At 39.1% G+C, this 72,089-nt stretch overlaps 3 protein-coding genes across 3 annotated transcripts; 1 reads left to right on the top strand and 2 right to left on the bottom strand.

The window, feature by feature from the left end:
- Positions 1–22,343: 22,343 nt before the first annotated feature.
- LOC120227033 (olfactory receptor 2W3) lies at positions 22,344–23,294 on the bottom strand. Its single transcript, XM_039225179.1, has one exon. It carries the CDS (start codon positions 23,292–23,294, stop codon positions 22,344–22,346), a length of 951 nt encoding a protein of 316 aa, XP_039081110.1.
- Positions 23,295–35,380: 12,086 nt separating this feature from the next.
- On the bottom strand, positions 35,381–49,991 carry TRIM58 (tripartite motif containing 58). Its single transcript, XM_039225178.1, has 6 exons — positions 49,569–49,991; positions 44,750–44,845; positions 42,832–43,062; positions 40,087–40,109; positions 39,891–39,991; positions 35,381–35,970 (listed from the first exon to the last, which is right to left on the bottom strand). The coding sequence occupies exons 1-6, from the start codon at positions 49,989–49,991 to the stop codon at positions 35,381–35,383; spliced, it is 1,464 nt and encodes a 487-aa protein (XP_039081109.1).
- An 18,314-nt stretch (positions 49,992–68,305) lies between these two features.
- Positions 68,306–69,277, top strand: LOC120227030 (olfactory receptor 11L1). The gene has a single exon (XM_039225177.1). The coding sequence runs from the start codon at positions 68,306–68,308 to the stop codon at positions 69,275–69,277; it is 972 nt and encodes a 323-aa protein (XP_039081108.1).
- Positions 69,278–72,089: the final 2,812 nt, after the last annotated feature.

Genomic DNA, 72,089 nt, shown 5'->3' with positions numbered 1-72,089 from the left:
AACAAACTATCCTAAAATTTGTATGGAACCACAAAAAACCCCGAATAGCCAAAGTAATATTGAAGAAAAAACCCAGAACGGGAGGTATCAGCATCCCAGACTTTAGCCTCTACTACAAAGCTGTCATCATAAGACAGTATGGTATTGACACAAAAACTGACACATAGACCAATGGAATAGAATTGAGAAGCCAGAATTGGACCCAAAAGTATACAGCCAACTAATCTTTGACAAAGCAGGAAAGAGTATCCAGTGGAAAAAAGACAACCTCTTTAACATATGGTGCTGGGAGAACTAGACGGCAACATGCAGAAGAATGAAACTAGATCATTTTCTCACACCGTACACACAAATAAACTCAAAATGGATAAAGGACCTGAATGTGAGACAGGAAACCATCAAAACCCTAGAGGAGAAAGCAGAAAAACAACCACCTTGACCTCCACCTCAGCAATTTCTTTCTTGACACATCCCAAAAGCAAAAGAATCAAGAGCAAAAATAAACTATTGGGACCTCATCAAGATTAAAAGCTTCTGCATGGCAAAGGAGACAACCCATAAAACTAATGGGCAACTGACAGAATGGGAAAAGATAGTAGCAAATGATATATTACATAGTGGGTTAATATCCAAAATCTATAAGGAACTCACCAAAGTCCACACCTCAAGTCCACACCGTAAAACAAACGACCCAGTAAATAAAAGGGCAGAAGATATGAACAGATACTTCTCCAAAGAGGACATCCAGATGGCCAACAGACACATGAAATGATGCTCCGCATCCTTCCTCATCAGGGAAATACAAATCAATACCACACTGAGTTACCACCTCACGGCAGTCAGAGTGACTAAAATGAGCAAATCAACGGACTCTAGATGCTGGTGAGGATGTGGAGAAATGGGCACCCTCCTTCACTGTTGGTGGGAATATAAACTGGTGAAGCCCCTCTGGAAAACAGTGCTGAGGTTCCTCAGAAAATTAACAATAGAACTCCCCTATGGCCCAGCAATAGCACTGCTAGGAATTTACCCAAGGGATACAGGAGTGCTGATGCATAGGGGCACATGTACCCCTACGTTCATAGCAGTACTCTCACCAATAGCCAAAACATGGAAGAGCCTAAGTGTCCATCAACGGATGAATGGATCATGAAGATGTGGATGATCTATACGATGGAATACTACATGGCAATGAGAAAGATAGAAATCTGGCCATGTGTAGCAACATGGATGGACCTTGAGGGTGTTTTGCTGAGCGAAATAAGTCTGGCAGATGAGGACAAATACCATATGTTTGCACGTATAGGAGAATTAGGATGAACCTAACGGACAACCATGAGGGAGAAAAGAGGGGTAAATAGTGTGGGAGAGGGAGAAGGGAAACCAGGAGAGACTCTTGAATGCTGAGAACAAACTGAGGATTGATGGGTATGGTGGGGGAGGGAAGAGATGGGCATGGAGGAGGGCACTTGTGGGGATGAGCACTGGGTGTTATATGGAAACCAACTTGACAATAAACTATTTGTAAAAAAAAAACAAAACAAAAACAAACCTGTAAACTCTATTGAAAAAAATTGAAGATGACAAAAATAAATGGAAAGATATATCATCTAATGAATTGGGATAATTAATACTGTCAAAAATTCCATGCTACCCAAAGAAATCCGTAGAGTCAATGCAATACCTATAAAAATATCAACAGCATTTTTCACAAAAATAAAAGAAGTAACACTAAATTTAAAAAAAATTAATGTTTTATTTATTTCAGAGAGAGACAGCGTCAGCAGGGCAGGATTAGAGACAGAGGAAGATACAGAATCTGAAACAGGCTCCAGGATCTGAGCTGGCTGTCAGTAAAGAGCCCAATGCGAGGCTCAAACCCACAAACAATGAGATCAGGACCTGAGCCGAAGTAGGACACTTAACTGACTGAGCCACCCAGGTGCCCCAGAAATAACACTAAAGTTTGCATGGAACCACAAAAGACCCTGAAAAGCCAAAGTAATCTTGAGAAAGAAAAACAAAGCTGGAGGTGTCATAATCCCAGATATTAAGATATCTGAAAATAAGCCCACATTTTATGGTCAATTAAAATATAACAATGGAGGCATAATATACAATTGGAAAAAGACACCGTCTTCAATAACTGATGCTGAGAAAACTGGACAGCTACATGGAAAAAAGTTATACTGGACCACTTGTTAATTCCATACACAAAAATAAATTCAAACTGTATTAAAGACCTAAATGTTACCCCTGAAACCGTTAAATGCTAGAAGTGAAAACAGGGAATTATTTTTTCTGATATAAGCCATGGCAGCATTTATCTAGATATGTCTCCTTAAGGCAGTGAAAACAAAAGCAAAAATAAACTATTAGGAGTACATCAAAATAAAGTGCTTTTTCACAGTGAATGAAAACAAACAAAATGCATCCTACCAAATAAAAGTAAATATTTGCAAATGACATATCTGATAAAGTGTTAATACTCAATATATATAAAGAGATTATACAACTCAACACACACACAAACACACATACCTTATTAAAATATGAACATAGTTGGGTATAAGAGTAATTAAACTATAATGACATCATACAAAGTCATCATTAAAATAAAGGCTGTACCAAGAAACAAAGCAAGTCAATACATAATGATAAATTCAACAAAATTCTTTTGCACATGGAGCAGTCTCCAGAATAGATCACACTTTAAGCCACAAAACAAGACTCAACAAATTAAAAAACATTGAAATTATATCATATATATTTTCTGATCACAATCCTATGAAATTAGAAATCAAACCACAAGATAAAATATTCGAAGGACATCAATACATGAAGCTAAGTAACATGCTACTAAATAATAAGTGGATCAACCAAGACATCATAAAGAAATAAAAATATACATGTAGACACCTGAAAAGCACAGCAAACAAAAGTTGAAGAATAGACGGCTTAACAGGTGAATTCTAAGAAACATTTAAGGAAGAATTAATACCTATTCTCAAATTATAGCAACAAGAAATGAAGAGGAAGGAAAACTTCTAAATATTCTATGAGGCCAACATTATTCTGAGACCAAAACCAGACACACAACAAAAAAAGACTACAGGCCCAAATCTCTGACCACCATAAATGAAAAAGTTCTCAACAAAAAATTAGCAAACCAAATTCACCAGAACATTAAATAAGTAATGGAGACATTGCACTTCTGGTGGGTAATGTGGAAGCTAGAGTGCTTGATGTGGGTTAGCATACAATCCCGGGAAGGCCTAAAGTCACTGGACAGGTCATTTGTGTGGGCTGGAAACTCAACAGAAGTCTTTAATCCTAGGACTGCAAGCTCAGACCTTGGTGAAGTTGAGAGTGGCAGGCAGCAAGAAGGCATCTATACAGAGCTTCAGGAAGATGTCAGCAGAATAAGGGACCCTAGGCTCCCTTCAACCCATGAGTACAACTAGGTAACTGTCAAATTATTCTAAATACTACAAATACCAACCTGAAGAATGACAGGATAAAGTTCACATCTAAAGGGAGAGAAGAAGCCACCTCAAAGAAGGTAGGCAGTATGGAGACCTGGGTCAAGAGACACAGATCACAAATGCCACAAAGGGGAGGGAGCTCAGGATGCAGAGGACATGAGAAAGTGGAGCACACAAGAACACTTGCCCAAAGTCATTGCTGGGAAAATGAGAGGGGTGATTTTCCTGAATTCTTGCAACCAGTAGGGCTTAAGGTCTAGAGTTTTAAAGGTACTAGTCTCAATTGGAATAAAGCCCTGAGGGCACTATGCTGTTTATAAGGCTGGAAATCATCCCAGGGGCAGATGGCATGGAAACAGCAATTTAAAGAACACCCAGGGCACACAGGGAGGTGATTATTCACTCTTCTTGCCAAATGTCCCTGGTACACAGAGTTCACAGAAACCCATTTCCAGAGACAAAGGGGCTGGCTGGGGAGAATTTCTTCCCTTGCTCCTCCACAAACACAAAGCCACTAGTTGGAAGGAACTCAGGCCTGACACATGCTGCCTAACTTGCATATACTAAGCCCCACCTTCCTGTGCTCTGTTGGGACTGCCCTTCTTGGTCATGCTTACTTAAGTCCCAATGCAACTGAATCCTCCCCTAGAAGACTTGCATAAGCCCCTCTCCAAACCACTTCCCTAAATCCTGGAGTTTTAACCGTCAGCAGGCTTGAGGGGTATACAAACTGGAGGGCACTGTGCTACTTCTAGAGAGAAGCATACAAACAACTAGGAGGCAGGAAGTGTGGAAACAGCAATCTGAAAACCTGAGACATGCAGGGGAGAGATTACTTGCTCTTTTTGGGGAGCCTCCTGAAAGTCAGAATTCATGGAGATACCTGTTCAAGGACAAAGGAGTTGGCTGGCACCATTTCCCTTCAGCACCCTTCAGCACAACCACAGAACCACCTGCTGGAAGCAGTGTAGTGACAACACTGACTATGTTACTTGGTTACATCAAGCTCCATACTCCCATGCTCTGGCAGAATTGTCTTTCTCAGTCAAGCTTGCCTCACTCGAAGTGCACAGGCCCCTTCTCATGAAGACCAACACAAACTCCTGCCCACACTACATCTCCCAACCAGAAAGTTCTGCAGGGCTTCACTTCTAGTGTAAGAAGTATCAGGTTTCATTTAATAAGCAGACCAGAACACATATAGTCAAAACTCACCACATTCTGGCCAAGAACCAAACACTGACCATTGAAGGCCAGGAGAGCCTCTGCAGAAAGCTGATCTGAATGATTCTCCAGCCAAAACACAATAGCAGAGTGCACAAACCACACATCAAAGACATTCCCTGAAGAATGAGGTCCTAGACACTACATGATCTCTTCTTCATAAAGCCATTACTCTTTTTTTTTTTTTTAATGTTTTATTTATTTCTAGGAGAGAGAGAGAGAGACAGTGTGAGCAGGGGAGGGTCAGAGAGAGAGGGAGTCACAGACTGAAGCAGGCTCCAGGCTCTGAGCTGGCAGTCAGCACAGAGCCCGACAAGGGGCTCAAACCCATGAACCGTGAGATCATGACCTAAGTGAAAGTCGGACACTTAACCGACTAAGCCATCCAGGCGCCCCATAAAGTCATTACTCTTAAGAGCAGGAGATATAAAGGAACTTTCTACACACAGAAGAAGACAGAGAGTTAGATAAAATGCCAGTACAGAGAAATCCATCCCAAATTAAAGAACAAGATAAGATCAGGGCCAGACAATTGAGCAAAAGAGGTATAAGTAGCATGCTTCATGGAGAATTTAAAGCAACAATCATAATGATACTCACTGGGATTGAGAAAAAAATTAAATATATTAATGAGATCCATACCTGAAATATAAAAAAGATTTAAAAAGTATCAGTTGGTAATAAAGAATGCAAAAACTATAAATGGAAACAGGCTTGATGCAATGAACACTAGGCTGGAGAAGCAGAGGAAGAAATAAGTGATATAGAAGACAAAATACTGGAAAATAATGAAGCTGAACAAAAGTGAGAAAGAGGAATTATGGAACATGAGAATAGATATAGGAAACTCTGTGACTTGATCCAGAGTAATAACATTCATATCATAGGAATCCCAGAATAAGAGAGAGAAAATGGTGCAGAAAATATATTTGAGGAAATAATAGCTCAAAATATCCCTAATCTAGGTAAGGAAATAGACATCCAGATCCTGGAGGAACAGAGAACTCTCATCAAAATCAACAAAAGTAGGATAACACAATGACATATTGTAATTAAATTTGAAAATATAGTGGTAAAGCAAAAATCTTAAAAGCAGAAGGACAAAATAGGTCATTAACTTTTAAAGGAAGATCTATAAGGCTAGCTGGAGGCATCTCAGCAGAAACTAGGTAAGATAGAAAGGAGTGGCATGATATATTCAAAGCGCTGAATGGAAAAAAATCTGCAACCAAGAAAACTACTCAGCAAAGCTATCATTTAGGAAAAAGGAAAGATAAAGAATTTCCCAGGTAAACAAAAACTAAAGTAGTTTGTGACCACTAAAGCAGCAATGTAAGAAATACTAAAGGAGATGATTTGGGTGGAAAGGAGAGACCAAAAACAATAAAGGAACAGAGAAAATCTCCAGGAACAATGACAAAACAAGTAATAAAATGGCAATAAATAGATATCTATCAATAATTATTCTGACTGTAAATAGACTAATTCTCTAGTCAAAAGATATACAGTGTCAGAATGGGTGACAAAAACAAGACCCATACACTGCCTAAAAGAAACTCATTTTAGATCTAAAGACACCTGAAGACTGAAAATGAGGGAATGGAGAATCATTCATCATACAAATGGATGTCAAAAGCAAGCCTGAGTAGCAACATCTATATCAGACAAACTAGACTTTAATACAAATACTATAAAAAGAGACAAAGAGCATGACATCATAATAAAGAGGACAATCCAACAAGAAGATCTAACAATTTTAAATATTTATACACCCAACATAGAGGCACCCAAATATATAAAATAAAAACAAAAAAATTGGAAATACCACACACATGGAGGTTAAGTAACATGATATTAAACCATGAATGGGTCAACCAGGAAATCAAAGAAGAAATTTGAAAAATACACAAATGAAATGAAATGAAAATGCAATAGTCGGGATAGTTTGGAATGCAGCAAAAGTAGTTTCAGGAGGGAAGTATATATGACTATAGGTCTACCTCAAGAAGCAAGAAAAATCTCAAAGAAACAAGTTAATCTTACACCTAAAGGAGCTACAAAAAGAACAACAAACAAAGCCTAAAGCCAGCAGAGGAAATCAATTAAAAAGATCAAAGCATAAATATAAAAAACTCAAACAAAAAAAACCCACAATAGAACACAATAAAGAAACTGGGAGCTGATTCTTTGAAAAAAAAAATAAACTTGATAATAAACCTCTAGCCAGGCTTATCAAAAAGATAAGACAAGGAATTAAATAAATAAAATCACAAATAAGAAAGGAGAAATAGCCACCAAAGCCATAGAAATAAGAATTATAAGAAAAATATTATGAAAAACTATATGCTTCATCCTGGAAGAAACAGGTAAATTCCTAGAAACATATAAAGTACCAAACTGAAACACGAAGAAATAGAAGACTTGAACAGACCAATGACCTGCAAAGAAATTGAATCAGTAATCAAAACAATACCAACAAACAAAAGCCCAGGACCAGATGGTTTCACAGGCAAATTCTATCAAATATTTAAAGCACACTTAATAAGAAAATTTCTAAATCTATTCTATGAGGCCAGCATTGCCATGACACCAAAACTAGATAGAAATACCATTAGAAAAGGGAACCGCAGGCCAATATCCTTGATGAAAATGGATGCCAAAATTCTAGAAAACCAAATTCAACATTACATTAAAAAAAAGTCATTCACCATGATCAAGTGGGATTTATCTCTGGGTTACAAGATTGGTTCAGTATTTGCAAGACTATCAATGTATTACACTATATTAATAAAAGAAAGGAAAACACTGAAAATCATTTCAGTGGATGCATAAGAAGAATTTGGCAAGATCTCCAACATCCATTCATGATTTAAAAAAAAACTCAACAATATAGGGTTAGAGGGAACATATCTTAAAATCATAATGGCCAACATCATAAAGGCCATGTCAAATATTATCTTCAGTAGGGAAACCCTGAGAGGTTTTCCTCTATAGTCAGGAACAAGACAGGGATGTCCAGTCTTACTACTGCTATTAAACATAGTAGTAGAAGAGTAGAAGTCTAGGCCACAGCAATCAGACTATTTGGAGCTGGCATGATACTCTATATAGAACCTAAAAGACTCCACCAACAAATTACTAGAAGTGATAAATGAATTCAGAGAAGTCACAGGACAAAAAAAATTAATGTACAGATATCTATTTCATTTACATACATACACTAATAATGAAGCACCAGAAAGAGAAATTACAAAATAAATCCCATTTACAAACGTACCCAAAACAATAAGATGCCTAGGAATAAACCTAACCGAGGAGATGAAAGACCTGTATTCTCAAAAGTTTAAAACACTGATGAAAGAAATTGAAGAAGGCAACAGAGATTAAAAGACACTCCATGTTCATGTATTGGAAGAACAAATATTGTTTAAATGTTTATACTATACAAACAATCTATACTTTTAATGAAATCCCTATGAAAATACCCACAGGATGTTTCAGAGAGCTATAAGAAACAATCCTAAAATTTATATGGAACCACAAAAGACCACAGATAACCAAACAACCTTGAACAACAAAAGTAAAGTTGGAGGCATCACAATTCTGGACTTCAAGGTATATCACAAAGCCTTAGTGATCAGAATAATATGGCACTGACACAAAAATAGACTTATAGATAAATGGAACAGAATAGAAAACCCAGAAATGAACTCACAACTATATGGTCAGTTAATCTTTGACAAAGCAAAAAATTATAGCCAGTGGGAAAAAGATAGTCTCTTCAACAAATGGTAAACTTGGGAAAACTAGGCAGTAACATGCAATAGAATGAAACTGGGTCACATTCTTACACCATACACAAAAACAAATTATACATGGATTAAAGACCTTAATTTGAGAACTGAAACCATAAAAATTCTAGAAGAGAACACAGACATTAACTTATGTGAATTTGGCTGTAACAACTTTTTTCTAATTTTTTAATTTTTTAAAATATTATCTTAGAGAGAGAGAGCAAGAGGGAGTGTAATCAAGGGAGGGGCAGAGAGAGAGGGAGACACAGAATCTGGAGCAGATTTCAGGCTCTGAGCTATCAGCACAGAGCCCAATGTGGGGCTTGAACTCATGAACCACGAGATTATGACCTGAGCCAAGGTCAGACACGTAAACAACTGAGCCACCCAGTGCCCCCAGTAGCAACTTTTTTCTAGATATTACTCCTGAGGCAATGGTAGTAAAAGAAAAAACAAAAACAAAACAAAACAAAACAAAAAACAAAAAAGACCTATTGGGCTTTATCAAAATTAAAAGCATCTGCACAGTGAAGGAAACAGTCAACAATACTAAAATATATTAAAACATAACCTATGGAATAGAATAAAATATTTTCAATTGATATATCTGATAAAAAGTTATCATCCAAAATATACAAAGAACTTATAAAAGGTAACATCCCAAAATGAATAATCCAATTAAACATGGGCAGAAGAAAGGAACAGATGTTTCTCCAAAGAAGACATACAAATGGCCATCAGACACATGAAAAAATGCTCAATATCACTGATCATTAGGGAAATACAAATCAAAACCTTGCATTCGTCGAATGGCTAAAATCAACAACCTAAGAAACAACAGGCATTGGTGAGGATGCAGAGAAAGGGGAACGCGTGACACTGTTGGTGGAAATACAAACTGGTACAGCCACTCTGTAAAATACTGTGAGTGTTCCTCAAAAGTTAAAATAGAACTACCCTGGGAGGCTTGGGTGGCTCAGTCAGTTAAGCCTCAGACTTCAACTCAGGTGATGATCTCACAGCTCAGGTGATGATCTCCTGGTTTGTGAGTTTGAGCCCTGCATCAGGCTCTGTGCTGACAGCTCCAGGCCTGGAACTGTTTTCGATTCTCTATCTCCCTCTCTCACTGCCCCTCCTCTGCTTATGCTCTGTCTCTCTCTCAAAAATAAATAAACATTAAAAAAAAAAAAAAGAAAGAACTATCCTAGGATCCAGGAATTGCACTTCTAGGTGTTTACCCAAATATTACAAAAATACTAATTCTAAGGGATACATAAACCCCAATGTTTATAGAAGCATTATATACAATAGCTAATTATGGAAACCACCCAGATGCACTGACTGATTATTGAATAAAGGAGATGTATGTACAATGGCATATTACTCAGACTTAAGGACAAATGAAATCTTGCTATTTTCAGTGACATGCATGGGGCTTGAGAATATTACGCTAAGTAAAATAAGTCTGTTGAAGAAAGATAAACAGCATATGATTTAACTCCTATGTGGAATTTAGGAAACAAAATAAATGTAAAAAAGGGAAAATAAGAAGACAGAGTCAAACCAAGAAACAGATTCTTAAACATAGAGAATGAACTGGCATTTACCAGAAGGGAGCTTGGTGGGGAGGGGTTAAAAAGCTGATAGGGATTAAGGAACACACTTGTGATGAGCACCAGGTGTTGTAAGTAAGCATTGAATCACTGCATTGTACACCTGGAACTAGTAAAGCAGTATATGCTAACTGCCTGAAATTTAAATAAAAACTTGATTTCTTAAAATATTTATTTATTTATTTTGAGAGAGAGAGGCAGAGAATCCCAAGCAGGTTCTGCACTGTCAGCACAAAGCCTGTTATAGGGCTTGATCTCACAAACTGTGAATTTATGACCTGAGCCAAAATTAAGAGTCAAATGCTTAACCAATTGAACCACCAACCCAGGTGCCCCCAAAAAGTGAATATTTTTAAATAAATTAAATTCCCCAAAGCAAAGGAATATATTGCCAAAATGGTTTAAACAAATGATCCAACTAAATGTCTGGAAGACACTTACTATAGATCCAAGTATACAAACAAGTTGAAAGAAAAAAATGAATATGTACACAATATTCAAAAGGGAATTGAGGTGGGTATACCAATATCAGACAAATAGAAATTAAAGAGGAGTAAAACAACAGGATATTGAAATTGTAATCACAACTTCCCAACAAAGCACAGGCCATAATCTAATGTCTAAATATATGAAAGTGTATTAATGGTCATATTTTGGAACTCTTCAAAAAAATTCAAGGAAAGGAAGAACTTCCTATTTCATTCTGTGAGGAAAGCATTAATTTAATAGCAAATTGACAGAAAATGTGTTTATTTCTATAATCAAATATCTGTTGATTATAGACACAAAATTACCATGAAACCATGGTAAAACTGCAGCAGCATATTAATCATATTCCATGAAAAATACAGTTTATTCTTGTATTTCAAGGGTGATTCAATATGTAATAATCCATAATATAATATATCACATTATTAGAAAAAGGAACAAATAACCTAATTATCTCAATTAATGCAGAAAAAATAATTGACAAAGGTCAAACCCTTTCATGACAAAAAAATAAACACTCAAAAAGTAGAAGTAATTATATATTACCTCAACATAAGAAAAGCCATATATCACAAGCTGACAACTTACATTGTACTCAATGGTTTAAAAATATAAGGTTTTCTCTATGTTTGGTAACAAGAGAAAGATGATACCTTTCTTTATTTCTAATAATATAGTATTAGAATTTCTAGCAAGAACAATTGGGAAAGAAAAAGAAATAAAAGATGGAGACAGGAGGATCCTGAGGTCACCTGTCCCAAAGACACACTGAGATAACAGGTACGTTTGTAAAGCTAACTCTGACAATGACCAGAGTACTGACAGAGCAGACCTTCCACAGTTAATACTAGAGAGGAGGCCACATAATAAAGGCTGAAAGAGGCCGATACGTTGTTAGGAACCAACCTCCCCTTGGCAAGACTAATCGCAAACGGGAAGGATACCACAAGCACATAGAAATGAGAGGATCAGACACCATTCCAGCCCCCCTAGGCACTGAGGACCTGCACTGGGAGATAAGTCCCCATAACACATGGCTTTGAAAATCAGTGGGGCTTAAATTCAGGAGATTTTAAAATCAGCAGGGTCTAACCCTGGATATTTTTAAAAATCTGTGGGCTTAACTCTGGAAGAGGAAAGTGAGATATGTAATTGAGTCCTCACCCTTAAAGATCAAGCCTAATAAATAACCCTGCATCCCAAACAGCACAGAAAGAACAATTTAAAAAGCATCTGGTGTGTATGTGGAGATTTATTTACTAACCTGAGAACGCGCACTGAAGGGGCAGGGACATTCAGGAGACTTCTCTAAATGTTTTTTTATTTTTTATTATTATTATTATTTTTTCCTAGGAGAGAGAGAGAGAGAGAGAGAGAGAGAGAGAGAGAGCAGGGGAGGGCCAGAGAGAGAGGGAGTCACAGACTGAAACAGGCTTCAGGCTCTGAGCTGGCAGTCAGCACAGAGCCCGACTCGGGGCTCGAACCCACGAACCGTGAGATCATGACCTAAGGGAAAGTCGGACGCTTAACCGACTAAGCCACCCAGGCGCCCCAGGAGACTTCTCTAATTACAAAAGTGCTGGTCGACGTCACTTCTTTTCCTCTCTGCTAGCTTAGATAGCCAGACACTTGTGGGAATGAGAACTAACACCGCCACCTCTCTTGCTAATACCATGTGACCCGCCCTCGTGCGCCCCTGCAGACCTGCCACATTCAATCTGCCTGCCTTTGTAGGGGCCTCTCCAAACCGGTTCTGACCGGCCATCACCATTCCAAAGTGACTCCCGCCCTAGGAAGAGGGGGAGGTAATCCCACATGAGAGCACACACGCAGTTTCAACAGGTCAGCCTTGTAGCTTGCACACAACTGAAGTGGAGAGACTAGTTGCAGATCTCTAGTCTGACTGTTCTTCCTGCTCATCTGTGAGCCCACTATGGCCTGAGATAGGCACCTGACAGTGAAAGAAACAAAGCCTGCCCTGTGCACCCACAGCAAAGAAAGTAGGTCATTGCAGGTGATGGGGATGAAGACAAATGTGGCTCCACCACAACGTAGAGCATACACAGACCACACAGCAGACAACCCCAGACCACGGTCCGTCACCAGGGGTCATTGTGCTTCAGGGCACCACAGGACCTCTTCTACTTTCTGGACAAAGAGGTAGCAAACCTTCCATGCACATAGAAACAACCACAGAGAGTTAGACAAAATGAAGACACAGAGGAATACGTCCCAAATGAAAGAACAAGACAAAATCACAGCAAAAACATATTGAGATAGGCAATATGCCCGATAAATAATTCAAAGTAATGGTCATAAAGTTACTCACTAGACCTCAGAGGGGAGGCAGTGAATTTACTCGGTGAAAACTTCTACAAAGAGATAGAAAATAGAAAACAGAGCCAGTCAGAGATGAAGAATTCAATAACTGAAATAAAAACACCTTAGAAGAGAGTTCTGGTCCAACACGGTGACATAGAAAGACTCTAAACTCACCTCCTCCACAGAACACAGCAAATTACACCTATCAATAGAGCAATTCCTCCAGAAGAACCGAAGACTGACTGAATTTCTGCACAACCAAAGTAAGAGTGAATATCAAAAGACAATAGCAATAAAGACAGAGACTTATTAGTGAAAGGGACTCACACCTTTGATGTTCTGAACTACAGTGTGGAGGGATATTACTTATGAACCAGGAACAGATGTATCTTTCCTTGGGTGTAGGAGCCCGATAGTGACCACAAGAAAGCGTGGTTAGGGACGTGGGGATGTGCCTGCACACGGGGCTCCCTGCCTGGGCAAAGCATGCCTGCAAACAGGGTGCTCTGCCAGGAGGCCTGCACACAATATCCAAGTTTAATGGTCCCCTCGCAAATGAGGGAACATGCCCTCCTTAGAAGTAAGGAGAAGGCTGGAATTGTGGGCAGGCCTCTTAGTAAACATGTTGTGGTCGCTTCCTCTCTTTGCTCCCCCCTGTCCCTGAAATGTATCTGGCTACTTGCCCTTAATTGGTAAAGGAATGCATCTTGTAGATTTCAGTTTGTATCCAGTTACCGGGGTATAAAATAAACCACAAGAGGGGCTTGCGTAGAATTGTTCCTCCGGCCGGAGTTGTGTCTCTGTCTGTCTTTTGTGTGTGTCTTGTCCTTTGTGTCATTTCGTCCACAACACTTGGGCACAGAAAACAACCACAGTTTTAGAAAGCAACTAGTTTATAAAACAGCCAGCCCCAAACTCCTCCAAATGGCAGAGGGGCTACTGGAACTCTCTGGGTCAGGAAGAATGGAGAATGACACGGTTTATGCTTCCCCCCCATCATCGTGAAAATGCAGACCAGAGCAGGGTCTGGACCCCATAGCCAGGTTGCTGCTTCAGGAAACCCCAGGTCCTGTAGTTCACATCAGCCCCCGTTGCACTGTGCCTGAATTTTTAGGGGCGCCTGGGTGGCTCAGTTGGTTAAGCATCCAACTGTTGACTTCAGCTCAGGTCATGATCCACAGTTCTTGAATTTGAGGACTGTGTCGGGCTCTGAGCTGACAGTGCAGAGTTTGCTTGGAATTCTTTCTCTCTGCTCCTCCCCCACTGTTGTGTGCTATCTCTCTCTCTCTCTCACTCTCATTCTCTTTCTCAAAATAAATAAGCTTTTTAAAAAAGCTGAATTTTTAAAGGACCACTAACACATAAAAGAGCCAGACCTAGAACTTTCCCAAAGGTAAGGGAGCTCCTGGAAAACTCTTGGGGTGGGGTTGGCTAAGGCACAACATTTACACAACCCCTACTCCTTGAAAGCACTGACCAGTGCATGCACAGTTGGGGCATCCCAGCTGACCTGCACTTCAGTGAGCACAGGGGCCCTAGCCTACACCAGAACCAGCCATCCCACCAAGGTAGCCACAGGGCAGTTCACACTAGAACATCCTTGGTTAGCATCAACTACAGCTCTAGCCTTCATGCCAAGGTGACAAATGTGCAAAGCATCCCTACCAGGTCCATATCACTTTGGCTTCAGACAGCTTGCTAGGGCATCCTTGGCACAGAGCACTCCAGAATGTCCTGGCCAATACCTACTTCAGATCCAGCCACGTTTCCAGTGTGCCCCTGTGCACAGAGGCCCATGAACCCTTGGCTCATGGCTAAATTGACTCTAGTCAACCAGCCAGGGAACTCCCTGCACTGAGCACATTGGAACAGCCCAATCTGCACACAAGTCATCTTCAGCTGTCTTGCAAGGGCATGTATTTCATGGAGAGCTCAGGTACCGCATCCACTCATGCACATATTAAATTTAACTTTCCTGAGAGGGTGCCCACTGCATGGAGTGCCCAGGACCTCCTAGCCTGTACAACACCTCATCTCCTGTCACCCCTATAGGCACCCTCTGTACAGAATCCTGAAACATCTGGGTCTACATGCATTTCAGCTATCCTGCCAAAGGGTCTTCTGTGTTTGGAGCCCCAGGTACCCTTAATTTGTACACACTTTAGTTTCAGGTATTCTGTCAGGGTAAAGGGATAAATAAACTTTGGTACATCCACAATGGAACACTTTTTTAGTGCTAAAAAGAGTTAATCTATCAAGCTATGAAAAGACATGGATGAATTTTAAATATAATTTACTAAGTGAGAATAGCATATATTATAAGGCTACATACTATATGATATCAATTGTATAATGTTCTGGAAAAGATAACACTATGGACAGGGTAAAGAGGAAAGATTGGCGTGAGGGAGAGTGAAAAAGGTCACTGAGGATCCTAAAGTCAGCAAAAATACTCTCTATGACACCTAAGATGTGTATATGGCATTATTACACGTTTGTCCAATCTCACAGGATGTACAACACCAAAAGTAAACTCTCCTGTAAACATGGACTTTGGGGGATTATGATATGTCAGTGTAAGCTATCAAATACAGCTAACGTACTACTCTGGTAGAGAATATTAATTATGACAGTGTATATGCATCTGTGGGGGAAGAGGGATATATGGGAAATTTCTGTACCTTCTCCCTCATTTTTCTGTGACCCTAAAACTGCCCTAAATAACTGTCTTAACTTTTAAAAAAATTACTTTTTGAAGTTTACATGCTGTATGACCATTTATATACCATTTTTTCAATAGCAACATTTTAGAAATAGAGAACAGTTAAGTGTCTCTGGGATTTAGTGAAGGATATAGAATGGATGTAGATATAAAAAGTATTCTTGTGGCAATGGTACTGTTCTGCATCTGGTCTGTATTAATGACAGTATTGTGCTTATGAGCTTTTGCTAAAGTTTTGAAACATCTTATCATTGAGGAAATTTCGTAAGGTGTATATAAGACCTCTCTTTGCATTTTAATAGCATACTGTTATGTGGAAATACAAATTCAATTAAAATTGTTGAAGCTTTAAAATACATGAGCATGCTATTCCTTTCCTTTTAGTAATGTTTTTCTGTTTTTCTCAACAGCATTTTATATTTAGTGTGTATGTGTGTTTGTGTGTGAATATGCATGCTTTGCAGAGATTCTCCATATCTCATATCTGTTCTTTTCTGCATGTTTCAATTAATGCTTTTATCTCCATTTATAGAGGGGAATGGAGAAATGAAAAGCAGTGAAATACTTTACCCCAAAATGTGCCACTTTGGTATACTGATTATTTTGAGTTGAGGAGAATTAAAAAGCAATACAAAAAAGATTCCTACCTTTCCACTGTATGCTTAATAACAGGACATAAATTTCTAAAGGTATCTCCTTCCTGTTTCTAATTTTATTATTTTTATTTCTTTTTGTGAGAGACAGAGCATGAGTAGGGAAGGGGCAGAGAGAGAGGGAGACACAGAACTGGTGCTTAACACCCAGGCACCACCAAAAGAAAGTTTTAAACTCACAATAATGTCATTAGTTTCCCCATATACTTGATAATCCACAAGTTGCCAACACTAAAAGCCCAAAGACAGTTTATTTCTCTTCATCTCATCACTTCTACAAAATGATCATTCTTTGCTAAGATGCTATGTAAATTTAAGTTTTAACCACTTCTTGGACTTATTCACGTATATGTGATACATTTAATGAATTTGTTTGTTTTGTCTTATTATTCTGTCTTCTGTCATTCTAATTTGCAGACTTGCAGTCAGTGAACCTAAGATGAGTGGAGGAATTTTTCCTCCTCTAAAACTAGCAATGAATGGGCTGAGGTATTTAAAAGTACATTCATGTTGTTTAGAATTGAAGTAATTCAGGCTATTATAATCCAGTGATTAATAAAACCATGGGACAGGCACCTGGGTGGCTCAGTCAGTTTAGTATCTGACTCTTGATTTCAACTCAGGTCATGATCTCATGGTTTCATGGGTTCTGGCTGCACATCAGGGTTCTGCGCTAACAGTGCAGAGCATGCTTGGGATTCTCTCTCTCCCTCTCCCTCTGCCCCTCCCCCACTCACTCTGTTTCTTTCAAAATAAATAAACTTACAACATAACATAACATAACATAACATAACATAACATAACATAACATAACATAACATAACATAGGTGTCCCTAAGTGGCTCAGTTGGTTAAGTGGCCAACTTTAGCTCAGGTCATGATCTCGCAGTTCGTGGGTTCAAGCCCCACATTAGGCTTTGTGCTGACTGCTCAGAACTTGGCCCCTGTTTCAGATTCTGTGTCTCCTCTCTCTCTGCCCCTCCCCAACTCCTGCTCTGTGTCTCTTTCTCAAAATTAAATAAAAATGTAAAAAATAAATTAATTAAAATAAATAAAACAAAATCATGGCATTTTATTACTTGGGATACTGTTTGCCCTCAGGCTCACTGATTTAGATGTTTGTTTTTGATTTTGTAATCTAAACCCAGCTTAAACCCTTTAAAGTACTTAGAAGGACAATTGCTATGCAAATGTTATTACTCTTGTTATTCTCATTGACTTCCTCATGCTTTGAATCCAACAGCTATGCTGAAGTACCATCCTGTCATGAAACTATGCCCACTTTATTTTGTTCCAAGATGTCATCTACATCCATCTTCATTTATCTTTCTAGTGACTTCAAACCTCTTATGACTTACACATCTGAATCCCTGTGCTTTCTGACCCAACCTGATGGACTCCATTATTGTCTTTTTCTATCCCCCTCAGATGACAAAACATACTTTTGAATAGAATCATTTTTTTGGACCTAGAATAAAAGTCTGGCTATACAGAATTGTATCCTAGACTATCTTCCAGAGATGTTGATGAAATTTGCCTGGGCTGGGACTCCTTTATTACTTTTCTTTACTCTTCCCTAAGGTAATTCTAATGGAGAGCTGTGGCTCTAGAGCTCCTGGACAGTAACAGCATCCTTTAGGAACGGACATCAGGCTACCAGCCTCTGACATCTGACTGTTGTATACAATCATCCTCATTATTAATAGAATTTGATATTTTCATTGCGGGAAGAAAAGGATTAGCTAAAATTATTAACCTTTATAGATATCCATTCAGCTAGAGATGACCAATTAGATTAAAATGAAAAATCTTGGATGAGTTTTGCCAGAAAGTGGCAAAAGCCACTCTTAAGGCCTATTAATCATTACTTTTTTTTTTAATTTCTCATGGCATTTTTGCCTTTGATATCAATAATCATTTGGAAATGTAACAATCTTCTCATCACCATAAGGAAACTGACAGGAGGATAAAGTTATCCTGAGGTCAAGAAATAGGAATTAAAGATAACAGTGTTGCCTCCATACTAATTTTTGTTACATTATTAAATAAAGTGCCTTCATTTTTTTACATTTTTGCTCTTTTTCTCTATTTTAGTTTTTAATGCTTATTTATTTATTATTTTTAAATTTAATTTCCATTTATTTTTCAGAAAGAGACAGAGACAGAGCAGTGGAGGGGTAGAGAAAGAGAGACACACGCACACAGAATCCAAAACAGTCTCCATGCTCTGAGCCATCAACACAAAGCCTGACATGGGTCCTGAACCCACAAACCATGAGAACACGACCCGAGCCAAAGTCAGATGCTTAACTGACTGAGCCACCCAGGTGCTCCAATGTTTATTGATTTTTGAGAGAGCCAGAGCATGAACAGGGAAGGGGAAGAGAGAGAGGGAGACACAGAATCCAAAGCAGGATCCAGGCTCTGAGTTGTCAGCACAGAGCCTGATGCAGGGCTTGAATTCACATATTGTGAGATCATGACCTGAGCTCGAGTCAGACACTTAACCAACTGAGCCACCTAGAGGAAACTATATTATTATTGTTCAGACATTTTTATGAATCAGGCATTTTTACAGAGCTTAGCAGGAATGGCACATCTGTGTTCCACGTTTTGGCTGTGTGGACCACTTGCACAGGATGTATTTGCTAGGTGTTTGGCTCTGGTTGGATAAGCTCACTCACAGTGCTGGATGCTGGAATAACTGGGCCATCTGGACCCATATCTGTTCATATAGCCTGTCAGTATTTAGCAGTGTGACTTGAAGTTATTTATAGGAACTTAGATCCCAAGAAAACAAGAGCAACAAAAAAAGTAGCAGCCAGGCCTCTGGTGAACTGGGCCCAGAATCCATACAACATTACAACTAACCAAAGCAGGTCACATGACCATATCATATTGAAGTGTTTGTGAATAGAAGGGGTAAAAAACATGCACAGAATAAAAGGAACTGGTAATAGTCATATTTGCAAACAATTTACCACACTGTCCAATTTCAGTGCATTGTTGGTCCCTTTTCCTCTGTCTGATTTCTAAACATTAACTCATTTTATTTTTTTAATTAATTTATTTACTTTGAGAGAGTGTGAGTGAGTGGGGGAGGAGCACAGAGAAAGGGAGAGAGAGAATCCCAAGCAAGCTCTGCACAGGGGGTGCATACAACTCATACAACTGTGAGATCATGACCTCAGCCGAAACCAAGAGTTGATTGCTCAACCAAGCGAGCCACCCTGATGCTGGAAACATTAATTCATTCTAGAAATTAGCTCTAGTCTCTTTCTTTATTTCTTTTATCTTCTATTCTTTTATTTTCTATTTCTTTTATCTTCTATCTATCTTTTATCTTCTATCTATCTTATCTATTTCTACTCCATAAATGGACAGTAAAATCTGATGCATTTAAATAACATCTTTATACTGTAGAATTCCAATTAAAATTGCCAACCCTGCCTCTCTAACCTAAGCTCTTGACCTTTTGCATAGCCACCACATTAATCTCTTTGTTTGACTATTTATTCTTTATTTCAAATATAATTTGTCTAAAAGAGAACATTTGGATCCCTACGCGACTGCATATCTGCTTTTACTTCAGTCACTCCCTGTTGGGAGCCATTCTGAGCTCACTAGTTGAGAAAACTCCTTGTGAGGTTAAGGCAAGTTTGCAAGATCTCTTGCTGTCAGATGATGACAGAAATTGTAAGAACTTTTGTGATTATGGGAGCAAACATTGTGCTTCCTGAAAAAACAGTTTTTCTTAATACTTCCCCTGAAGCAAACAGGTTATTGACCTCTGCTCACAAAGAACTAACTTTTGCTTTTGCTATGCTAAAAACATTGTCTTGCTTGTATTTGAATGCTAAAGATACATTCCTTCCCCATATAAGCATCTAAATCACCTACCTCAATCACTTTTGATAAAGGTTATGCATGAGCCTTCTACAAATCTATGTTCTGGGAAATTTTTACATATCAAAGAATTTATAATCAGAAATCATTGTCTAAGGCAAACACTTCTGTGCTGTCCCCCAAGCACTTAATTATAAAATAAAATTGAGTCTCAGTCAGAGCAGAGATGCCTGGCTGGTGACCAGAAAGAATCACGTGGCTCTTTCAGTCCACCGTCTCTCACCGACAGTGTCCATCCTTCAGGGATCCCTGGACCTGCTGAAGCCTACTGCAGCAAATCCTATTCCAATCAACACCTACTTGTTAAAATTACAAATTGCAAATTACATCACTCTTAATTCCTAATCACTCCTTACTCTACAAGTTCCATTAGAAAATACACTTGGCTTGGGGCGCCTGGGTAGCTCAGTCGGTTAAGTGTCCGACTTCGGCTCAGGTCATGATCTCACAGTTCATGGGTTCGAGTCCCGAGTCAGGCTCTGTGCTGACAGCTAGCTCAGAACCTGGAGCCTGCTTCAGATTCTGTAACTCCCACTCTCTGGCCCTCCCCTGCTCACTCTCTCTCTCTCTCTCTCTCCCTCTCTCTCTCTCTCTCAGAAATAAATAAAACATTAAAAAAAAAAGAAAGAAAGAAAGAAAATACTCTTGGCTTGATCTCTGAAATACATCTCTGATTATCTTTCCACTGATACTGTTTATTTCAAATAATCACCCACCGTTGCCTCATTAAGTGCTGTAGTCTTTTTTTGTTTCATATTTTTTCCCAAACCTCCATGCTCTGAACAAGAGAAGTGGGCCTGTGAAATTGAAAATCATATTATTTACTTTCTCAACAACTTTCTGTGATGCCATTGAACTTCCTACTCTGTAACATTGCCTGTACAATTCTCCCTGCTCTGGCCTTGTCTACCTCTTTGATTCTATCTCTACTATTATATCTCTAGAACCACACTCCATGCACAATGGCCATTTTTCTGACTCAAAGCATGCCAAATCTCCTCTTACATGGGAAATTTAAATTTAATATCCCTTCTTCTGGAATGATTGTGACAGGTCATCTTTTTCAACTTCTGGGCTCAAGCAAAATTTTATTTCAATAGAGAACTTCCCAGAACATTCCACCTTTTTCAACTTCATGGTTACTTCCCATGATATAGATATCAATATATATATCAAAAATATATACATACATATTTTTAATTGTATTTACATTTATCACTCAATGATAGCTTTGTTCTTTGTCATTTATTGTCAACAGCATACATATTAATAGTTAAATTTCACAAAATCAGGGACTGTGTCAGTTTTTTAAATGCTTTTTATTTATTTATTATTTTGAGAGACAGAAAGAGAAAGAGATTGTGTAAAGAGGCAGAGATAAAGGGACAGAGAAATTCCCAAGCATGTTCCACATTGTCAGTGCAGAGTCCAACAAGAGGACTTGATCTCACAAACCAACTGTGAGATCATGACCTGAGCCAAAATCAAGATACAGATGCTTAACTGACCTAGCCGTCAAAGGACCCCAAGGGATCTTGTCAGTCTTGATCAGAACTTTAATCCCAGAACCTCGAACAGTGCCTGCAATACAAAAGCCATTCAATAATTGCTATTGAGTGAATAAATAGACAAGAAGGAATAATAGCCACATTGTAATACAAGAGTGTTTTGTTGTTTTTGTTGTAGGACAATGGTAATGAAAAATAAATTCTCTGTCCATCTGTTGACAGATCTTATCAAAATTTGTAAAGGTGAATGATCAGAATAAAATATTCAATATGCTCTAATGGTTAAACATTTCAGAAAGTCTGGGTAAAAAATTTCATTTCTATTTTCTTTCTTTCCTTTCTAGACTGACTAGAAAACATGGCTCTGTTCACTGTCCCTGGCTTTTTAGCATAGTATGTGAACCATCTAGATGTTTGTGCATCAGCAATGGTCAAGATAAATTCCTTTGAGAATAACCATTTTTGAATATTATAATTTATGTACTCCTGCATGGCTTGCATAAAAGAAAACTAAAGTTGGATCATAAGCTTTGAGATGAAATATTCCCAAACTCTGACAGATGGTAGTCATGCAAGATAAACATGTTGTAGGATTTTAACATGAGACAGAATTGCTATAATTGTGTTTTATTGTAATTTCTTCCTTAAACACAGATTTCCCAAAACCGATCTTCGCAGTGCCCCCTTTACCTCTTTGTTTCTGAGGGTGTAGATCATGGGGTTCAGGAGTGGTGTGACAATGTTGTAGAAAAGAGTGAGAAACTTTCCCTGGTCCTTGGAAGAGCTGGTTCCTGGTTGCATGTACATGTAGATGATGTTTCCATAGAAAAGGGAGACCACTGTGAGATGGGACCCACAGGTGTTGAAGACTTTGTGCCTCCCTGAGGATGATTGGATGCTTAATACAGCCCTGACGATGTAGCCATAAGAGATCAGGATAAATACCAGAGGTGACAGCACAATGCCCACTGCCAGAATAAAGGCAATGCCTTCAATGGCAGCTGTATTGACACAGGCCATCCGGATCAGGGCAGGCATCTCACATAGGAAGTGGTCTACTTTGCAATATCCACAGCGGGGTAGCCACAGAGTCATTGGAGACATAATCAAAGAGTTGGCCACACCACAGCCCCAAGCAAGGGACACTAAGCCCATGCAGAGACGTGGATTCATGATCACCAGGTAGTGCAGGGGCTTGCAGACTGCAACAAACCGATCATATGCCATGACGGCCAGGAGCAAGCACTCCACACCACCCAGACCCAGAAACAGGAAGAGCTGGATGGCACAGCCTGTGTAGCTGATGGTCTTGTCACGTCCGTTCAGGTTATAGAGCAGCTGAGGGATGGAGCTGGTGGTGAAACTGAGGTCCAGGAAGGATAAGTGGGTGAGGAAGAAGTACATAGGAGTGTGGAGGTGGGGGTCCAGCCGGGACACCAGGATGATGGTGGTGTTGCCCACAAGAGTCAGGAGATACGCAATCAAGAGGACCACAAAGAGGATCCTCTCCAGTTGGGGACGGTCAGAAAACCCCAAAAGGATGAAATTTCCTTGGATGCTGTCATTGGTCCCATCCATCTCTATTGTACCTGAGAGGAATATTGATACTAATAGTAATATCCACTATAAAGGAACACTTACAATGAGCCAAACATTCTATACATATTTACATTTATTTACTCATTTAACCCCCAACAACAGTGATTTGCAGTTGGCATTCTTTTTATTCCTGACTTACAGAAGAGGAAACTGACACAGATGTATGTTAAGCAAATCATCATTTTCTAGAAAGGAGCAGAGCTGATTTTGAATCCAGGAAATGGAACTAAGAACCTTCATCCTTAATACTGGAACTGAGTCTAATTCCATTGACAGGAAAATGTTCTTAAATTCCTGCTCAAACCTCAAAGTTCTAAATGGAGCCCCAGAATAACCAATTAATTATTTACAGCATATCTATTATATGTAGAATATATTATCTATACTTTATTCAAAAGGTAAATCTCATTTATTTCATCATTGTTCTTGAGGAAATTTTAAAGTACCTGGGTAGATAATAATGCATGAGATAATAGAATATTACTAAAGCAATATCCACATAAAACTATTCTCTCCCTCCCCCTCTCCCTCTCTCTCTCCGTTGTGTATTGTATTCAAGAAATAGAGTATCTTTTACTTCCAAAGTATTATATAGTGTTTGAGAAGAAAAAATCAAAATATCATGCAACAAATAATAAAACTTTAATGTGATAATCATATATGGTGTAGAAACATTTATCAAATTTCAATTCCAAGAATGAATCACATTCAAAGCAAAGCATGTTTGAGGACATAAACCACAACTTTTGCAGATCAATATAGAGGAATAGATTTAAAATATATTGGGTTATCACTCCAATTTCCCTTGCTATAATCCTGTAGCCAACAAGAGACAATTATGAGACCTTGGAAAGTTCCTTTACTGTTTTATAGTTTCTTATCTAAAATAGTAATAATAAAACTATCTTATTTATTTTACAGATAAGTTTTGAGATTTTTTTAAAATATATTTTTATTTATTTCTAGGAGAGAGAGAGACAGCTTGAGCAGGGGAGGGTCAGAGAGAGAGGGAGACACAGACTCTGAAATAGGCTCCAGGCTCTGAGCTGGCAGTCAGCACAGAGCCCGACGCGGGGCTCGAACCCTCGAACCGCGAGATCATGACCTAAGCGAAAGTCGGACGCTTAACCGACTAAGCCACCCAGGCGCCCCAGTTTTGAGATATTTTTAATATGAAAGAAAAATGGCAAATATGAAAGTTTATATGTATGTTACTTAAAGGTTTTGTGTCATAGAAATAGAGAATGGGAAAATAAGCCCATTAGATAAGTGAAGGTAATGAAGAGAAAGAAGGAGGAGGAGAACGAGAAGGGAAAAAAAAAAAGTCTACTGAGAGGAATCTATCAAGACATCCTATGGAAGTATAATGATTAAAACATGATCAATAACAAGGAATTTGGGTAGAGCAACCATGGATCCCTCATTCACTCTTTTAATAAAAACTTATCAAATATTTAGACATTAAGAAGATATAACTACTATATTAGAAAGAATCATAGTTGTTTCTCTCTCTTTTTATTCTTTCCTGATTATATTGGATCTTACTAAACAAGTTGCAATTGTCAAAAACTATGAGGCAAAATACAAATAGATTTGATTACATATTTAAAAAAACCTGTAAGGAATTCTACCACAGAAAATACTAATACAAATCCTAAGGAATATGACATTATTAAAGCGATTCAACATGACAGTTGAAAGGCTGCCTTGCTTAGTAATTTTTTTCAAGAAATTGGAGAGAAAACATGTAGTGAAAAATGGGCAATGACTTCAAGAAGTTCACAGGGGAACAAATTATTTACAAAAATATTATTTAAAAACATTAAAATCATTCTCACTAATAACTAATAGTATAAAATATAATAATAAAGTTATTTACTTTTTACATAGGTAAGTATTTAAAGAAGTGTTACAAAGCTGGGAAAGTATGGGAAAATAAACCCTAATTTTTGATAGGAATTAAATTGGAATAATATCTTTGGAATAATCTTTATAAAGATCATTAATTAAAAGTGCACATATATCTTGACGCTGTATATGTCATTTTAACAAAAGAAACACCTGTCCAATATAAAATTTAAAATTACATGTTCTTTTTCTGACTTATTGTGAATCTAGGAATCTATTTTGCATTTATTAGCCTACATTATATAAAGAAAAATCAAGAATCTTTATTATAACATTTTTAAATGGATAATAGAAAATATATGTTCAAAGAATCAAAACGATTAAAATTGACAATTTTATGGACCAGAAACAACTACCTAATGAAAATAAGCATAGGTACATGACTTGACCTGCAATTTTTTCCAAAAGCTATATTAATTTCAAACAAGTGAAAAGTGAAATATAATGTATAATCAGATTATATGTAGCTTGATACCATTTTTGGTGACACACTCTATGTATTATATACTTTTCTATGTATACATTTATTTATATTAAAATAGAAACAATATCTGGAAGTATACACTGGGTTGTTGAAAAGGCCTACTTCTAGAGAGTTTGATGCATTTTAAACAAGGCTTTTATTTCTACCTGACCCCTTCTCTATCAAATAATCATAAATAATCATGAATTATGAGATTAGAAAGGATACATGTCCATGCATTATTTAGTATAATATAGCCTTTAGGAAATTCCCCTATGATTAATTTTTTCCCTGAATTTGTTAATATGCCTACTTAACTTTGTCCTTCCGTCTTTACAGAGATCATTGCCCTATCCCCCTTAAGAAATATCTGTTTTTTATTAAACTAAAAAAAGCATAATGTAGGAAGAAAGGCAGGAAGCTAGGAAGGAATATAAGACTGAAACAAATTTTCAATCACCATAATGGTGTCACTGTTTTACAACTAACTTCTGCACAATTTCATGGTCCTAAAATTATGTATTCTGTAAATAAGAGAAGAGTAGAAAGAGGGGCTGAAAATAAGCCAAATGCAGAGAAAGGACATGGGTTTGTCTTTCAAGATAACCTGGGTTCCAATCTCCTGAATTGTTTTCACAACTTTGTTTTTAAGTTTATTTATTTATTTTCAGAGAGAAAAACAGGGAGCTTGGGGGAGGGGCAGAGAGAGACAGGCAGAGAAAAAGAGCAGGGCAGAGAGTGACAATCCCAATCACGCTCCTTACTGTCTCCTGGAGCCCAACAAAGGGCTTCATCTCACCAACCAAGAGATCATGACCTGAGTCAAAATCAGGAGTTGGTTGCTTAATCTACTCAGCCCCCACAAGCACCCCTCTTTTCACAACTTCTATGTGTAGGTTAAGAATGACTTCAGAGGAAGAGTGGGGACAATTGAAGTGAGTTAATGTTATTATGTCATACCACAGCAGCTTTTTACCAGAATACTGCCTCTTTTTGGTTTTTAATATTTTTTAAAGTTTATTTACATTGAGAGAGAGAAGCAGAGAGAGGGGGGAAGGGGCAGAGAAAGAGGGGGACAGAATATCTGAAGCGGGCTGTGCTGATACCACAGAGTCCAATGCAGACCTCAAACTCACAAACCATAAGATCATCACCTGAGCTGAAGTCGGACACTTAACAGACTGAGCCACTCAGGTGCCCCTCTTTACTTGTCTTTAAAATGAGACAGGGGTCACTTGTCCTGCCCCTGGGGCTCTTACAGCGAGGGTCCATGAGGCCGGCTGCTAGCACACACTTCTCTCTGTGGAAGAAACAGGTCTCTCTCTCGTGAGGAATACAGAATATGTTCATTTTCTGAATGGTTCTGGGGAAGGGACATATATTTTCTTCCCTTAAATTCAAACTTTGAAAGGAATAGAATCAGTTTTCTTTTCTCTGTGTAGAGATCGTTCTCAGTATATTGGTTCAGTATGAAAAACCCCCCCACCTTCCTCCCAATGCAGTTTACTCTTTATAACTGTCTATACAGTCACTGTGAAAATCTTCATATTTAAAGTAATTGTTAAATATGTTAATATTTAAATTATTAATATGTTAAATTACTAACATGTTAAATTGTTAATATGTGCACCTGTTCCTGCACATAGCAAATTTTACTGTATGTTATATAAATTTGTCATTATTCTGACAAGGAAAAATATTGGGCAATATCCATCATTTAATCTTTTATACATGGACACAGCTCAAAAGAATAAACAATTAATTGCATAACATGGCATTTCAGGTTTGTCTTGCCCTAGGAAAGCATTGCCTCTTCATTGCTCAAAACCAGAGAAACTCAAAGGCTGCATCAAACCCTGAATTGGAGAGGCCTGACATCTTCCCTCACATAGAGACTTGGTCCTTCAGACATAATTTTGTGTCTTGGAGACAAATTGAATTGGAGACAAAAAGAGCAGTTCACCTACACAAAAGGGACTATTACCTCTTAAAACAACCATTTAACTTGTGCATTTGGCAGTGTGTGTACCAAACGGTAAAATACATTTCTCCCTGTCAGTGCGGGTCAAACACTGGAAATATCATTGTATCCGAACACACCATTCTACTGCAGAAATGCCCACACTGAAAACACAAGTCAAAAGAATGTACTTTTTTTCAGTTCCTGGAAGGCAGATGGTCATGTGATCAAAGATTTTAGTTTATTTATAAAATATTTTAAAGATTGAATACTTTTAGAATTATTTAAACGTTTATTCACTTTTGAGAGGCAGCATGTGAATGGGGGAGGGGCAGAGACAGGAAGACACAGAATCTGAAGCAGCTCCAGGCTCTGAGCTGTCAGCACAGAGCCCAACATGGGGCTCAAACTCACAGACTGAGAGATCATGACCTGTGCCAAGGTCGGAATCATAACAGACTGAATCATCCAGGCACCCCTAAAGATTAAAGAGTTTTAAACTCTCAAAAAGTGTGGCTACAATGGAAGATAATAGGGAATGGGATTGATGTTTTGAGGAGGGAATGGTGCAGGCATAGATATTTCCAATCAAGGGATGGTGTTTCCCCATCCCTTCCAGGAAGCTGAGAACACCCTTCTCCATGCTTTTTGTTGTTGTTGTTCCAAAATGAAACTCACATCCCAGGTCTCATTTTCTCATGTCTGCCTGAGAAATCTGTCTTCCTTAACACCAATTCTAATATAAAAAAAAAGGAATTTATATATTGTGTTTATTCATATTTTGTCTTTTTAGCACTTTTACTTGTTATCCTTTAAAATGATTTTGCATTGGTAGACTTATTGCTCTATTACAATTAAATAACATGAGTTGAGATGTATGTGTTTATGTGTAACTTTTGTCTTGGTGTATCTGTCATAATCCATAAACTTTCTAAGAGCAAGGAGGATACTTCTCATTTTCTAATTTTGTATTCCTCTGACTCTTTTTATACAGCTTCTTTTTAACAAACCAAAAGAGAACTACAGATTTATGAGTTGAGACCCTAAATCCGGAAATCTACTCACCATCTTTGTGTGCACCAGGTACCACTAAAAGTCTGAAGTCTTAAGGTTCAGATCTAGGTGGAGGACCTCCATGGGATTTTGCAATGTACTCTCCCTGACTACTGAGTTCACATGGGCACTCTAGCCAGATGCAATTCCAGATGTGGGGAGAAATGAAAGCACCTCTCCCTGGCTTGGCCCATACCTCTTTAAATGCATTGGACCACACTATTTGTGCCGAGGGCAATGATAGTATGATGTAGCTCTCCTGAGGAAAGACTATGGAGGGATATAATGGTGGTCTTGATTCATCAACAGCCTCAAGCTCTGGGAAAACTTCTGAGCCCACAAGGGTCATTAGTACATACACTGAGGTATGCATTAGGCATCTATCACATTGAAGTGTTCAATCTCCCATAAGATCCAGACAAAAAATGAGGACCACGATAATTTGTCCCTTGATAATAAAGAAGATGTATTACTTCATGTAAGTAAAACTAAAGTCTCAATTCATTGTTGTTTTATAAACATAAATCCTGATGGGCCTTTTCCTCTCTTGTACCAAAAGAATTTTGACTTGTTTTTTTTTTTTACTAAAAATTTTATATATGATGACAAGAACCATTGTCTTAGATAGTGAAAAATGTCATAAATGCATCAGTTCACAGATATTTTATTATTGATTTGAGGAGCTAACAGGGTGAACTATTTCATTTCATTCATTTATTTGTTTAGTTTTAGATCTGAGAGGAAGATGTCAGCATATATTAATTTATACCTTATATAGAGTTTCAGGAAAAAAAGAACTAGAGGAAGATTGAGCAGTTATCATGAACCTTTAATTTTATTAGAATTGTGTATACATGACCATGTTTTTTTTTTTTTTTTTTTTACAAATAGTTTATTGTCAAATTAGTTTCTACATAACACTCAGTGCTCATCCCCAAAGTGCCCTCCTCCATGCCCACCCCCCCTCCCCCCCACATCCATCAGTCCTCAGTTTTTGTCAGCATTCAAGAGTCTCTCATGGTTTGCCTCTCTCCCTTTCCCCCACCATTTCCGCCCTTCTTCTCCCCCTTGTTCCTCCGTCAAGTTCCTCCTAATCCTCCTATACGTGCAAACATATGATATTTGTCCTTCTCTGCCTGACTTATTTCGCTCAGCATAACACCCTCAAGGTCCATCCATGTTGCTACACATGGCCAGATTTCATTGTTTCTCATTGCCATGTAGTATTCCATGGTATAGATAAACCACATCTTCTTGATCCATTCATCTGTTGATGGACACTTAGGCTCTTTCCATGTTTTAGCTATTGTGGAGAGTGCTGCTATGAACATTGGGGTACATGTGCTCCTATGCCTCAGCATTTCTGTATCCCTTGGGTAAATTCCTAGCAGTGCTATTGCTGGGTCATAAGGGAGTTCTATTGTTAGTTTCCTGAGGAACCTCCACACTGTTTTCCAGAGGGGCTGTACCAGTTTACATTCCCACCAACAGTTGCATGACCATGTTTTAATGCTCTTGTCGAGGCAAACATGACATCATAAGGTTGGATGTTTTTAAATAATGGTAGAGTAAATATATAAGTAAAAATGGGTCCCTGCAATCAGCCAAGTAATATCAGGGAAAAATCAGATGTGTTTGAGTCAACAAGCCACAGAATTTATCAAAAGGATTAGTTGGGTGCTTTTGAGTACATATGGTTACAGAATCAGGGAACAAAGAGGATATTCCATATAAATGAATCTACATAACTTGAAGGTTTGTAGAATGTGTCCATAGTATTCAGACCACCTCCATTTTTCCCTCTTCCCTGTTGAACAAATCCACAGAGGGATCTAGTAGAGCACAGAAAATCTGCATGGAGGGCTCCATGCCTGAAGAGCAGACATGTTTAATAAATCCCAGTGTTCCCAATTTCTCCTCCCTTTGGGACAATAAGAGTTGAAATTACCACTATAAATTTGCTAAGTTCTTTCTAACTCCTAATGCAGCTATTTCACTTCCTGCTTCCAACCAGCCCCATATATCACTCTCCTCCCTGTTTTCTTCATTCAGGACCTTCTTAACCTGTTAGAATCATTAGCTTATTTGGTGAATTCACTTGACCAAAGTAGTCACCTGATTGAGGGGGTGGAGTAGGAAAATGATCAAATTAGTTATTTGAATATATCATCCAGTTTTCTGCTAAACTATAAGGATAACTCTGGAGAGCTGTAGTTTCAGAGGGGAAAAAAAAAAAAAAAACTAAAATCTAAGATTGGTAGTTGGCTTTTTTAAATCATTGTTTATTATTCCAGTCATTCTTTATAGTAACCCGGGCCAGACAAAAAGTTCAATGAATAATAACAGAGTGATGCGTGGTGGTAAGGAAGTGGTGGGGAGGAGACAAGACCTAAGACACTCTTTAGCTGTTGCAAGGGGCTCTTCTGTAAAGCTCAGATCAAGAGGGTCTCATAAAGCATGGAAGATTCAATTAAAAATTTTTAGTCCATATAATTTTACAGAATGCTCCCCACATCCTTAGTGGTAATAAGAGGTGGCATACGGAGTGCATATGAGGCAATGCATGATTCAAAAGTGTTGTGTCATGTTGTCATAGGGAATCAAAGCTGCAGGAGGCTCAATAGGACCATACCTGGGAATGGCAAGTGATCATGTTCCTAGAATCCATTACCTTTACAAATTGATCCTTCTATTCAAACTTTCTATATACGTAAAAATTGATTCTACTCATTTATCACTTTAAACTTTATTGGACAGTGCTTGTGTATTATAAATAATAGTAAGAAAAAATAATAATATTAATATAATACATTACATTTAACAAAAACACTTTTAGATCTATGATTTAATTCTTTCGTTGAAAGTCATCATTTATTTAGTCAACAAATATGCATTGAGTGATAACCATGTACAAACCAGTATCCGAGGTGCTTGATATATGTCAGAAATATTGTTATCAATAGGCAGAGATCTCTCCCTTCAGAATGCTTACATTCTACCAAGAAAAGGCAAAACAAACAAACAAAAAATAAACCCAACAAATAAGATAACAATATAAAAGAATACATTAGAAATTATTAAGTACAAGATTGGAAAAAAGAATCTCCGGAGCACCTGGGTGGCTCAGTCAGTGAAGCGTTCGACGTCAGCTCAGGTCACGATCTCATAGTTTGTGAGTTCGAGCCCTGCATCAGGCTCTGTGCTGACAGCTCAGAGTATGGAACATGCTTTGGACTCTATGTCTCCCTCTCTCTCTGTTCTTTTCTGCTCATGCTCAGTCTCTCCTTTAAAAATAAACAAACATTAAAAAATTATATATAAAAAAAGAGCCTTCATTGGGCCTGGTAAAGGAGACTGAAAGAGTGGGCTCTCTGTGGACTCTGAGGTGGTTCAGATTGTTTACTTAGCCTCAGAAGCTGGACTTGAGCAGGCTTAATGAAAACACGGGATTAGTAAAGGAGACATGTGGGGAAAAGGAACCATAGGTAGAGGACCCAGTTGGGAGAAAGACTCCATGGTGGGACGTGTCTTCCCTGATATAAACCCAGCCTGGTTGCCAGGGTAGAAGGAGGAGGATAAAAACAGTAGCATGTGGAGCGAGACAGAATCAGAATCAAGTAAGGAACTGGTGTTCAGATATACCAGGGTTTGGAGGTTTGCTGTAAAGATGATCTAAGTTGAATGGATAGTCATTGTGCTGGCAATACTCCCTCGGGAATTGAAAGATCATCCACCTGCTGCATTGATAATGAGTATGCAAGGGGCTGGAGTACAGCCAAGATTACTCTTAGGAACCAAATGTAGTAACCCAGGGGAAGAGGATGGAAGTTCAGACTAGTTATAGCAGCAGAGTGGTTAGGGCTGGCTGAGCTCTGTACATATTCTGAAGATAGAGCCAAGGGTTTGCTGATGGATTGGATGAGGGCCAAAGAAATGAAGAGAAAAGTCAACCAGATTCTTGGCTTGAGCAATTGAAAGGATGGAGCTACCATCCCCTGAGATGGAGAAGCCTCTGTGTGTGTGTGTTTGTGGGGGGGAGGGGTGTGTGCATGCACACACTCACATTCTCACATGCCTGTATGTTTCAGGAGTAAGGACAAAGAAGAAAGTAAGTAAGAGGACATTAAGGAATAGGAAAAATCTTTAAATAGGATTTAAGGAAGTTAGCTGTTAATGAACCAAAATTCCAGAAAGAACAGAAGAAACCTTTAGGAATTGGGAAGAAAAGGAGAATGGGTCATAATAGAAGATGCACAAAACTTTGCAAAGCTTGGGAAACAAGGGATGAAGGAAGACTTAAGTTGGTTTAATGACTGACATAAATCATAGTAAGATGCGAAGTATGATAACAGGATTAGAGGGAGATAGTGGCAATCAGGATGTTTGCTTTCTTGTAGGGACTAATCATTGTCTGTCCACACCGAGACTATGTGGTCCTTTCCTTCTACCTGTTAAGCTGAAGTGGATATGTGGAACCCCCCAGTGAGGGGTGATCTAAGAGCAGTGACTCTGTTCCTCCTGAAGTGTATGGGGAAGAATCTCTACTGCTATGAGGGTATGTTCTCTGCATTCACTCCTGCCATGGACCCGGTCTTACAGTAACATGAACACTCAGGTGTTACACTAAGTTGCCAGCTCCTGTTTAATCTCTGCTGATGGGGAAGCATGAGCTGAAACCCAGGGAATGAGCATCCTCTCTACTCAAACCATGCATGGAAGAGGCCTAGGCCATGCATGGTCTATAAAATATCTCCAGGAGGAATAGAAGAATACATTATACCTCCATTTGGAAAGGAGAGATGGAGAGACAAATAGTTTGCTTATGATCAAACATAAATATACCAAACATGAATGTACATAAGTCTTTGTTTAATACAAGGATCCATCAATAAAGTAGTAGAGCATCTGGAAATAGAGCTTATGAAATCATTCCATTCCTAAAATTATTATACTTCATGATAGTCCTCCAAATGTAAAAAAGTCTGGAAAGAGGGGCGCCTGGGTGGCTTAGTCAGTTGAGCGTCCGACTTTCGCTTAGGTCATGATCTCGCAGTTCGTGGGTTCGGGCCCCGCATCAGGCTCTGTGCTCACTGCCAGCTCAGAGCCTGGAGCCTATTTCAGAGTCTGTATCTCCCTCTCTCTCTGACCCTCCCCTGTTCATGCTCTCTCTCTCTCTCTCCCCTAGAAATAAATAAAAATATTTAAAAAAAAATCTGGAAAGAAACATGTTGAAAAATTGCAGAAAGATAAATATGTTAATAATGTTATTAGAAAGTAAGTGAAAGGTTTTAGTAAAAGATCTCTCCGGAAGAGAAAAATACATTAAAATTCAAGGCAGAGTTAAAGTGGAGCATTAAAATGTTGGCAGATTATTATGGGGAAAAAAAGGTAACTAAATTTACCATTAATTAGTAATTTTCTGGCAATTAAACCTTTGAATTTTAGCATTTGACTGGCAATTATTTATTAGACACAGATACAGAGAAATATAGCAGCAAAGTTAGCCTTCAACCACTTAAGACTTTTGTTAGGAAAGTACAGAGTATATTTTAAAGGTAAGTCAAATATTATTATCAGATCAGCAGCAGCAGCATCACCTTGACATTGTATTAAAGTGGAAATTTTTAATTAAAACCAATTATATCAATCATGATCTTAAATATTTGTCATGCCATTCAAAGATCCATAGCATTTTTCTACATATAGGAATCATATTAATTAGCTGAGACTTAAAGATAAAGGGATTGTTTGAGGTCTTACAACTAGTAAATAGCTAAGTCAAAGAACTAATTGCATCAAAATTCTGATAAATTTCTACTCTAAAACATGTCTCCAAAGATAAAGGGAAATTTCTACTCAAAACATGTCAGTCCCAGTGAGGTTTGGTGTAGTAATCAGTTATATTAGAATGAAAGAAATGGGTTCCAGAATCCTCGGAAATTAGTCTCATTACAAGAAGATTTAGAAAGTAAATGAATATAGTCATAGGAAAGTTGAATATAAACAGAAATAGTCCTGAATTTGTTATTCTAGAAGGAAATGGAAGGCTAAACGTGAAGAGGCAGAAAACAAACAAAAATAAATAAATAAATAAATAAATAAATAAATAAATAAATAATAAAAAATAGAAAGCCAAGAGCAAGAAAGAGAGAAAGTTAGAGACAGAGGCAGACACACAAAGAAACAATGAAAGAGGAGAAAGGAAATAAGGAGAGGGAGAAACAGAACTATATAGATCTGACGCTGTATTGGACTGTTCTCCACCAACTTGAGAACTACCATTTCTTAAAAAAAAGAATTGACATTTCTTATTCTCAATATATGGAAGACTTGAAATAAAAGAATATGAAAAGGAATGAGAGATTATAATGAATGTATAGAAATCTTTGTTTAAACACCAAGTCCATTTTCTTGAAAAAAAAAAAACTTCATCAAAAAAATTTTTAACATCACCTGGAAAGACCGAGGAGATTGCTACATTTCTAAAATTGTTATGTTCTACAATACTCCTCCAGATGCAAATATTTCATATTTTCTGTTTTGTCTGGTGGAAAACTGTCCATAGCAATAAGGAGTAAAGTGCTGATCTAAATGGGGGCATTTTGGGACTTAGCATATTTGCATCCTCCACATTCCGCTCCAGGAAACTTTGCTAGGCATAAAATGCGCAGGGACAGAATTTTAGGAATGATCATGCCCAACATTAGAAGCAGAGTAAAGATGACCCCTGGACACCCAATTTTCTGACTCTACATCTGTCATAGGTGGCAAGATAAGAGGAATCGTGTCACAGATAAAAAAGTAGGGTCGGAGAATACCAGAGAACAGTTGGTTGAATGTATAGATGTAAGATCCATTTGTTACATTGTAAAAGGAGATTTCACCTGCTTCATAGTCCAAAAAAATCCCAATGCAGTGAGGCCGTTCCAGGTGGAGGAGAGGCACTGATGGGGAGGCAAGGACCATGTACTCATTCCCTTTCAGCAGCCACATGGCCCAGACTCCGTTCTCAGGAGAGGGTGTGGCCTCCCCCTTTCTCAGCACTGTGTCTTGACAGACTCCTACACCCCACTCTGCTCTTTCTCCTACCATGACCTCCCAGTAATGCCTCCCTGAGGAGAAGTTCTGCAAACCCAGGACACAGGGCCATGTGTCAAATCGCTCAGGGTTGTTGGGGAGATCCCTCCACAGCTCTCCGTCCTGCACACTGCGCAGATCAGCAGTCAAGAGGAGGCTAGGGTGCGCTGTGACAGGGTCCAGCTTGACATCAACTGTGGGAAGAATTTTGTGGGACATTGAAAGGTCAGAAAAGATAGGCAAAAACTTAGGAAGCTACAACATTATGGATAATAGTCTATAATATCCCCCATTTCTCTCTTTCTATTAACTCCTAGAGAAAACAAAATAAATATTTTCCCTTGCAGGTGACTGAGTATTTTCTCCATCACTTCCTTGTATTCCTCAGCTACCTCTACATGTTTCAGGACTCAGCATTGCCCCCAGCAAAAACATAACCATTGATAATGTGACAAACCATGTGCGTGATCATTTAGATTCCTTTCACCTAAACTCAGGTGTTCTTGATGTTCTTGAGAAGATCTTCTTCATATATTTGTTTTTCTTAAAATCCATAGGAAAATTTCTTTAATTTGAAATCCACTACTTTCAAAGTTATACTGTGGTACGCAGAATTCTTCAGACCCTGGTGCTATTCTCATGATTATGTTATATTATTTGAGAAAAGGAAGATTATCTAAGTGGATCTAATCTAATCACATGAACCCTTAAAATGGGGATCTTAGTCTTACAACTGTCAGAACTACATTATGCCTATAAACTGAATAAGCTTGGGAGTGGATTCTTCCCCAGCCTCTTCAGAGGAGACCAGCCTGGCCAACACCTTAGTATTGATCTTGTGGAACCCTAAGGAGAGAAATTAGCTGATCCCACATGGATGTCTCATCTGCATAGCCATGAGCTTGTGGTTTCAAGCAGGTACATCTGCAGTAATTTGTTATACAACAATAGAAAACTAATATTATTGTTGTGAAGTCCCAGTCAGATTGATGTGAAATTTTACTAGTATACATGTGAAATCTCAGTGAAGAAGGGGGATGTAAAATATTCAGTGTCTTCCCTTTATAAACATTCAAAAATAGTAAATTTCATCAATATAGCTTTATTTTTAATATCATAATAACAAATACTATTACAATGACCACTTCTAGTGATCTTGTTTTGAAACCTAAATCTGAGTGAGTCATGTAATACCTCGTCTCTGCTAACCCACTTAGCCACCCTCAGAGCAGCCCTTATCATCTCCACATGACAGATGAGGAGAATCAGAGTTTATGTAATCTTCCCACATTCTAGAGGTCATAAATAACAGATTGAGATGTGGTTTTCCGTGGAATTGTGCTAGGTATATTTAATGTATGTTATGTCTTTACACATCATTTTCCATCCAGAACACTTCCTTGCTCCATTTATAACAAAATAAATCTGTGACATGGTTGTTAATATGGTCTATCTCCAATTCCCCCCCACCCCTTTTCTTAGATTCAACTGCTCATCACGATATAACAATACTGTAACCAAACTGTCTGTGTCCATCTCCCCAGCGACCTCCACACTGATGAGTTCACCTTAAATTACTTTTCTACAGCTTTCAGTGCTGTTGAAAATACCTTTGTTCTGGACAACCTTCTTTCTCTTCCCCACAGACAACAATCATCATGCTTTCCATCTCTCTCTTCTCCTTACTTCTTGATATTTCCTTTCCTGCTCTCCCCTCCTCTTCATCACTGCCATCAGAGAAATCAGTGTCTCAGGACCTGGACCTTTTCTGTCGTCTCAGTACACAATAGTTCCTGGGCTGGCTGCCTCATTGATTTAATTAAATTCAATTCATATGCTTACTGATTCCAAATGCATATCTTTACCTTAGACCTTTCTCCTGAAACTGCATATTTGCAAAATCATTTGCCTACTTGACATCAAACTTTCAATATTTAACATTCATCACAACATTGATATGCTCAAAATCCAACTCCCCTCCTTCTGCCTCACCTGCCCTTTAACCATCAATGCCATTTACATTACACTAGCTCTGGAGATTTAAAGCTTGGGATCATTTTAGACTTTCCTCTTTCTCTGACAACTCATATCTAATCCAACAACAGATTGTGCCAGCTCTACCTTCAAACTATGCCAAGATTCTGTCCACACCTCAACACCTCCAACAGTACCACCCCAATCCAATCCATAATCATCTCTGATGGAATTATTACAAAGCCTCCTGATTGCTTTTTCCACCTAAAGACTTGTCCCTTTGGATGTATTCTCAATGAAGCATACAGAGTGAGCCTCTCAAAACGTTAATCTAAGCATGCTATTCTTCCATTTGCAGCTTTTCACTGATCCTATTTACTCAAAGGTTAAGCATCCTCCTCTCAGTGACCTGCCTGTACCACCCTGTGCTAGTTGGTCTTGTCCTGGCCTCTCTGATTCTCTTCTTGTTTACTCTTCCCCAGCCACAGAGACCTCCTCATAGTTCCTAAACACATCTTCTATATTTCTATCTCAGGCCTGGGCACTCATGGTTTATGTTGTCTGAAAAGTTTTCCTTCAGATCAAATATCTGATGACTCATCCCTGAATAGGCCCTCCTTGATTGACAAATTCAAATTCAGATGCCCTACCCCAAGAAATTCTGGCCACCCTTACCTTTTATTCTGTATAATCTTCTAACATTCTGTGTATTTTGCATAATTTAAGTAAATATTTACAACACAAAATTATGGATTTATAGGGTTTTTTGTTATTGTTCAATAATATATTTTAATACTTAGAAAAGTGACTGGCATAAATTCAATTTATTGAATTGATTTATTAATTATTTAATTCAGTAAAAGAAATGGGAATATGAGGACACCAATTATGGGAGTGTAACAAATTGTAACAATTCATGCAGTTAGTATATATTAAGGTGTCCATCATTGAGCAGGAGCAAGACTGCTAACATGGGTTTTCTCATTATGGGTCAAAACTGTCTCCCTGTGAATATGAAACCAGTATTTAGCCTACTTTGTTTTCATTGCTGCATATAACTTGGATTTTAAAAAGAAATACAGGGGTGCCTGGATGGCTTAGTCAGTTGAGTGTTCAACTTTGGCTCAGGTCTTGATCTCATAGTTTGTGAGTTTGAACCCCATGTCAGGCTCTGTGCTGATAGCTCAGAGCCTGGATCCTGCTTAGGATTTGGTGTTTCCCTATTTTTTTGTCCTTCTTCTGTTCATGTCTGTCTCTTTCTCTCAAAAATAAAAATAAACATTAAAAAATAAAAAATACAAATATTGAATCTATATGTGTTTTAAAGAAGAGCAGAATCAGACCTAAAGACAAATTTATGTCACCACAGTTTTTCCTGAACAAAAGTAACTGACTGAATATATTTGGCTTCATTGACTACCTAACTTAAGCTACTCCTCAAGTGATAATAAATAAATCAAGATATTAAATAAATCAAAACTCTTATTATTTGATGTACTGTAATGCAGAATTTTTTCTGTTTTCAAATATGATTCATTTAGTCTTCCAAACAATACATTTGCCAGCATTTAATAAACAGGGAAATGGATATTCATTGGAACTAATTTTATTTGTATCACAGTTCATAAGCTATGAACCACACTTTCAAGCCTAATTGTTCTAACTAAATATAGTTAAAATGGGTGTTACTAACTCTGATATTCTTTATAATTATACACACATATCCCAGTTCTCTTTCTTCTGAGCAAAGTGCTCTCTCCCACCCACTCCTATAACTTGGCATGACCACATGACTCACTTTAGTTAATAAAATCTTTAGGGAAGCCAGTGTGCCACTTTAGTGTGGATGGCTTTAGGAGTAGTGCCTAATTCACCATAACTATGCCCTTTCCCAAAGTTACCAGCAACAGAAAGGGCGTTGGCTCTATCTGCATGGCTCCCAGAGGGAGATGAAGTGAAACAAAAGCCTCCATAATCCAGAAGGAAACCAATGGCATGATATAAAAATAGGCCTTTACTGATTTTAGTCAGTGAACTTTGGGTTCTGTTTGTTGCTGCAGACTGACTTGTACATTAACACATTACAATAACAGCCAAACCATAGTTTCCGTAGCTCCCCAAGATCAAGGACGCAGGCTACCTTGGAACTTTCTCAACATTTCCCTCATCCCAGGGATGCGACACATTGTCTTCAGCTCCATGGGGATGGTCTCCGGTTCCAGATGTGTGACATCCTTACTTCTGGGAAGGACACCGAACCGATATTTCTCAGTAGGATTTATCCACCAGCGTCCTTTTCATCCCCACCCATTCCCTGATTCAGGAAGTAAACATACCTGCTCAAGGCTTCTCTCACACCCTGAAAGTAAAAGAGAAATATAAGCAGGTGTGAATCAGGCCTCTGAACTGCTGTTGACAGATTGGAAACAAACCATAAACATCTGTTTAGGAATAACTGGAAATAATTGACCATGAAGATGAAACTAGGGGAGATATGAATCTCTCTTACTTAACCAAATCCAAAAACTGACTGTTGACTTTTCTCATGAATTTTAACATAATAGAATCAGTTTGCCTCTATTTGGATAGAATAAGACTAAACAAAGTTTAGGTTAACTCCTATGTTATTAGCCAATTGAATTATTTTCTGAATTGATAATTCTGACATTTGGATATTTTAATAAAGAGTTACATTCTGGTAATGAACATAGATGAAATGAGGGTAAAAATATATCATAAATGTCTCCAGAATTTATTTGAGGGATGATGAAAGGTATAGACATAAAATGTTACTCTCAATATCTCTGTAAGAAAACTCCAAATTTCTCATTCTTTGAACCAACCCACCATCACTATGAACACATATGTAAGTAGGTTTTCTGACTGGATAAAAAAGAAAATCATTAATTAATAGCAACATTTATCTCAAAGGACATTATTTAAACTAATCACCTGCCTTACATTTTCCTTTTCCCTCTAAAAATAGCCATAAGTCAGATAAGTTTTGAGAAGGTATAAAAGCAGGGAAATAGTTACTTTTAATGGGACCATTAGGCTTTTGGGGGTAAAATGCTGCTTATTAGAACTGAGGAAGAAAGGGAAAGGTGGATATAACAATCAAAATAATTTTAGAATATATTCTCTCTAAGATTTGTACTATAAATTATTTTAACATCTTTTGGTGCTAATAATTGCTAGATTTAAATGGTGTGTTTTGTGGGGCACCTAGGTGGCTCAGTCAGTTAAGTATCCAACTTCAGCTTGGGTCATAACCTCAAGGTTCATGAGTTCAAGCCCCATGCCCACCTTTATGCTGACAGCTCAGAGCCTGGAGCCTGCTTTGGATTCTGTGCCTCATTCTCTCTCTGCCCCTCCCCTACTTGTGCTCTATCTCTCCAAAACAAATGTAAATAAAAAACTTAATGATGTGTTTTGAGACATGGCAAGATAAGACAATGAATATTATTATTGAAAATGTTAGGAGCCCCTCGGTGGCTCAGTTGGTTGGGCGTCTGACTTCAGCTGAGGTCATGATCTCACAGCTTGTGAGTTCCAGCCCCACGTTGGGCTCTGTGCTGACAGCTCAGAACCTAGAGACAGTTTTAGATTCTGTGTCTCCCTCTCTCTCACTCTCTCTCTCTCTGCCCCTCCCCCCCTCACACTCTGTCTCTTTCAAAAATAAATATTTAAAAAAATGAGTAAAAATTTTTTAAAAATAAAATGCTATGGGTCCTGTGTATATTTACTGTTGGAATTCAGAAAATTAATTACTTTCTCATGCTTAGTTTTCTCACAAGGAAATGAGCATAGTAATAATAATAATAATAAATTTTACTTAGACATAGGTATATTGAAGGCAATATGAATTAAATAAGGTGAAATAAATAAAAAGACTTTGTAAGTTCATTCATTCAATGACCCCCTCCAACTATGAGTGCTGTTTACTCATTGTACTTGTAAACATTATACAGATAGTTAATATAAACATTTATTTCATGGCACTTTCTGTGTCTGGAGCTGACTCAGACAAGGTAAAATCTGTGGGTCAGTGGCTAAGGGATGATATGAATTACTTAGTCCAAAATCTCCTGATGAGTCACAGGGGATGAGACACAATGAAATATGTCCAGAAATTTTCTACTGCAGTGGAGTCTATCATGATAATACGCATACATTAATAACAGTGGCTTTTGCTGTTAACTTGTGATTTTGATGACTTCATGAAGAGTTAAAAATATACATTTCTCTGTTCGTATTATTTGTGTCTCTGCTGTATGTCCCTACTGATTGTAAGGAGACTGCACAAAACCCATTGAATCCCTCTTCACCTTGCCCGGAATACACATACAATATGGACAAGGAAGTTAGTGTTTGCCATAAGACTTAACAGGAAAACTTCAAGCTGGACAAGTTAAAACATTATTTGTACGTTCATCTCTGACATTGAAATGGGTTACCAAAGACTTTTGGAATTGACCATCACTGAAATACAACATATCATCATTGACAGATTGACTATGAAGTTTTAAGAAGTGTTTTTCATGGGGCGCCTGGGTGGCTCAGTTGATTAAGTGTGTGACTTAGGCTCAGATCATGATCTCAAGGCTCATGAATTTGATCCCCACACCGGGCTCTGTGCTGACCTCAGAGCCTGGAGCCTGCTTCAGATTCTGTGTCTCCCTCTCTCTACCCCTCCCCTGCTCACACACTCTCTCAAAATAAATACATAAATAAATAAGTAAATGTTAAAAAAAAATTAAAAAGAAGTGTTTTTCAGGAAGCATAGCATAGATTGTCCATTTTCTGGTTAACCTTATAGGTAAGATATTGAATTAATTTTACGTTTTAAAAATACTTAAATTTTTGTGTCTACTGTGAACTATTTTATACAATTCTGTAGGGTCCCTTTTCACTCTGATGCTAGGACTTAGAATTAAGGTGTCTCACACATACATTCTAGGGTGTCCTTGTCCTAAAAAGCATGAAAACCTGTGTGATTTTTCTCTGAAAGCGGCTGTTCGGCTGTTCATCCCTGTGGTCTGGCACTTGCGCCTCCCTGTGCCTGAGACGCCCAGGCTCACCTCCAGCAGCCCCAGAGCCGGGCGTTGGAACCTCTCCTCTAGCTCCTCAGCCAGCTCCTTCAGAGACCTGCTCTGCTGCCCCAGCCGGTTCTTGCTGTCTCTTAGTCTCTGCAGGGTGGCTCGCTCCTCCTCCTCCAGCCTCCGCAGCTGCAGCTGCTCCTCGTGGGCCAGGAAGCCACGGTACTTCTCAAACTCCAGCCTGAAGCGCTGCCTCTGCATCTCCACTTTCTCCTGGAGTGAAGCAGAGGATCAGAGCATCAGCAATGGGAGCACATGCAGATATGGGACAGGGAGGCCGGAGGCAATGTATGTGAACCAATGGGCTGCATTTTAACATGCAGAAACCAGAGGCCACTAGAGTTTGAGAATGACCTCTGGATTTGGGTTCCCTTTTTGCCATGGAATAATTAGTGAAGGGTTACAAAATGCAGAAACTCAGATCTTGCATATGGAGCTTCTGATTTTGTAAGTCTGTGCTCAGGTCAAGATTGAAAATAATTGACTTGGATTATTAGCCTAAAAAGAACAAAAATTATCAGTAAATATTTAACTACATATAATATGCACAGTGATAGAAAAAGATAAGACTCAATATAGAAGAAAAATGCAGCCTAAATTTCCCTATCCTAATATCTGTCTGAGGATAGAGTATAAGACAAATTTTTAAGAAAGAATTAGAAAATTAGGAAAAAATTAGAAGAATATATGAGCACCTCGTGGTTCAGTCCATTAAGCCTTGCACTCTTGATTTCAGGTCAGGTCATGATCTCACAGTTCATGAGTTTGAGCCCTACAATGGGCTTTGTGCTTACAGTACACAGCCTGCTTGAGATTCTCTCTACCTCTGTCTCTCCCTCCCCTGCTCTCATGCACATGCATGTGCTTGCTCCATTGCTCTCTCTCTAAATTAAAAAAAAAGTGTAATTAGAAAAAAATATAGCAAATTATCACAGAATAAGTGTTATTTGGAAAAGGACAAATAATAAAAATACTCTATAAAATAAGCCCTATATATGTTGTAAATTATGTACATATAACTTCTATGTATAGTTTCTCAATCTTGACCCTAATGATATCTTACCAGATGATTCTTTATTATGAGTTTCTGTGGGCTATCCTGTGCATTGTTTTGTGTTTGGCAGTATGCCTGCCCTTCACCCATGAAATTCCAGTAGCAAACCCATTCCCACCCAGTTGTGAGAATCAAAAATATATACAGACATTGCAAAATATCCCCTGAAGGGTAAAATCACTGCAGATTGAGAACACTGTGTGTGTATGTGTGTGTGTGTGTGTGTGTTTGTGTGTGTTAAATGAAAAAGCTGATGAACTGTAAAAAAACAAAAAAGATATGTATATGAATTACTGAAAAGAGGCTGAAAGTTCTCATTATCTTGCTATATGTAAGATGATCACTAATAGCTATATTTTATATCTATCAATTCAGTGAAATATTTATTATGTCATTCATCCAATGAATATATATACATACATTTCATGTGTATATATGTATTTGTATATATGCATTTATATATATAATGTCATTCATGAAATGAATATATATATAAATATATATACACACATACACAATCATATATTTTAAACTAGTGTTGATAGTTTTTTATGAGACTCTTTTCTAGGTACTAGGAATGGAGCAGTAAATTATAGTAAGATCAAGATCAGTAAAACTATTTATAATTTGGATTAGGGTAGAATTAACAGAGATAAAAAGAACACACATACATGATATAATTTGCAGGGATGGAAGATCCAGGATGACACTGAGATGTTTCCCTAGAGCAAGTATATAAATGCAACAAAAGTACTGGAGCAGGGAAGATGGCTGAACAGTAATTTAATGACGCAAACTTGGATCTTTCAGACAAGCCAGTCTCTTAAAGTTCCAAGAATCTCTTACCTTCCAAATGATGGTTTTCTTCCCCACATTGACCTCCTGAGTCAAGGCCTCCTCCATCTTCTTTCTTACCATTTCCAGGGCCCTCTGGAGCTTTACCTGTTTGGGAAGATATGCTGAACCCATTATAGATGCCCTACTTCAGTACCTAACATCAAACAGATATATGGGGAAATATAAAGATCAATTAAAACAGGTTTTAGTGAACACATGAAAATATTCAGACTCATTAACGATTAAGTAAAACATAAATATATTTTAAGTATTAATGCCAGATATAATCAAAGACTTATCTAAATATATGGTCATTGCAGTATTATTTAAAATAGTAGGACTCTCTTTCCTCTGGGCTGTGGAGATTTCATCCAGACTAAGGAAGATCTGGAAACTTAGGAGCCACGTGAGCCAGGGCCACAGCTGCATTGGGAAACACGGAAGCCCCCAGGAGTTTGGGGTAATGCTGGCTGCGTGCATCACCATAGGATCAACCTCCACAAATATCACCCAGGTTACTTTGGAAACGGTGGTATAAGTGAGACATTACCACTTAAAGAGGAACCAGTGTGTCTGCCCAACTGTTAGCCTTGATAAACCTTAGTCAGTGAAAAGATACAGGGAAATGCTGCAAGAAACAAGTCAGGAGCTGCCCCCATCATTGATGTAGTACAATCTGGCTACTAGAAAGTTTGGGGAAAGAGAAAGCTCCCAATTCAGCCTGTTACTGAGAAGGTCAAATCCCTATCAGAACAGCTGAAGAGAAGATTAAGGGTGTGGTGAGGGGGATGTTAAGAGGTTACATCCTGGTAGTTCAAAATGTTAACAAGCGCTTTTCAAAATTAATTAATTAATTGATTAATTAAATAAAATTAAATAAAATAGAATTGTAACTTCAAATGTCAACAATAGGAGAGTGAGAAAAATGTATTTAAAAATTTTTTAATGTTTTATTTCTTTCTGAGAGAGAGAGACAGCATGAGCAGGGGAGGGTCAGAGAGAGAGGGAGATACAGAATCTGAAGCAGGCTCCAGGCTCTGAGCTGTCAGCACAGAGCCCGATGCAGAAAAATGTATTTTATATTAACATGATGGAACTAAAATAGTGTGTTGCAAAATACTGAATGACAAGAAACATTCACAATTATAAAGTCAGTGGAAATAAGTATATTTTATATAGTATGCCACCAATTTTGGGTAAAAAATGTGCTTGTAATGGATATATAAAAAGCAGGTAGCATCAAATGTTCAGTAAACAAAATTGTGTCTTAATTAGTGTTTGGTTTAAAGTGACATTAAGCCCTTTTTTTTTTTTTTTCTTTTATGGGGCACCTGGGTAGCTCAGTCAGCTAAGTGTCCGCCTCCAGCTCAAGTCATGATCTCAAAGCTCATGGGTTCTAGCCTCGCGCCCGGCTCTGTGCTGACAACTAGCTCAGAGTGTGAAGTCTGTCTTCCGATTCCATGTCTCCCTCTCTCTGACCCTCCCCTGCTTACGCTCTCTCTCTCTCAAAAATAAATAAAATATTTTAAAAATTAAAAATAAAATAAAAATAAAGTGATGTTATGCCTTTTTAAAAATAATTTGATTTAAAGTTTATTTATTTTGACAGAGACTGAGTGAGTAGGGGAAGGGAAGAGACAGAGGGAGACAGAAGATCCAAAGTGGGCTCTGAGCTGATAGCAGAGAGCCCAATGTAGGGCCTCGAACTGGTGAACCAAGAGATCATGACCTGAGCTGAAGTTAGACACTCAACTGACTTAGCCACCCAGGCACCCCAAAAGTGATATTATTCCTTATATCTATATATTTCAACCTCTTAAAATTATTTGTTGATTTATAATAAGAAAATTGTTTATTGTTATTTGGTCAAACGAAACCTTGCAAATTACTAATGCTTAAATGAAAAGAAGATATAGAATATCATAAATCTTATGAGGAATTAAAAAAAAAAACAGAAACTGAGCCTCCTTTACCCTGGAAACCCCTGCTAGAAGTAAACACATATATTTTATCTATAGAGAACACCCATAAAGATACATGCATTTGCATATTTTTAAATTTGTCCCAAGTCATTCAATAAATCTTAGAGGGGAAAAAAAACTCTTCCTAAAGCCATTTAATAAATGTTAAACAACAATTGACTTTAAAAAGAAGACTTCTATAATCTTATCCATAGTGCTGTACATAAACTAGCAGTAGAATTTCTGGAAACATTTGACAAGATGGGGAAAGTGGCATTGGATTTAGTGTTTGCAAGAAACAGAACCGTGACACTTAGAGGAAAGCTCCCCCTGGGCAGAAGAAACTGTGAGCAAATGCAAGGAGGTAAAAAAAAGACGTGGCCTGTTTGGGGACCACAGTGGTCAGGCTGGTGTTGATGGTCCTCATGGTTGGTTACGACAATAACTGTGGAAACAGAACTTAAGGCCCTAGAAAGTCTTGACTGACTGGCAAAGGAGTTTAAAAGATATGTATGTGATATTTAATTAAGGACTACTCAAATATAAGGAACTTCTTGAGACATATTACATGTAACCAAGTTACAATGAGGTATCTTCTGGATAAAAAGAAAGGAGAAAGAACATAATTCAAAAGCATAGCTAGAAGGGAGTTGGCACCCGAATTTTATAGATGACAACCAAAAAAACAAAAACAAAAACAAGAGCTAAGAGATATTTCCAGGTATGTCAGATAGGAAGTTGAGGTGGGAAATGTACCAAAACCTTGATTTAAAATAAAGTTAAGGGGCACCTGGATGGGTCAGTCAGTTAAATACCCAAGTTTGGATTGGGTTTCTGAGTTTGAGCCCTGCATCCACTCTGTGCTGACAGCTCAGAGCCAGGAGCCTGCTTTAGATTCTGTGTCTTCCTCTCTCTGCCCCTTTCCTGCTCACACTTAGTCTCTCAAAAATAAATAAACAAAGGGGCGCCTGGGTAGCTCAGTCAGTTGAGTGTCTGACTTCAGCTCAGGTCATGATCTCATGGTCCATGAGTTCAAGCCCTGCATCAGGTTCTGGGCTGACAGTTCAGAACCTGGAGACTACTTCAGATTCTGTGTCTCTCTCTCTCTCTTCCCCTCTCCAGCTTGCATACTCTCTCTGTCTCTCTCTCTCAAATATAAATAAATATTAAAAATAAATAAATAAACATTAAAACATCAAAAATATTAAAAATAAAAAAATAAGATACTAACATTATTACTATTCAATAGTAATAGCATTATTACTATTTTAGAAATTCAATATTTGCAAATTATTTTGTTGTGATAGTACTCAGTTAAACATGTCAGTAAATTAAAGATGACTGATCTCTTTGTGATAGTAGCTGTTCCAGATGTTGGGAATTTAAACATGATCAGATGGGGCACCTGGGTGGCTCAATTGGTTAGGCGTCTGACTTTGGCTCAGGTCATGATCTCATTGTTTGTAAGTTCAAGCCCTGCATCAGGGCTGTCAACACAGATCCTCCAGGCTCCAGCACAGAGCCTGGAGCCTGCTTCGGATCCTCTGTCCCCCTCTGTCTCCATCCTTCCCCTGCTCTCTCTCTCTCTCTTTCAAAAAAATAAATAAATAAACATGATCAGAATATGTCAAAGAACTCTTGAAGAGTATCAGTAGGAAAAATTCTATTAGAATTTCACAGATGCTACTTTGGGGGCCAAATACCCCAATACATGTCACCTCTTCATTGAGGATGCTCACATCATCAGTCCACAAATAGGTGTTGAATAGAGACTGGCCTTTGTGCTTACCTACCGGACTCTTACTTCAGAGCACACATGCATCTGCAGACTTTAAAGGTAATCAGAGCTGTGTACTCACCAGACACTATTCTTTTTTTTTTTTAATTTTTAATGTTTTACTTATTTCTGAGAGAGAGAGAGAGAGAGAGCGAGAGAGCATGAGCAGGGAAGGGTCAGAGAGAGAGGGAGACACAGAATCTGAAACAGGCTCCAGGCTCTGAGCTAGCTGTCAGCGCAGAGCCCTACCTGTGGCTCCAACCCACTGTGAGATCATGACCTGAGCCGACATTGGACGCCCAACGGACTGCGTCCCCCAGGCGCTCCTTACCAGACACTATTCTTAACAAGTGTCCAAACCCTAGCGTTATTTTGGTGACAATATTAATCAACATAGAAGCATTATGAAAAAGAAGGCATTACATAACTGAGAGTTATTAGGAAGCATTCAAAATAAAGATGTGCACCTGCAACCAAGAACCAATTGAATAGCACAGGCCTCCACATCAGGCGTCCGTCTCGCTGTCGGAACCAGAACGTCAGCATCGGGAAGAATAAAACCAAGAGGAGGGGAGCCTGCGCGGCGCAGTCAGTTGAGTGTCCAACTCTTAACTTGGGCTCAGGTCATGATCTCAAGGCCTCTGGGTTCCATCCCCACAAGGGGCTCTGTGCTGTGCCTGCTTGGTATTCTCTCCCTTTCTGCCCCTCCTCTGTTCTCTCTTTCTCTCTCAAAATAAATAAATAGGCTTTGGGGAAAAAAAAAAAAAAGATAAAACTAAAAGGCTAGGGAAGCCTTCCTTCATGGGAAAGGGGACAGTCTAAAATAATGGTGCGGTTCAGGTCCTGAACAGAGTTCCCAAAAGGGTTACCGTGGACAAGGCTAGGAGACCCAACCTGACTGCCAGCTGTGAGGGACGGGCTGTGGGAAGGGCCTGGAGTTCTTCAGAGCAGGATGGCATCGTGTGGATTGTCTCTAGGCGAGCCACTAACACCCGCGGCGCAGCCTGTTCAGCTGTCTGGGCCGCGTTTCCAGACGCCCAGTCCTGGTACCTGTCCGCGTGCGCTTGCGGGGTGCGCGCTGGGCTCTCACCTGGTAACAGCGCGCCGCCTCTTGCAGAGGCATCGTGTGGTGGCCCCTATGTTCGGAGGTGGTGTCGCAGACCCAGCACAGCGCCTCCTGGTCCACCTCGCAGAACAGGGTCAGCTCCTCAGCATGCTGCACGCACAGGCGCACGCCCACGGGCCCCGCGCCGAGCCCCAGGTGCCGCACGCTCTCCACCAGGCTCGCCAGCTGCCGGTTGGGCCGAAAGCTCTCGAGCCCAAAGGGAGCCCGGCACTGCGGACAGGCGTAGCGGCCGCCCTGCGCGCTGTCAGACTTCTCACAGAACTCGGAGATGCACCTGAGGCAGAAGCTATGGCCGCAGGCCACGCTGACCGGGTCCTGCAGGAAATCCAGGCACACCGGGCACCTGGCCTCCTCGCGCAGCCGCTCCCCAGGGGCCCCCGAGGCCATGGCCGGCTGGACGTCGCCTGGCCCCTCTGATAGTAGCGCTCCCTTCCCAGCTGCGCGCACTATCTGCGCCCGTGGTCTGGCACACGAGGGAGGGGCCCTGCCGCGTCAGTAGAAGCAGGCCCAGGAAGGGTTTATCCGCTGGCTCCGCTCCAAGAGTCCAGCCACTCCCGGGGAAAAGTTGCAGCTCAGACAACCCTCAGTTACAAGGATGAAATTAACATTTTAAAAAAGTGTTAAATGTTAAGCCTGGCCTCCTAGGAAACCTAACTCTTCTAATGGAACCCCTCACACTGTACCTTAACAGGCCCCTGATCTCATGATTTCACTGCCAGTGCTTTTGGAGAGAGAGTTGCTGAGCTCCTTCCTTTCATTATTTTCTGAACTACTCTATGGTCTTCGTATCATTATAAGGCATAAAATTTCTTAAAATCTACTCCAAACTTTAATTTGTCTACCCTGATTAATTAGCTCATGATAAAGAAATGAGCAGGAGAACCCGGGTGGCTCAGTCCGTTAAGCACTTGACTCTTGATTTAGACTCAGATCATGATGTCTGCGTTTGTGAATTGGAGCAGGGTGTGGGGCTCTGCATTCCTAACGCAGAGACTGGGTTTCTCTCCGCCCTCCCACCCTTCCAGTTCTCTCTTACTTTCTCTCTCAAAATAAATAAACTAAAAAAAAAAAAAAAAGTAAGAAGTGAGTAGATGAGATGGGCTGCTATGAAGATACAGCAATAGATGTGTGTAGGATAATGGCAGGTGTGTAGTCCAGCTGTGACTCAGATCGTAGCATGTGCTGTAGTTCAGTGAGGGCCCCATAGGACTGCATACCTGTTATCACTCTTGCAAATCTTAGGCTGAGGCTTTCCTCAGAAGGAATAATTCAAGCAGAGTCCATCAGTGCTCCCTCATCTCTGCGATGGGGGAGACCAAGCAAGATGAATAAGGAGCAAGATAGTTTGAAGAGAAGATATGATCTCACTCAGGATAAGTATGGTGAGGCCATGAGGTCACCTGAAAGGTGGCAAACGCAGGGAGTGTCTGTCACTGAGCATCCTGTAACTTCCTTTCTGTGGAGTTTGGAGCGATGGTGAGTGTGCCTGGACTTAATTATCCAGTCTGCCCTCAGCACACCTTTGTCAGTATCCAGACTCTCGGACACAAGGGTAAGAGAAAGACACAATCCTCCAGCTCTCAAGAAGCCTTCAGATCCATCATGAGCCCTCAGGCAATTACAGAGTACTAACTAGGAGAAAGGATACTCACCCATGCACAACAATGTAATAGAGGACTCAGCTGGGCTGCTGGGTTGGGCTGAAGCCCTCAAGGGGTCTCTGAGCTAACAACTGAGGGGTGAGTACAAGATGTCAGTAGGAAGGGAAGCCACACACAGGGGGCAAAGGGGGCACAGAACTGAACTGTGTGGGAGGCAGCAACATGAGTCCCTGAGAGCCATCCAGGCAGGCTGGTGTGGGGGTCCAGATGAGGATGAGTGGCTGCAGATAAGGTCCCAGTGATAGGCGGGGACACATGACTCAGGTCTTTGGGGCTCTTGTGACGTTTGTGGGTCCTTAGTCTACAGATGGGGGCTTGGCTTGAAGTTTTGGTGGTGGGCAGGGTCTGAAAGTTTTATCTGCCCAAAGTCTAGGTGGATAAAAAAAAAAAAAAAAATTAGATTCTTTGAGAACAAACAGATGCATATATGAGCCTTCCCACTAGAAAAGTCGGCCATGGCCCAGGCTAGCTAGCTTGTTATTTTGAAGAGCACCAGTCATAGAAATTCTATTTTCTAGCTAAGGGGGTTTAGATAAGTCCAAGTCCACCTTTCTGTGCCAAACTTCCTCTAAAATATGAGGACATTGTTAGTGCCACTCATACAAGACTATTCAGAGGATCAAATGAACTCATAGTTACCACACATTTGGGTCAGTCTCTGGCAGTAAGTATATTTAATTAAAGAAAAATAACAAAGGGGCGTGCGTATGGCTCCGTAGATTGAGCATCCAACTCTTGGGTTTGGATCAGGTCATGACCTCATGGCTTCACAGGTTCAAGCCCTGCATCAGGCACTGTGCTGGCAGCATAGAGCCAGCTTGGGATTCTTTATCTCTCTCTCCATCTCTCTCTCTCTCTCTACCCTGACCCTTCCCTACTCATGCACATTATTTCTTTCTCAAGGCAAATTGATAAACCTAAAAAGAGAAAAAGAAAAAAGAAAAATAGCAAAATAAATGGAAGAAGGCTAGTGAGACACTTTAAGCTACATTAAGATAGGGAGATTTTTTTTTTCCTGTTTCATTCAATGCTGTATCCCCCGGTACCCTGAAGAGTGACTGGCACATTTGGACACTCAATAAATACTAGTTGAATAAATAATAAGTGAACAGAATCAGTAGAGTTTATTCTAGAAGATAATGGATGAGGGAATCTCAAAGATGAAAATATTATGTCGGGGCTCCTGGGTGGGTCAGTTGATTAAGCATCCGACTTCGGCTCAGGTCATGATCTCACTGTTGGTGAGTTCAAGCCCCCGCATCAGGCTCTGTGCTGACAGCTCAGAGCCTGGAGCCTATTTCCAATTCTGTGTCTCCCTCTCTCTCTGACCCTACCCTGCTCATGCTGTCACTCTCTCTCTCAGAAATAAATAAAACATTTTTAAAAATTTTAAAAATATATTATGTCAAAAGTGAGTTCTGGGGTGCCCAGGTGGCTCACTCGGTTGGGCATCTGACTCGACTTTGGCTCAGGTCATGATCAAACCCCAAGTCAGGCTGAGTGTGAAAGCTGCTTGAGATTCTCTCTCTGTCTCCCTCTGCACCTCTCTTCCACTTGTGCTCTCTCTCTAAAAATGAATAAAATGAAAAAAAAAGTGAGTTCTATATATTTTTCTACAGTTTACATATATTAGTTTGCTTTTTATTTATATCCATGAGACTCTCAGTGATGCTAGAAACTTGCATTTCATTGGGAGACACAATAAAGCAATGTATTTGCTCAAATGTATGGGTGAATTGGTAACACAGCTCACTTTATGTAGATTTCCTAATTCCTAGGAGGCTAACAGAAGCTTGTTGGCTTCCAGTTTGAGAATCACAGTGGTTTTCAGAAGGGTGAGGCAGAGTAAGTGAATTGATGCCAGATAGCATTTCTTCCCCAACTGATTCTAGGCTAGCTACATTTAAGCTGTTTGGTCTCCAGACTTGTTAGCCTAGGGATGAGGTCTGTACCATCATTGCTCTTAGGAAAACACATTCCCCTGCAGCCTATCAGTGCAGGTAAATCGCAGACTGATTATAATTTGATTTCAGTATAATTACAAATGCTTTGTGAAGTGACTCCCTGGGCACTGTCTTGTTTAATAGAGTTGATCTAACTTAAATTTGTATTTTCTCACAATCTTTCTTCTAAGGTGAATAAAATATCTGTGTGTGTGGATACGACCATAATTTGGTCAGCTCCCTCCCAGATTCTTCTTACCTTGGACTCTTTTTCAGGTTGCATAGCTCCAAATGCCCTCCCACAACCCTCACTAATATTCTTCCTCTAATCCTCCTCTCTATTTGTGTCTTGCCTTCTCTGACAATATGGGGTCCTCCATCCTTTGAATATCCCTCCCTACTCATGTTTCCTAACTCGCTAGGCACAGGGGTTTTGGGTCCCTGAAAGGCTCTCTCTGAAGCATCCACATTTCCTCTCCCAGCCCATATTCTATGTCCTTTCACCAAGGCTCTCAGTCCTCCCTGGCATATCATTTGCCTCAGCTCTGGGTATTCACAATCTCCTGGACCCCAACTCATCCTACTCCACGAGAGCAGGGATAGGGGGGTGGAGGTGGGGGAATGCAAACCTCAAAAGCAACAGCCACTGACACAGCAGTTTGCTTCCTGCTTGTGGTTTTCAAAAGGATCTTGGTTGGTTTTCATTCAGCAGTTACACCCTGCTTTTTTTTTGTTGTTGTTGTTCCTTTTTCCCCAGAGACTATATTGGTGAGTCACTGAGCCAACGTTTTCAAATGTCCTCTATGGACACAGCCTCAGTTTTCCCCAGTTAGTAAGAGGCACCCGCATCCAGCATGCCTCCGTGTTTCTGTGGAAGGATTCCAGAAAGAAAAGTCGAAGAAGAGAGCTTCCTCATGATTATAAGGGAGAACCAAGGGTACAGGAGGCAAATGCCATCCCTTGGCCTGTTTCCCACACACATGAGCTCCAGTCAGCGTCTGTGCTTGTTTACAAATGTAGACTTACATAGTAATGTTATATATATTTTATTAATGCTTATGTATTTTTTTATTTTGAGATAGAAAGGGGGAGTAATTGGGAGAGGGGCAGAGAAAGGGAGACAGAGGATCCAAACCAGGCTCTGAGCTGTCAGGGCCTGACGTGGGGCCCAGACCGACAAATTCTGAGATCATGACCTGAGCTGAACTCAGACACTTCAGACTGAGGTACCCAGGTGCCCCAGTAATGTTATATTTAAAAAGTGACTTACATTACAATTTTCCTTTAAGTAATTTGACGGATTTAAGGACAAAAATGTATCCTGTTCATATTTTTATTCCAAAGTCTCTTCATTCTGGGTCAGCACAGACTAAGGGCCCAGTGTAGCTTCTGAAATAAAGTAACAAATACAATGTCCCATGTGAGATTTGCAATCATTCTCTGAAAGAAATGTTGTAAACCCCATCCATATATTAGATATGAGAAATCTGAGAAGGAAACACATGCAGGGAGTGGAATCAGACCCGCCTTAACTCTGCTTCAATGTCTAGTATTTAATGATGATGCTATTGTGCTCTGCAGACCCATGCAGGTATGGCATTCCTCCTCCTTCAGTAGATGGGGTTAGAAGCTAGGAGTCAGGTATTGGGTTCCAATACAGAGTTAATTAAGAAGGAGACCTCAGGGACACCTGGGTGACTCAGCTGGCAAAGTGCCTGTCAGTTGATTCGGCTCAGATCATGATCTCGGGGTTCATGAGTTCAAGCACCACATTGGGTTCTGTGCTGACATTGTGAAGTCTGCTTGGGATTCTCTCTCTCCATCTCTCTCTGCCCCTCCCCCACTAGCTGAAGTTCTCTGTCTCTTACCCTCTCTGTCTCTCTCTGTCTCTTTCTTAAAAAAAAAAATAAACATTAAAAATTTAAGAGGAAGACCTCAGAGCTTATGTCTAGCTGTAGGAGAGAACTGGCACATGGCCAAAATAACAAGGTGGTGGCACATATTACCAGGTGTTTGAAGGATGGACAAACAGGACAACCAGAATGAAGATGCTATGTATATACATGTGGAGAAAAGGGGTCTGAAAAGTTCATAAAGTAACTACTACTGGAACACTGTGTCCAAGAACCAGAATGAAGATACTATGTATATGCATGTGGAGAAAGGGGTCTGAAAAGTTCATAAAGTAACTACTACTGGAACTCAGTGTCCAGGGAGACCTGGAATTGCCAGCCTGCCTCTGTACTTCTGGTGGAATCAGGTGAGAATAAACACAAGTGCAAACTCCAGTGATAAATGAGGCAACATTGACTGTGTTGGAACTTCCCATAGTTTGATGTCTAGTTTGATGTCATTCTTGCTCAGGCTGGGACTGGGGCAAGATCAGCTGATGACCAGTGTCACATGCTGTGCAAATATGTTTAGAGTTTTATTTGTGGGTAATGGGTACTGATGGCAGATTTATGCCCAGCCCCCGCTGTTGTCTTTCCTGGTGATTTGGGTATTGAAGCCCGAAGAGTCACTCTGAATTAGAGGCTTTTTCTATCCTCAGGGAAGCTCCAGTATGGCTGGAGGCTTGGGGGGGGGGGGGACGCGAATGGGACACATGTTTTTCCAAACTGTAGAAGCAGCCTGGACTCAATTATATTTATATGGATTCCATTATTCTATATCCCCTTAATGTAAAAACAGACCTTCTAGGCCTCTCTGGCCTTCAAATAAGGCCTGTGAAAGAGTCTTTAATGAGTGCAATGCTATCCCATCTCCTTTTTTTTTTTAATGTTTTATTTATTTCTGAGAGAGAGAGAGACAGCATGAGCAGGGGAGGGTCAGAAAGAGAGGTAGACACAGAATCTGAAGCAGGCTCCAGGCTCTGAGCTGTCAGCACAGAGGCCGACACAGGCCCGAACCCACAAACCGTGAAATCATGACCTGAGTCAAAGCCTGACACTTAACCGACTGAGCCACCCAGGTGCCCCTCTCAACTCCTTATTCTATCTCCATTCTATGTAAAATGCATGAGAAAAGACACTGAGGTATTTCCTCCTTTATATATAGACTTTAACACACACACAATTAAAGTTCTAGTATGGAATCCAGTGTTTCATAGTGCTATTATTGTAAATTAGGTTGCTACATACATATGCATTGTCACTTAGTGTTTACATGATATGCCCTATGCTAAGAATGTCTGAATTCAAGAGTCTTCTACAAACCCATTATAGCATAAGGAGAAACAAATGAGTCACAAAAGAGCATTTTTTCCAGCTTCCTATAAGATTTAAACAGAGAGTAGAGCATAGTTTTAATTAGTGGCAGGGTGGGAGAGAAATCAGGGAGAATTCATGGCAATATTTGAAGAGGGTTTCCTGAGAGTAAAAATAGCAGGACACAAAACACTTAATTAAAAAAAAAAAAAAAAAAGTTTAGCCTCATTGAAAAAAAAAACGAAAACATTCTCAAAGTATAAATAAAGAAGTCACGGGGTACCTGAGTGGCTCAGTGGGTTGAGTGTCTGACTTCGGCTCAGGTCATGATCTCACGGATGGTGGGTTTGAGATAGGTGACGGGCTCTGTGCTGACAGCTAGCTCAGAGCCTGGAGCCTGCTTCAGATTATGTTTCCCTCTCTCCCTGACCCTCCCCTGCTCATGCTGTCTCTCTCTCTCTCAGAAATAAAACATTTAAACAATTTAAAAAATAATAAATAGGGGCTCCTGGGTGGCTTAGTCGGTTAAGCGTTCGACTTTCGCTCAGGTCATGATCTCGCAGTTCGTGGGTTCGAGCCCCGCGTCGGGCTCTGTGCTGACTGCCAGCTCAGAGCCTGGAGCCTATTTCAGAGCCTGTGTCTCCCTCTCTCTCTGACCCTCCCCTGCTCAAGCTGTCTCTCTCTCTCTCTCTCTCCTAGAAATAAATAAAACATTAAAAAATTAAAAAATAATAAATAAATAAGTCACATAATCCTCCCAAAAATGGAATGTTCATATGAAACCTTTTATGAACTGAAATAACATAAAGAAAGAAAAAACTTACACAGAAACATTTTTCAGCATTCGCAGACCCACAGAGTAAACTCTCTTAGGCTTTTCTGATACCTAGGGATGCATGTTGCTAATAAATGCACAAAGTAAGTCAAGATAGAGCATAGAGGCTCACAAAGTTCAAAGCTATGGTGGCTTGATGCTGAGTATAGTTCCTGAGGAAGGAGGTTGGTAGGGCCACTCTTGCGCTCAGGGTGCATGCTACCTCTGTAACTGTTCCCCGAAAACAAACACCGAATGCTATTTTTGCTTTTCACCTTTTTTGTAAAGGTGAAAATCCTCTTCAGATTTATTTTGTTTAGCAAAAGCAGATGCAAGTCTCTCACAAATGCAAACTTTAAAAACATAGAAATACAAACTATCAAAACGCAGGGAATACCTGTAATATCAGCATTGGGCCTTTTAAAAGTAAACTTAAAAATCAAAAACAATTTTGAAGTAAAATTTCTCTGAAAAGCAGATCTCAGTAGGTGAAAGTCTTGGTATCAGCCCCAGGGACTATATCTGAATACTCTTCCTAAATCCCCTAAGAAGGGCTTTTTTTTTTTTTTCCAAATAGTTTATTGTCAAATTGGTTTCCATATAACACCCAGTGCTCATCCCCACAAGTGCCCTCCTCCATGCTCATCTCCCCCCTCCCACCCCCACATCCATCAGTCCTCAGTTTGTTTCTCAGCATTCAAGAATCTCTCATGGTTTTTTTAACCACACATCCCCTCAGATTCCATGTCACCACTTCTGCGGTAGAAATTCTTTTTCATGCAGATATAAGTCTTCCTCATTTTTCTCTCTTGCTAGCTCTTGCATTACCCAGCAGGATAACAACCTTCTATCATTAGTATAATGAGCATTTACTCATTTTCTTTGATATCCTTTGAGCCTTATTCTACTAATATAGTTGGTACAATTCCCAGAGTTGCCCTAAAAGCAGAATGTTACAATGGATTTGAAGCTGAAATAGATCTGCATTCAAACATTAGTGTTCTGACCCTGGTGAGTGACATTTCGTTATCCAAATACCCCTCAAGTGACCCTGCTGAGTTATGCAAGCCTCTCTGATTTTGTCTTTGTGGGTGAAATGGGTCCTTGTAAAGTCTTATATGGGTTTTTGTGCTTGGTGGGCCTGGAATCTAATACCTACTCAACAAACCTTGTCTAAACCCCTCACTTCCCGGTCATATAATGCACCTGAGAGAAAGAAAGGAAAGTGCAGATCTTTGGGGACATAATCTGTTCAGATCCCTGCAGAGGGTAATTGTTCTGAATATCCTTATCTCCATTGTATGTTCATCATGGAGATGTTCAGAAGTGAACTTTTCTTCATCATTATGTGCCAGGAGGTTTATCAAGATAATAACACATTGTCTGCTCATTTCAAAAAATGGCTGTCTTGAAAAGAATAATTATTGACGTCTATATTGGCTACTTCACTGGTTGCATCAATTACTTCATCAGTTTTTTTGAGTTAAATGATTCTAGAGAGTAATTTTAAGTTATTAAAAAAAACTACTTTGCCCAAGTTTGTCCTTGGATATTAAGGATTTCTTTAAAAAAAATACAATATCATCAACCACTGTATTGCAAATGTAGCACAAAGCATTCCTTATACCCATAATGGACCAACCACATCATATAAATATGTAGAGAATACAACAAACAATGAGATATAATGCTTGGATAATTCTCATTCTTACTTTGTAAAAAAACATAAATAGTATTTGAAAATAACTGCAAATAATTTAAATTGATGGACTAAGAATTTTGTCTCCATCCATCGCCCTTCAAGTCTCTACCAAAGATCAATGTTAAGGGGTTATAATGAGATTTTAGGGAGGTGGTGACTCCGCTTTGGAAATAAAGTTCTCTGGTGAATGCGTTCTGGAAAATCCCTCTCATTTCTGTAGTTCTGCAAAGGCAGTATGGTACTGATAAAGCTGAATTTAGATGTTGCCAGTAAACTTTGCTCCTAATTTAATTCAAAATAACTTTTGTCTATGAGATCTTAGAATCACATTTTTCAGAACACTTTGATGTCTATCCTATCTATTCAATAATTATTTCCCTGTATAATACCTAAGCAAGTAATGATATTCCCTGTGTTTGAACAATATCAACCCTGAGTTTTAGGATGTCATTCTTTTTATTGACCCAAAGTATATTTTGCTAAAGGCACTATCTATTAATGACATCTACTTTTAAAATGAAATAGAGTAATTTTAATTTATCTTATAAAACTATTTAATACCTTTTATAAAGTCATCCATGTTTACGTTTTTCAAATCAGAAAAGATACTTCCAGTTATTTTTCATTCCATAATTGTAAAACCTCACAATGTTCTCCATTGAGCACATATTGTATTATCTAGGAGCTTCTCAAGAACACCCTCAAAAGTGAGGGCAGTGGGTTCTGGGAAGGCTGCAGATGAAGCTGTCTGTCCCCATGGTTACATGTGAATCATCTATCAATTTACACATCCTTGTTTCCCCTTTATTATTCTGTAATCAAGTATATTTAGTAAGACAAGTCTCTACGACTCTATACCTAGAGAGGCAGGGAAGAACTCTGTTCCAACATGGTCTCTATATTCAGACATTCTAGTTGGAATTTATGGTTTCATAGTGCCCTTGAGCCCAATTACCTTGAGTGAATCACTTAATTCTGGGCCTTAGCTTTCTTACTTGTAGATTGATGCCCAACATGTAGGCCTATTGCTAATGTGAGATGAAGTAATACACATAAAGCACCATATCGGTTCTATTGTGTAATAAAAGAATCATTATTTTTAATTTAACATGAAATTAGATTGTTGATACAATGGAATATTATAAATTTTCTTAATTTTAAATAACTTTTAGCAACATTTGATTAGTTTAACTATCTATATTTATCTATATCTACATAAATATACATTGGTTACTATTTAATATCTATAATTTTCATATAATCCTTCACATCAAATTGATAACTTTAAATTTCTCTGTTCACTGATCTACGGATTAAGCATACACCAATCTAGAAATTTAGAACTCCAACTTAGAAAACACCAATTTAGAAAACTCTAAAATATCAACTTTACTGGGGAATATAAAACAGGAATTTTAAAATGTTACCTACAGATGAAAATTTAAATATTTTAAAATTATCTATAAATTTGTTTTGATGTGATACATATAAATGGGTATTTTTGTTTGTTTGTTTTTTAAATGTTTTATTTATTTTTGAGAGAGAGAGAGAGAAACAGCGTTAGCAGGGGAGGGTCAGACAAAGAGAGACACAGAATCCGAAGACAGGCTCCAGGCTCTGAGCTGTCAGCACAGACACGGGGCTCGAACCCACGAACCGTCAGATCATGACCTGAGCCGAAGCCGGATGCTCAACTGACGAGCCACCAGGCCCCATGGGTATTTATTTTTGAGGCAACACATAATCCATAGTTAAAATAAGCTTAGAATATTTGAAATATATCAATAATAGGATTCTTGCTGCACTATGAGATAAAACACAGAGCAAATGGCCATTTGAACATGTATTACAACAGATTGTGTATTACACTATCAGAAGACATGATGTTTCTGGGAAATAAAAGACTATTGAAAGAATACCCAAGATAACTAGGGCCAGCAGTAGTGAGGGAAAGATGACTCAGTGAAGGAGAGACACAGAAAGAGACCTCAAAAATTAAGTTATTGGGGCGCCTGGGTGGCTCAGTCGGTTAAGCGTCCGACTTCGGCTCAGGTCATGATCTCACGGTCAGTGAATTCGAGCCCCATGTCAGACTCTGTGCTGACAGCTCGGAGCCTGGAGCCTGCTTCAGATTCTGTGTCTCCCTCTCTCCCTGACCCTCCCCCTCTCGTGCTCTGTCTCTCTCTCAAAAATAAACAAAACATTAAAAATTTAAATTAAGTTCTTAAGGTACACATTTGTAGATTTCTAAGGTTTTATGTCATTAATACCTTTTGAAACCTACAAATGTGCACCATAGCTTGCAGTTAATTTATTTCATGATATGTTTTTAATCCTTATTATATTCCTTAGTCTTAATTGGTGATGTCTATTCACCTGTGCTCTAATATCTTCTCTTGCCAGAAAAGAGACCCCCACCCCATCACAACAGGCTTGAATGTTAGAGGGAAGCTCCCTGGCGCCCCCTATCTCCCATGGTTTGCTCTCACCAGGCAGCCAGGCTGATTTGTGAAGCTTGGCACTTTCTGGTAGTGGGTATGTATACATTGCTCATGTTCCACACGCCTTCTGGCTGGTTATTCCTCATGTGCTGGGGTGATGATCTTTGTAGGCATGGACATTCTCCCATCCCCATGAACAGAGCTCTGGCTGAGGTGTATAGATGAATGTGCCTGAGAAAACTATCAAAGTACATATCTTCTTTGAAACCCTATCATGACTTTCCTTTTTTCTTTTTTCTGAAAACATGAAGTAATTAAAAATCTACATTTGAGATTAGATATGAAAAGCCCAAGGGTGCCTGGGTGGTTCAGTGTGTTAAGTGTCTTACTACTGACTTTGGTTCAGGTCTTGATCTCAAAGTGGTAGGTTTGAGACCCCAGTTGGTCTCCTTGTTGGACATGGAGCTTACAAAAAAAAAAAAAAAAAAAAAAAAAAAGTGGGGTCAGATATGAAAAGCCCACTTCACATAAGACTATGTAGTTTATAAATGGTGCTTAACTCTGTTCCCACAAAATTAATAGCATTAGAAAACAGCTATTATGAAAATTAGTTGTAAAAGTAGTTGCAAAAAGTGCCAAGATATACAGGCTACATAAAATTAGCTATAAAAACAAAAGCCAGGATACAGTCTATACAGTAGTGACCCAACAGTATTACCCATATGTAAAATGCACAAAAAAGTTTATAAGGTAAGACATCAGGTGCATATCTCTGGAAGACAGTACTGTAAAGCCAGCCCCCAAATAACCTGTATATTCTTCCTAACGTTTTATTACCTGAATCACCATAGCTTCTGATAGTATAGTATACAACATATCTCAATAGCATTCAGTTGTGACCATTTGCTGTGCATATTATTTCACCACAGTTTCTCACTTAAAATTATTTATAATGTAATTTATTACATATTAAGAATGATGTTGTTGAGTTAAAAATAACACATATATGTGCATCACACCAAAATAAATTTATTGATATTTTTGTCTACATCTTTCCATTTTCAAGCTTTCTGTAAACTATATACATGAATTATATTATTTTAAAAAATTATATTGGGGAACCTGGTTTGCTCAGTTTGTTGAGCATTCGACTTTGGCTCACGTCACGATCTCACAGTTCATGAGTTTAAGCCCACATTGGGCTCTGTGCTGACAGCTTGAAGTTTGCAGCCTGCTTCAGATTCTGTGTCTCCCTCAATCTCTGCCCCTTCCCTGCTCACATTCTGTCTCTCTCTCTCTCTCTCTCACTCTCTCAAAAATAAATAAAACATTAAAAATTAAGGTATAAAACATTAAAAAAATAAAAATATATTAAATTAAATGCCAATGCATAAAATTATAATGCCTTTCATACACTTGGATCTTTGTGTGCATGTGTGTGTTTGTTTTGCTTGTTTTTGTTTTGTTTTTATTTATTTATTCTTTACTTTCTCTGACTTTATATGTTTTAATTAATTCATTTAAATGAAAATTAGATAACATACAGTGTAGTATTGGCTTTAAGAGTAGAATCCAGTGATTCATCACTGACATATAACACCCAGTGCTCATCCCAACAAGTGCCCTCCTTAATGCCCATAGCGCATTTAGCCCATCCTCTACCCACCTCGCCTCCAGCAAACCTCAGTTTGTTCTCTGTATTTAAGAGTATCTTATGGTCTACTTCCCTCTGTTTTTATCTTATTTTTCCTTCTCTTCCCTTATGTTAATTTTTTGTGTTTCTTAAATTGCACATATGAGTGAAATCATATGGTATTAGTCTTTCTCTGACTAACTTATTTCATTTAACATAATACACTCCAGTTCCATCCAAATCGACGTAAATGGCAAGGTTTGATTAATTTTGATCACCAAGTAATATTCCACTGTAAATCATTGTATATATCTCACATTTTTTGTTTTTAGTTTTGTTATATTACAGACAGGTTGAGAACTTCTTCCATTCCAATTCATCTTCCAAAACTCAAACGAAGACAGCCTCTCAAACAAACTCAGATGTTGCATTTTCCTTGTTAAGGTGACAGAGTCACATTTAGAATGAGCTTGGGTACTGATTGCTTTCGTTGCATGAATTAATTAAATTCCAATCATAAGTTATGTTTTTATTTTTCATTTAGTTATACTTGCAATTAAAATATGATGGCAAAATGCCATCCAAGAAATGGCAGCTGCCAAATGTCCAATTCTCAGGATAGATGATTCCCTCCTTGCCTGCTTACAATATTTTAGCAAAACACTCCTGTTTGGTTTAATTTTTATCTCAACATTTTTGAGACAAATTCTAATTAAAAAGAATACCACTCCAAAATAATGTAAAAATTAATCTATCCTGAATGTATTATAGACATCTAAGCCTCAGTGGGCAGAGTTGAATCTCAGAAGATTCATTCCATTGTTTATTCACATGATTGACAAATTACAGAAAACGTATCTGGGGACCAGGATTCTCAGAAGGGCCAGGTCCCCAAGATACTCAGTTATTTAAAGGAGAAGAAGCCTGCTTCACCCAGCATCAAACCCCAGCAGAGGACATGGCAAATTCCTACTTGCAGGAGGAAAGCATGGCTCACATTTGGGTGCGAGGAGGGCCAGGCTGATGGTGGAGCAGGGACACTTAAGGCTCTCAATGCTGGGAAGAAAGACAGGTATGGGAGGTTCATGTAGACAGGCACAAAGGTTCTCAGAAGGAAATCAACATGGTGTGTATTTTAGTGTCACATAACATAAGTGTTATTGTAGTGTTTGCTTTGGTTATTGTGATGAATTCTAAAATTACATACATCAATAAATTATTTCTCACTCTCAAGGCAGTTTGAGCCTTTGCTGATGCTCTATTTATGTGAAAATTAAATAAATGATCTTATCTCAATAGCCTAGCATAGAAATCTATAGTAACAAAGTTACTTAGGGAGTCATAGGCCATTTAGTTGACCTTAGGCAAGATTGCAACAATAACATTTTTTAAAATTATTTTTTATGTTTATTTATTTTTGAAAGAGAGAGTGTGAGCAGAGGAGAGGCAGAGAAAGAGGAAAACAGGATCAGAAGCAGACTCCAGGCTCTGAGCTGTCAGCATAGAGCCCTCGGCAGGGCTCAAACTCATGAGTGGTGAGATCATGACCTGAGCTGAAGTTGGATGCTAACCACTTAATAGACTAAACCACCCAAGTGCCCCTCAACAATAACATTTTTAAATATTTATTTTCATATAAATTCAAAGAGAGCTACAAAATTATATCTAAGGTTATACTGGCTGCTAAAATGGACTCAGCATTTTGGGAGGTAGATCTTTTCATTTTGATTTGTTTTATTTTACAATCGAAAAATTTAGCTCACTATAATTAAGGTACTTTTAGCATTTTAATCTTGAATTGATATCCTAAGCTCCCAGAGGGGCTGTAGAGAAGTCAGAGAAGGTATCATGGAGGTGATATCTGAGCAGACTGGAAGAATATGAACCATTTAGAAATATACAGGGATAATGTTCCAGAAAACTGAACGTGTTGAATAGAAAGGGAATCAAGGCCTATGCTGTTTGGGGCACCTGGGTTGCTCAGCCAGTTGAGCGTCCCACTCTTTATTTGGACTAAGGTCATGACCCCACTTATCATGAGATTAAGCCCCTGTCTGGTTCTGTGCTGAGTATGCAGTCTGCTTGGGATTCTTTCTCTCCCTCTGCCCCTCTCCCTGGCTCATGCTTTCTCTCTCTCTTAAAACAAAACAAAACAAAACAGAAAACAAACAAACAAACAAAAAATTTGTTGTTTGAACAATACTGAAGGAGCTGGAGTTCTGGAAGCAGAATGGGAGAAAAGTGGACAATGAGATTACAGAGGAGGTGGGAAGAGACAACAAATAGGATCTCATTCTCTGTGAAGGCTTTGGCTTTTCTTTTATTTCTTACTCTTTAAGGAGTCACATATATAGTTCAAGATGTATAAGACACACCCAATATTGTATCTCTGATAACAAGTGCATAGATTTTGTTACAATATCATTTTCATTCCATATGAATTTTTCATGGTTAAATGAAGATAATCTGGGGCGCCTGGGTGGCTTAGTCGGTTAAGCGTCCGACTTTCGCTTGGGTCATGATCTCGCGGTTCGTGGGTTCGAGCCCCACGTCGGGCTCTGTGCTGACTGCCAGCTCAGAGCCTGAAGCCTGTTTCAGTCTGTGACTCCCTCTCTCTCTGACCCTCCCCTGCTCACGCTGTCTCTCTCTCTCTCTCCTAGAAATAAATAAAAATATTAAAAAAAAACTGTCTTTAAAAAAAATAAAAAAATAAATAAATGAAGATAATCTTCCAAAGAGTTTGCTCAAAGTATGAAAGGAGGAAATAGAACCTAGCAAGACTAGTGAACTAAAACAACAGTGATTTAACAGAACAACTGATTCCTGATGTGTGAATAAACCGATTGGCCACATTGTTTTATTCACTTGTCAGGAATGATTCATAGGACCCTAGGCTCCCATTGCACCCTGTAGGCTGAGTGCCACTGTTGGCTCTGAGCAGAGGAGTGACATGCTCTGCCCTGTATTTCAAAGTCTCATTCTGGCTGCTTTACTGAGTATTTTGTGAACAAAGGCAGATGGATGTGGAGGGCTGCAAGGAGACTATCAAAGAATCCAGGGAGAGCAAGTGGTCCTGTTTTTGTATATACTTTCAGGTGAAGCCAGGTGATTTTGGTGAGAAACTAGATACCAGGTCTGAGAAAGACAAGAGTTGAGGTGTCCAGCCTGAGAAAGTGGGAGGTGGAGTAACCATCAGTGAGATGGGGGAGACACACTAAGGGAGACGGGTGGGCGAGACAGAAATGCAGGTCAGTTAGTGTTAAGTTTCAGATGCTAAGTAGACATGCCAGTGTGCATTTGAAATAGGGGAATTGCTTACATAAGGCTGATATTCAAGCGTGGTACACACATTTTGGTGTTGAGGGCCGGGTGATAGCATTTAAAGTTAAAAGCCTGAAGTGAGTGTCTGTGGATAGGTATTCAACCCTGATGCCCTACATTAACAGGTTTGGGTGTGGTGATATGCTAGCAAAGTAAATAAACACAATGTAAAAGACAGGTCTGTGCTGAATTCAGGGGCATATAGCTGTGCATGTTCAGTGACAAAAGTAGATTCAGGAAGAGAGTAGAATGCACTCTGTGATGCTAACAACAGATTACAACCACTAGTGATGCTTGAAGAATGACTGTAAATGTGACAGAACTATTTTGGTGGACTGCTGAGGGAAACCCGCTGACCAAGTGAATTCAAGTGGGAATGCAGGCAATCTACAGAGTTAACAGTCTCAGTAAGAGGAGTGCAAGTGAGTGGAGAACACAGTGATATCAAGACTTTATGATTTCTATTCTTTCTTTTTATTTTTTTTTTATTTTTTAAACTTTATTTATTTTGAGGGTGAAAGGCAGGGAGGGGTAGAGAGAGAGGGAGAGATAGAATACCAAGCAGACTCCACCCTGTCGTCATGGAGTCCGATGCTGGGCTCAAACTCATGAACCATGAGACCATGACCTGAGCTGAAATCAAGAGCTGCACTTAACTGACTGAGCCACCAAGACACTCCTCTGTCTTTTTAAAGGGAGAGAAAAGCAGCCTGTTTACATGCTGAGAAATTATCTAGCAAAGAGGGACCATTGTTAATTCAGGGGAGTAAGAGAATATAATACCTGCAAAGCCTTCCACTTTGTGGGAGGGTAAGGAACTAAAGCATGTGTGGAGGGATTTGCCTTAACCCAGGAATAGACTTCTTATTTGGAGGAAGATGTAGGAAGTAGATACAGAGGAACAAAAGGAGGTTGGAGAATTTCGTTCTCTGAGAATCTGGATAGTCCTGTTGGAGGATTTCAGTTTTCTCTTCAGAACAACAGGTCTTTGCCAAAGGCATAGATATACAATGAAGTGTTGAAAGTTTGAAAAGAGAAAAGCACATATGAAATAGTCACTGAGGAGAATGGAAGAGTAAATAGATGCAGGACATGTGCAGTCATTGATACATGGCACTACAGACACACTGGAGTTATTGGTATTGAATTTTGAGATAGCAACATTATGTGTTGTGTCTCATCTCCTTTATTGCAGGGAAGCTCATGTATGCCAGGTGGATGTTGCCTTTAACCAGGACTAGCTCTGACAATGAATGAAAGGAAAGCAAATAAAAGTGACATGTTAAATGTATACGAGAGAGTAATTACAGTGACTGAGCATCATATCTACCAGGGCAAAAAAGGACAGCAGTGAGGTACAGGTTAGCTCAGCACAGAGTTTCTCTCTCTCTCACACACACACACACACACACACACACACACACACACACACACAGGTGAGAAAGAGAGAGCGCGCGCAAAGCATCCATAAATACTCTTTGTGAGGAGAATGAATAAACTTCCCCTAAGATGCCATAGGAGATATGCTTTGTCTGATTTCTTCATCAGACAAAACTCATAGATGAGAAAAGAAAGTCATTGCTTCCATATGTGCCTGGTTTCTAAAACAATGTTGTTGTTATTATTCTTATTTTCCAAGTTTGGTGTCCATCAGAGATATTTTTTCATTTTGTTTTGTTTTTGTAGTTTTATTATTATTATTATTTTGAATCTTTGGACCAGAGACTTCTAAATTTCAGAGAACACAATGCATGGAATTTGCTGAGGTTCTTTCCAAGATCTGGCATCCACATTCACCTTGTGATATAAAAATGTTTTCCCATAAAATCAAGATGAAATTATGCATTTGTCCCTGCGAAGTGTTGTATATAAAGTCCTGAAGTATTTTAATTGTTTCTGAAGCTCTAAACATCAATAGCTACAAATATTTGCATGATTTGTATAAAGTGGTTTTCCAGAATATTTTCCCTTCCACAGGTAATGAAGCCCCCAAATGTAACCACTGTCACTGAGTTTCAGCTACTAGGATTCCAGAACCTTCTTGAACAGCAGACACTACTCTTTGCCATTTTCCTGTTCATCTACTTTCTCACAGTCACAGGGAATGTTGTCATTATTGCAGTGGTGAGCCAGGATCAGCGACTGCACTTGCCTATGTACGTATTTCTCAAACACCTCTCCTTTCTGGAGATCTGCTATACATCCACAATTGTGCCCCTTCTCCTGGCCAACCTGTTCTCCCATGGCCACACCATCTCCTTCCCCACCTGTATGGCACAGCTTTACTTCTTCGTGTTCTTTGGGGCTACTGAGTGTTTTCTTCTGGCCATGATGGCCTATGACCGATATCTGGCCATCTGCAGCCCACTTCACTACATTTCCCTGATGAATCCTGAGATCTGTACCAAGCTAGTGGCAATCTCCTGGTTGACAGGTGTTGGCACAGGATTTCTGCCCTCCCTAATGATTTCCAGGTTGGATTTCTGTGGGCCTAATCAGATCAATCATTTCTTCTGTGACCTCCCTCCCCTCATGAAGCTTTCATGTTCCAGTGTGTCTATCACCAGGATGGTCATCTTTTTTCTGTCAATTGCAGTGCTGTGCATTTGCTTTTTCCTTACACTTGTATCCTATGTTTTTATTGTGTCCACCATATTGAGAATTCCTTCAGGTTCTGGCCGGATGAAGACCTTTTCCACATGTGGCTCCCATTTGGCTGTTGTCACTATCTACTATGGGACCATGATCTCCATGTATGTTCGCCCCAATGACCACCTGTCACCTGAAGTCAACAAGATTATTTCTGTCTTCTACACTGTGGTCACCCCACTGCTGAACCCTGTTATCTACAGCTTCAAGAATCAAGAATTCAAAGAGGCTGTTAGAAAAGTCATGAGAAAAAAGTGTGGTATCTATGGAGTAAAAGTGAAGGGGAATTTCTTCTTTAGGTAAGGAAAATTAGCACAGAACATGCCACAGATTAAGTTTGGGAATATATGAGTGACAGGTTCAAAGCATTCAAACTTGAATGTCATCCTTGGCACTATGTTGAATTCCACAAGCCATAATGAAAGTTTTTTTTTTTTTTCATGGTCCCTTGGTAACAACTACTCAGAAAATAAATTCCCTTTATCAAATCATTTTAGGGGCAATTTTGTCCTTTGACACTTTCTTTCATATTCCAATGAGAATCTAATTGTATGATTCCAGGACATGATGATTTCAAATATTACTTTCAGATTTTACAGTAAGATTTCTCATGAGTGAAGAAAGTTATACATCTTTTAAGTATTGTTAGTAGATTGGCCTAATAGATTCAATATCTGGTGCTATTGGTGCTTCATAAATGTTTGTGGAATGAGGCTTGTGGGTGATTCAGACAGTTAAGTGTCTAATTCTTGATCTCAGCTCAGGTCTTGATCTCAGGGTCATGAGTTCAAGCCCCATATTCAGTCTACAATTACTTAAAAATATTTATTGGAATGAATGAATGAAAATATATAATTGATTGTTGACATAAATTATCTCCTAGTGAAAGAACAAAGAAACAAATTTTGAGTGCCAAAGATTTATCTAAAGTAACTTAGTCCTTTAAATATTTTATTGTGTTTAATAAAATTCAAGGAAAGGAAGGAAGGAAGGGAAGGAGGAAGACAAAGGGAGGGAGGCATAGGTGGAAGTAGAAGGACAGGTGGAGAGGGGAGAAGAAGGAGAGAAAGATCAAACAAAGAGACAGAGAGAGAAGGAAGAAAGAAACAAAGACATAGAAAGCAAGCATACAAGCAAGCAGGGAGAGAGGGAAAAAAGGTAGGAAAGATAAAGGAAAAGAAGGGAAGAGGAGGAAGAGAAAAGGGAAAATCAACATTTCTTTTTTAAAAAGTTTATTAATTTGACACTCAGGAAGGGGAAGAGAGAGAAGGAGAAAGATAATCCCAGGTAGGCTCTGTACAGTCACCAAAGAGCCCGACATTGGGTGGCAGGGCTACATCTCAAAAACTGTGATTCATGACATGAGCTGAAATCAAGAGTCAGATGCTTAATCGACAGAACCACCCAGGCACCCCCAAAGTTTCTTTTATTCAGACAATATTTAGAAGACCTCTAGTAGTCCTGCCTACTATCTCATTCATTAATTCCACGAATATTTTCAAGGCCCCTATATAGTCAATCCCCTTCTTCAGTCTGGATTCCCCAGGAACACAATGGTAAAGAAATTGCCAAGGAAGGTTTTGCCTTAATGGAGCCTGTAGTTTTGAGGGAGAGAGAGATGTAATGGCTTATAAAAGTAATAATTGATTTATGTCTATTTGTGATGTTTGTCGTGAAAAAAAGTGTAAGCTATTGCATCTATATGGAACAATAAAACCTGAATCAACATGGAGGGTTAGAAGAACTTTCTAAATTTGTATTGTTCTTTAATCTACACTTTAAGGGTGAGGAGAATAAGAATGGAAGTAGGAGCCCAGGCAGAGAGCATGGCATGAATGTCAGGAGAGGAAACCTGGGGACATGAGGATGGAGGAAAGAGACAGGTTTGGAGAGAAAGGCAGGAGCTAGTCCCTGTAGGTCATTAAAAGCCTTATAAAGGTTTTTGGGTTTTACACCAAGAAAATTATTGCTTATCAAAAAGCATCAAATAGGAAATGACATGATACATCTTGCATCTGCAAATCTCACTGCTATTTAGAGAAAGGAGGGAAAGAAAGCAAGAGTTGCTGGAGCCAAAGCAGTAGTCCACATGGGACAGGAGCTTGGCTTGATTTTAGGTTTGATTATGTAACTCAGCACAGGAAATGCCTCACAGATGGTGAGGTCAGGAGTGAAAATTCTAGACTCATTCACTCATGCCCATGCAGTGGGGCCAGTCTGTGGTCTCTTCACAGATTCATGATGTGATCCACGTCTACACCTGAGCTTTAAGAGTAAGGACACTTTGATCCTTTGGTCATGAAATTTCCTCCCATCACCAATTTGTTCTTTTTACCTTCCTTCTTCCAGCCCTCATTTCCTCTTTCTCCAGAATTTGACCGGTGAGGACTGTTGTTAGTCCCAGATCCACTTGTTTCAAATGTTGAATAAAAGGAAAATGAGGCAATGGAATCTGAGATAGCACAGGAAATGGTGATATAGGAAGAGAAGTGTCGTTTTAGGCTTTTGGATGGAATATCAAGAAACAATCAAATATTTTTTTTTTTTTTTTTTTTTTTTACTTATTTCTAGGAGAGAGAGAGAGACAGCGTGAGCAGGGGAGGGTCAGAGAGAGAGGGAGTCACAGACTGAAACAGGCTCCAGGCTCTGAGCTGGCAGTCAGCACAGAGCCCGACGCGGGGNAGAGGGAGTCACAGACTGAAACAGGCTCCAGGCTCTGAGCTGGCAGTCAGCACAGAGCCCGACGCGGGGCTCGAACCCACGAACCGCGAGATCATGACCTAAGCGAAAGTCGGACGCTTAACTAACTAAGCCACCCAGGCGCCCCAAGAAACAATCAAATATCTTACCTTTCAGATGTTCATCACTGATCAGTATATTGTGTGCCTTATATTTAACTAGACTTCTGTTATCTTGCCAAAAAGCTTCTTTCTAATTTTAAGCTTGATAGGTACCCAGCTCTGTGTATGTCTTTCCAAAAGATTATTGACTATATATGAGAGATTTTCAAAAATTGATGTCAAGTGGACATTTGGATGCATGAATCCTGAGCTCAGAGGAGTAGCCTGAGTGAAAGTCAAAATTTGGAGTTTTTAAAAAAATATATAGATCATAT

Source organism: Hyaena hyaena, unplaced genomic scaffold (genome assembly GCF_003009895.1).
Source record: "Hyaena hyaena isolate Hyena2069 unplaced genomic scaffold, ASM300989v1 scaffold_1959, whole genome shotgun sequence".
NCBI lineage: Eukaryota > Metazoa > Chordata > Mammalia > Carnivora > Hyaenidae > Hyaena > Hyaena hyaena.
The sequence above is the reverse complement of the archived record's forward strand: the minus strand, read 5'-3'. Positions and strand labels throughout refer to the sequence as shown.

Coding starts and splice junctions, on each gene's coding strand:
- LOC120227033 (XM_039225179.1), bottom strand. CDS start 23,294: ATGGATGGGACCAATGACAGCATCCAAGGAAATTTCATCCTTTTGGGG.
- TRIM58 (XM_039225178.1), bottom strand. CDS start 49,991: ATGGCCTCGGGGGCCCCTGGGGAGCGGCTGCGCGAGGAGGCCAGGTGC. Junction 44,846..49,568: donor AGGCGGCGCGCTGTTACCAG/GTGAGAGCCCAG, acceptor CTTCCCAAACAG/GTAAAGCTCCAGAGGGCCCT. Junction 40,110..42,831: donor CGGCTCTGGGGCTGCTGGAG/GTGAGCCTGGGC, acceptor TTTTACTTTCAG/GGTGTGAGAGAAGCCTTGAG.
- LOC120227030 (XM_039225177.1), top strand. CDS start 68,306: ATGAAGCCCCCAAATGTAACCACTGTCACTGAGTTTCAGCTACTAGGA.